The sequence below is a fragment of the Lepidothrix coronata genome, unplaced genomic scaffold, assembly GCF_001604755.1.
Source record: "Lepidothrix coronata isolate B3197 unplaced genomic scaffold, Lepidothrix_coronata-1.0 Scaffold13, whole genome shotgun sequence".
NCBI lineage: Eukaryota > Metazoa > Chordata > Aves > Passeriformes > Pipridae > Lepidothrix > Lepidothrix coronata.
The window spans coordinates 3,736,300-3,788,295 of NW_016690193.1; the positions used below are offsets into that span (position 1 = coordinate 3,736,300).

The 51,996-nt window shown below is 41.1% G+C and overlaps 1 protein-coding gene across 1 annotated transcript; it reads right to left on the minus strand.

Moving 5' to 3' along the window:
• Positions 1–23,336: 23,336 nt before the first annotated feature.
• Positions 23,337–41,706, minus strand: TMEM154 (transmembrane protein 154). Its single transcript, XM_017805966.1, has 6 exons — positions 41,535–41,706; positions 33,173–33,484; positions 31,402–31,429; positions 30,143–30,228; positions 28,744–28,804; positions 23,337–24,962 (listed from the first exon to the last, which is right to left on the minus strand). The coding sequence occupies exons 1-6, from the start codon at positions 41,662–41,664 to the stop codon at positions 24,947–24,949; spliced, it is 633 nt and encodes a 210-aa protein (XP_017661455.1). The 5' UTR covers positions 41,665–41,706; the 3' UTR covers positions 23,337–24,946.
• Between the last annotated feature and the right edge of the window lie 10,290 nt (positions 41,707–51,996).

Genomic DNA, 51,996 nt, shown 5'->3' on the forward strand with positions numbered 1-51,996 from the left:
CGGGGGGCTGGGGGGAGCAGCGGCAGCGGCGCCCCGGGATCCGCTCGCTTCCTGCGGCGCCGGGAGGGGGCGGGGAGGGCGGGCGGGAGAGGGAGCGAGCGCGGCGGCGGCGCGGGCGGATGACAGCGGTAACCCGGCAACCGGCCCCACCCCGCCCCGGTGCCGGCGCGGGCCGATGATGCGGCGGGCGGGCGAGGCGGGGCCGCGCAAATCCCGCCGTGGCCGCGCGGTTCACACCGGGACAAGGGGGCGGCCCCGCGCACCCGCGGCCGGTGGCACCGCCCCTGCCCGCCATGGGAAAGGCTGGTGCCGGAGCGCTCCGGAGAGTTGTCGTTCCGTGCCCGGCAACTGCTCGGGTGGGAAGGGACTGGCGGCGGGAAGTGCTGGTCACTCTCGGTGCTTCCAGAGCCCAGGGCGCACCTGTCCCCAGCAGCGCTTCGTCTCTCGGGCTCTCCCGCAACGCAGCCGGATTCCTGCTCTCCTAAGGGTAAACCAAATAGTAATTATAGGAGCCTCTAAGAGTATCGCAGAATCAATTGAGTTGGAAAAGACCTCTGAGATCAAGTCCGACCTATGACCGAACGCCACCATGTCAACTAGGCCATGGCACTGAGTGCCGCATCCAGTCTTTCCTTAAACACCTTCAGGCACAGTGACTCCACTGCCTCTCTAGGCAGCCCAATCCAATGTCTAATCACCCTTTCTGTGAAGAAATTCCTCCTAATGTCCAACCTAAACCTCCCCTGGTGGATTTTAAGACTATGTCCTCTGGTCCTATCACTAGTTGCCTGAGAGGAGAGACTACCCCCACCTGGCTACAACCTCCTTCCATGTAGTTTTAGAGTGATAAGGCTCCAGGCTAAACACCCGCAGCTGCTCCTCGTAGGACATGCAATACAGTTTATTGTGGAATTGTGGCCGTCACAGGAGTCCCACCAGGGCTACTCTGGTATGCAATGCTGAAGATATGGTGTTATTCAACAAACAACAGGCAAAAAATGGAATACTTAATTACTGAACATTAAGTGTATGGGATGGCTGCACACAGCACCCATCCTGTGCACTGAGAAAAGCCTATGCCCAAGGGGGGGAAAAAAAAAAAAGCATTATTTGACTGTATTGCCATCACAAAATGCGTACATGAGAGCAAAATTAAGATTACTCATGTAACTGATGTTTCCTTCCTTTTGAGTGTTGATCTTTGCCATGTTAATGTATCCCCCAGGCAGACAGTAGCTGCTCTGCCCAGACCCCACGTCATCTCTGGGCCAGAGGCTGACTGCACTAAAAGCCTTCTGACTGACCACTAGATTTTTCCTGTCTGCTGTTCAGTTTTAATTCTGCCTATTGTTCTCTATCATCTTATGCCTGGTGTTTCTTTGCCCTTTCCTGTTACCTCGTTTACCTGATTTTTCTCTTCCTGTGTATAGAAAATAGATGTTTGAGCTCTCTTGAGTCTCCAAACCTCTCCCTTGTCCCCACTGTGACAACATAGCAGAAGAGCTCTCTCACTCTTCAGAGCTACAGGCAGGTCCCTTCCTCACCAGCTGAAGCTCCACACCTCCATTCCTGCCTAGCTTATGCTTTTTGTCACAAATTGGCATGGAGTGCTTCTGCAGACAGCAGCTTCCTTCACTAGCAAGCCCTGCTTTCCCACAAAACAACAGTAATACAGTTTCCCACAGAATGACAATGAAGCCCTGTAATAAATATATAAGTAAATATGTAATCAAGTAATTAAACTTTTCATTCCTGGAGCAGGCAGGAATCAAGTCTGCATGAATAATATTTTCATTTTGGCAAGGTATTTTTCTGCCCAAGTTTACAAAAACATGTGCAGTTTTTGCCCTCTACAAAGGAAATAGCAACACTATAACTTTCGTATCTGCAGTATGGATCTCTGTCCCTTGAGCTAAGAGAACAGAGGTCTCTCCCCTCAGAACCTATTCATGTCATGGGGTTACTAGTTCTTATTTCCTGGACCTATTTCTTGCTCTTCTGGCTTTCCATTAATTGTGGTGCTCTCTCTCTGCCAGTTGAATAATAGATTTAGAGATAGTTCAGACATATCTGGGACACTAATACTGAGTACATAGGAAAAAGTTGGCTGTCTAATCACCATAGATCACTGACAATGGCAGATGCATCACTCAAGAAACAGAAAATCACTATTCTGCCAGCACTGATGATAGTGCCGAGACTGGCTGTGGATTTAATGAAAATGTTACAATTTTTTTATTAGTCACAGATTAAAATGGTTCAGCGCCTAGTCTTTAATGGGAATGTGGTCATGACTGACTGTACTTCAAACAGTAAGGATAAAAATAGGAATTGTACTGCAAATCAATGCATTGGCAGAACTAATCACACTGTCATATGCCAGACTTGAATGCTACCACAGAGACAGTTTCAATAAAACTTATTTTAAAAATAAAACATAGAACAGTTTTATTTAAACAGTATTGTTTTCAACATACAATCCAGTGAGAATGCAAAAAACCTTGCCAGAGGTTATTACTGGGCATGAAATAGTGACAGAGCTAGAGAAACAGTGGGCTTTTTGAGCACTCTGCCTGGAGGCTGAAGGGATACCTGCTCTCTGTCTGGATGTATTTTCTTCTCATGGAGTTTTTAATCTTGATGGATTACCATCTGTAGCAGAAGTTGGTATTAAGCTTAATAGCAAGACTGCATTCTGTCATTTTTCTTTATTACACTTTAAATGCATGTATAAGAAAAACTGCACTGAAGTACGTAAACACCACAACTTTGGTAACTAATTAGATGATGATTTGATAACATGAGTTAGCCAGAAGAGAGAGGGCAGATGCATTAGGAACAAGCCTACAACAGAATTGTTATTGTAGAGGAAAGCCTACAACAGAATTGTTATTGTAGAGGAAAGCTGTGTTGTACTATGTCACATTTAAAATGCCACAAATAATAAGGTGAAATAACCAAACTGAAGGAGCAAATTCAAATACTAAACAACTATTTTAAAAATCTGCTTAACTTGCCCATATTTCTGCTAAATTTTATAAGCTTGAAGAGATGTTTGAAGAGAAAGGGAAGAATAAAGGATTTCTTTGTGTGAGAGAACATGGACCCAAACAACGTTAATGCTGAAGGAGGCCTTCTGTACAAGGTTTAGTCCATTTTGACTAATGCAATTTAAATTTTAATCCTTACTATTTTAAGACTATTTGCCCCAAGTGTTTACAGGTAGATATATTCTAGTGGCTGGCAGTGCTGTGCATCCCACTGCTTGAAGGAATGAGAATGGAAACTGAGCATTGTCTTGGGCAGATTTTTCAGCTTTTCTAACCTGTCCATACCCAAGGCTCCACATGTCAGAGTTTGGGATGGGAGAGGCAGAAGCCCATGTATTGGGGTCACCAGCGGTGCACATACATGGGGGTCCTGGACTGGGGAGGGTTTCTGAGGCAGGATTGCTGCCTTAGAAAGAGACCATTTAGCAAGAGAAAGGAGTTACACTAGACACGAAGTCCTGGCTTGCAGCGTAGTGCTTATCCATGTTTTGTATTGTCCCTGCCAAACAAAGGCCGGAGCTGTGGGGAAGCTGTGCTGTTGCACTGCAGGTGTAGGAGAAGGCTGGCAATGGAGCAGGGGACACCGGATCAGCAGCTGTCTTAGTCACAGCATGTTCTCCCAGGTGAGAAAAGAAATCTCAGGAGCAGACAAAAGATAGAAAAATGGGCAAGATAAGCAAGCCACAAGGAAGTAGAGCCATGCTTTTTGTTGTTAGTGAAATATAGATTGGTTCATGTCTCAAAAGTCACCCTAGGAGCTGCAGTGCTTAGGTTGCACATGGACTGTCAAAACCTTACTTAATACTAAATCTACCAATTCAGACCACCTGCTGCCTCTTCCTAAATGGTATGAAACATCCTCTCTCTCTGCTTCATGTAAGGATATGACAGACTTGAAGTAAAGAGCTCCTTTTTTTGATAGGCAATCTTCTGAGCAAAGACATGGTTAGTTCTGTCTTTACTTCTCAACAAATGAAACTGCTGTCCTAGCTGACCTTGGGAAGGTCATTTTAAATACCCTTCATGATGGAACTGAAACCTTCTCTCTCCCAGCAGCCAGACATTTGGTTCATTTCTCTTTTCTTACTATTATTTTCAAGAATGTTTTTAGAGTCACTGGTAAGGCATAATTCACATTTCTCCCATGGTATTACTGAGTACTATAAAAATGTGTGTAAGCACATCGCACCAAGCTTGGACAATGAAATCATGATTGTAGATAGAATCTATTGCATTTAAGCAAAATAGAGAAGATACAATAGAAGTGACAACGAGAAAACAAGAATGAAAATCTTCTTTCATCTTCATTCCTGTAGGAAACAGGTCTCATGGACATACTAAGCTCAAGCAGAGTTATAATGTAAATACTCTGTTCAAATAAAAGGAACAGATTAAAAAAAAAAAAAAAAGAGCTAACCAAGATGTCATCTTCAAGAGCTGTAAAGGTCTAATACTTCCCAGTTGCAGATAAAAAGCCTGGGAAAGAGAGACAAAACTTCCAAGATAGATAAGGCAAATTTCCATGGATGTAGTCAAAGAACTGGAGCCTATTTCCCAAGCCTCCTCCCTGCTTGGGAGACAAAGGGAGTAAATTTACTGCAACCAACATTGATGAAAGCTTAGCCAGACATAACTACAGCAAGGCTAGGATCTGACTGCAAGTAAAGATAAAGGACAATGCTGCGACAGCATCAGCTCAGAAAGCTGATAGCACAGATGATCTCATTAACAGGGAATTTCAGTCTCAAACCTTAGGTCTTGGTGACAACACCATCCTTTGCTATGGACATCTACATATAAGTTTCATAACAGTAATACCATATCAGAGAGGGTTTGTGAGTTATTACCCTGGCTCAGGAAAATGGCCTAATTTTTGATACTTACAGAGATTATACTGTGCAAAACTTTTTGGGTTGATTTTTTTTCCCTTATTCCATTGCTCCATTTCTGCTCATTTCTGTTATAGGTACTGTAATGGTTTTGGCAGGAATAACTTATAAAAGAAGAGAAATAATACACTCAGTGAGAAGGCTGGTAAAAGATTGTGTATCCAAATATACTAGTTTTAATGACAGAGTTAATTACCTTTGCATGTCTGGCTATAGCTTAATGCAAATATAAATAGAGTTAAAGCAGGTCTGGCCTAAGTGTGTCACATACTGGTATATTAATTTGCTTTTAATGCAAGAGTGTTGCTGGAGTTTTTCATTAAAGCATTGTTGAACAGTGAATGCAAAATTGTTCTCCTAAAGGACATGGCTTTAAGCAGAAACACTAGGTTTGGTGAAATGTTTGAAACTGAACACCAGTTTGACCTGACCTGTGCAGCATTGCAAGCTCAATATTTCCAGTCTTAGAAACCTTACAGGCAGGTATTTCACTCCATCCTTACTACTAAAACACATGATAATGCACTCAAGGGAACCAATTTATGAATGTTCTTCAAATCCATACCAAAACACAAAGTTTGTTGGGTCCACCAAGGCCGTGATTACAGCAGAACTAAGCCAGCACTAGAACTAGAATTAACTGTACCCTGGAAAAGTCAAAGCAGACATAGCAAGGGTTATAATGTGCAGATCGATGTATTGGCAGAACTATATCAGGCAGCTTGCCTGAGAGCTCACTATTCGCAAGCTTTGTCAGTCTTTTGCTGCTGTCGGACTTGAAATTCATAGTAATGAAAAGAGAGCTCGGGTACCTAAGAGCAGATACTTTTCTCATAAAAGCAACAGAGGGAAAAAATTCACCCAGGAAAGCATATAGTCCATGCCTCTGGCAAGTACTAGTTTACAAAACATCAGCCTATTTATAGTATTTGTCTAAGTGTGTGCTTGAAGTTGAAAGTGTTAGCAACTTTCTTCTATAACCTATATTTAGCCATGGCAGCCTGACAGTCACAGTAAGCAAAGCAGGTTTGGTAGGAGCAAATCCTAATAAGGTATCCCCCTGTACTGAAAATAACTGAGTCACAGTTGTAATATTTAAACTATTTATAATTCCATTAAACAACAGTTCATAGGAAGCGACCATGGAAACCTGGTGGTAACATGGCTGTTTTCTGCTAGATTGATCTTGGTGCTGAATAACCCCACTCCATAGCAGAGCTCTTTTTTGTTTTTTTCAGAAATTTCATCAATTTCTTGTTCATGTCTCCAGAGGTAGGTCTACAAAATTTAAGATTCATTTCTTGACATAAATTTGAATACTTATATTTTGTATTTATTTCAAATACTATCTGACACTGTCCTGCTCTCCAGTATGATTAATATTTTGTTCAGCCATCTTCCTTTGGTCATCAACAGCTCCCCCTCAACAGCTGCAGTTTATAAAACAATTATTCGGTACATCAGCTTCTGCAAAAAGGTTTACACAGATGTTAAAAAGACAATCTTAGGGGAAAAAAGGACATTGGACTCATGTACTCAGCTAACTCAGAGAACACTCACTAACTGTAACAGACAACACAAAATTTTCATCAATTAAAGTTTCTGAAGCCATTTATACTTTCGATTTTAATTGTGTGGCTATAAAATGGGACACTGAAGTTTTAGCCAACCACCACCTGGTCCACCAAACTAATAGTGTCAGTGGAATGGGGTTAAAGGAACTTTCCCAAAGCATATCTGAGAGAGACAGATCTCAATTTATCTGAATTAGGCTATTAGTACTGCTGTGGAGTGACAACAGTATCTCATAAAATTCTAGGCTTTGAGTCTTTTCTGCTATTACATTTTACAATCAAAAATACTGGCAAATTAATATAAGCCTGGAACTTTATTTTCATTACTTTTCACGCTCTCCAGTTGTTTCCTGTGTTGTTTTCTTTTCCATGGTAGTTAATTCCTACTTCTCCCATATCTAAGCAAATCAAACTCTCCTGTGACTGAATAAAATACAGTCAAGTTTCTGTAGTTGTGCTGCTCCAGAATAAACAGACTTTAATTCAACTGCTTATATTTCAGTAATGATATTTTAATCACATATATACGTAGAGAAAGAAAGAGAAAGCAGAAGAGCAACTTTTAAAGTACTTAGCTGTGTACTAGAAAAATCAAGAAATAGCTGTTACACAGAATTGTACAATACATTCTGAAAACTAAAGATTTGGCAAGCCATGTGAAAAAGGAATAATCTTGCTCTCTTTATGATGTAATCCAAAATAATAGTTTTGGTTAGCCAGTCATGATGCTACCATTTTTATTTAGCTTCAGCTAGGTCCCTAGGAAGAATGGAAAGACAACAAGGTTTAACATTTTATATTTCCTCAATACTCTTTGAGACATTTTTTCAATAAATTAGCAACAATTTAGCAGAAGATTATTAAATTATATAATGAAGAGTGGCTTCTGCATGGTAGGGTTAAAGCTCAGTGCTACACTCTGGTTTCCTCTAGAAAATGCCTTTTCTCATCAGGTAGACCTGTATCACATCAAGTCCAACAGCAACCAAATGCGTTAAGAAATAGAGATATTAAGCAGGTAGGGAGTGCTAAACATTGAAAATATCTGCATCCAAGAGCTCAGCTACACAGACAGAATTCCCAAACTTGCTTTTCAAAGGCAGAACCAACAGACATTACCTGAGGAACCAAGCAGATAGCTGTGGGTTTGTTCTTCGTAGCACAGCTTTGCTGTAGGCAGGTGACACAAAACTTTCCAGAAGACATTGGTGTAGAGAGCTAAATAGGCTCCTAGGGATGAGCCCAGTTTGAGGGAGAAGACAAAAATGATACCATAAATTTGTATTGAATACTTTCTTTTTCCCTGGAAAAAGGAAATCCTGAAGAGAGGTGTTACCACCCTGGCAATTGCTATGATGAGTGATCCTTTCAGGTTATTATCCTTCATCTATCTCACATATACAAGTTAGTAGTGCAATAAAAAGCCTCTTTCTAGAAGGGAAAAAAGCTAGAGTTCTCCAAGTATCATTAGGAAAGATGGTCCTGAAATACCAAAAAAAAAAAAAAGAAAACAAAACAAACGAACGAACAAACAAACAAACAAACAAACAAACAAACCCCACACCACAACCATTTTTGATTCCCTAGTGCTTTCAGGAGTTATTCTGAGGGTCATCAGCACTGCTTCTGTGAAGGCTATATGACTGAAAGCAGTTCCTTATTAGAAGTAAAAAGTATTTTCAGATGCCTGAGAGGGAAAGCTGAAGGCAATTCCAGGATGTTCAGAGGCAGTCCAACTAAGTCTCTAAAAATTTCCAGCATTCTTATATAGTTAGACCCTTTTAGTGACCTTATTATACAAGCAAAATTATTATTTTTTTAAATTAATGTGTTTATGGGAAGCAAACTATTAGTCTGAGTATCCTCAAATATGGTTCTCATTAGCAAGGTGTTACCACAGCTTTCTTGACTAGTAGCTGGTATTCCTTCGGGTAATATTAACAGCTGCAATCAGAGACTGTTAACTATTACCCAGATTAAATAGCTTGTCGTTCAGATTTATGTAATTGAGGGGAGGAAATAAGGATGAATTCCCTTCTAGCACTCACAGGTCAAATATTTATCGTTGCTTAGCTAGTATAATGGGCTTGAACTACGTCATAAGCTTGAACAAAAGCAAGATAACATAATATCTCTTTTGCAGCTCTGCTCAATTCAGGTTCTTCACTGTTTCTATTAAGCAAAGCAATGAGCCTATGCACTATTTTGCAGAATTACCCTTCAGCTGAAGCAATACTAGAAAACAACTTAAAACCAAAAATTCCTCAGCCAGAACATCTTCTCAATTGTCATCTTCACTGGTGCTCAGGAGGCTACTGCAATGCAATAAAACTTCTCCTAATTTAGTAGGAAACCTCAAAGCCCCTTGTTATTTGTAGAAAAAAATGCCTAAAGTTATAATAGTCAGTCGCATGAATATTAATAGTGCTGAGAGCCTTAATCTAGATAGTTTGCAAACTTTGCAAGTCTTGTTTGGCGTTACACTCATCAGGCCTCCCAGGAGCATACTTCAGTGACACAGAACTGAAAATCCTGCTGGAGCTCAGGAAAAGGTCCTACCGGTTCATGACACTGCTTGCAGTGCCTCTGTGCCTCTGTGCACACTTTATCAGTAGAATTTGGAATAAATAATGGCCAGTCTTCGCGAGCAAAGATTTGGGAAAGGTCATTAACCCTTCGAGCCTGCGCAGTGGATTTTTTTTTTTTAGGTGAGACACAGCGTGCGCTGAACTGAGCCCACCCTTTAATCCTGAGGTTCATCTGCCGGGGCCGAGCAAGCTTGGACAGTGGCAGTGAGGGTCTCAGGACGTAGGTTTGTTTAGAGTGACCTCCTCTTAGATGGATTGTCTTACTAGGCTGACGAACTCCATCTGCCCGGGGGGCTGGGAATTGAACCCGGGTCGCAGCGGTGAGAGTCCTGCACCCTAACCACTAGACCACCAGGGGCCCCCAGAATTTGGAATAGAAGGGGTTAGGAAAAACCACAAACTCCCACACACAAGGCTATAGACGAAAAGCAGCACGCTAAAGCCCAGCAGACAGCATCACTGCCTTCCCCTGGGAGTCTGGGCTGCAGCGGGAACTGCTCCTTCAGCCTCTGATTTGGTGTTAGTGATGCTGTACACACAATCTGATGCTCCCTAGTAACTGCTGCTAGACAGGTGTGGCTTTCTGGATTCTTGTTAATGCTGCTGCCACCAATTAAAACCCATGATTTCATTGTCTGATTAGCTGCACTAGCCAATCTGAAAAAGTAAAAACAATCACAGGGGTCTGGCTTTTCACTCAAGGATAGAAGAATAGTAAAAAATGCTTTGAAATCTCAGACTCTGATTAGGATCTCTTTATAAAAAGTGAGATCTTTACTAGTTTTGCCCCCTGATTTGGCAGCAGCTTTAGAAACACAGGTTGGGCTTTCCCCCATGTGATTGCAGACGAAAAGGCACTGAATGTCGTGCCATAGTTTTGGTGCGTGCCAGCCCTGGGGGCCACTCTCACCTCCCTGCTGCACAGCCCTGTCCCCACCTTGACTCTGATACCAGGTGTTTGTACAGCCTTAATAAAAACCAGACCAGCGATAACCCCTTCTTAGGAAGTTTATTTTGGAGCTCAGTCAGCTGACTGCTCTTTTATTCTTCTATGACATGGTGATGTTGATGCGCTAAGCTCACCTGAGAACAAGTGGCTGAGGAAGCAGGAACTTGCCAAACCCAGCCCACAGTCGAACCTAGCGTAGAGCAGATTGTGTTTCATACAGTCTCCCAAAGGCTTCACTTAGTTCTTTTAAATGGTCGTTAAAGCAAACATAAAATAGAGGCTCCTGAGCAGCTGGCAGAAGTCACATTGACCTTACTAGGGCTAGGACTTCACCCATTTAAATAAAAGAGTAATCAAATATGTTGTGGGGTGTCATCATAAACTTACCTGTCCAATGGCTGCCACAAAGCCTTCCAAGCTGCATATATCCTGATCTTCTAATGCAGAAGCTGAAAGACCAGGAACACACAATTCTTAACTTTTACTTTCAGCCAGAAGGAAAATATGAAACTCCTGTTGGTCACTTGGATTTTAAGCATTTGATATTCAGGGCTGAGCCTCTGAGTGGAGCAGGGGGAAGCTTGTGGCATGAAATTCCAGTCTGTTCCATGTCCTTTGGATCTGAGTTTTAGTTTCACCTCCGCTTTCCTTTCAGAGTTCGTATTCCATACACAGTGTTAGCTGCTTTTTTGTTGTTATACCTCCAGGAAAGTAATTGAATATGTTCTGATAAATGCTGAATTATGTACTTACATTTGTGTTTGTGCTTATTTCAGAGATCTGTAGCTGTAGTTCCTAAAAGCTCAGCTACACCAACGACATTGCAGGTACAGCTCTCTGATCCTTGAAGGCATTTACCAAGTCAGAGGGAGAGATTTATAATTCTGACTTCAATGGTACTACACTGATTTACTTCAGCCAAGGAGCCTCTGTGTGCTTTTTAGAGTTATCTGCTTGACAACTTTTCCATCTTCTCATGTGACTCAGCTGTTTTCTGTTCTTGGGCTCTAACCTTCTGCACATTAGTGGGTGTCACGGTAAATGAGAAGCAACCATATTGTAGTAGGTTAGCAAAAAACCCAGAACTGCAGGAGGTTAAAAAGTAACTGGAAGAAATATTTCAGTAATGTTAAAAAAAAAAAAAGAAGAAAACCCGACAAAAACCCCACAAAACATGAAAGACACTTCAAACTGATCTTTGTGGGTTTTTTGTAAAGTAACCCCGTGGCAGTAAATGAATAGCACAGCTGAAATGTCCAACAGCAATGTGATGGTTCAGTTAGGCATGTTGGCAAGCAGCAGAGTAGGGGTTCAAATCTGGGCAGTTTCTTTTGCCTACATAGGAAGGAGGCTAAAGGCAGCAAACTCTGGGAATGTTTAGGTTCATGTTTCGGCAGGTGTCTGTGGCCAAAGAAGTAAAGATGATACTTGCCTTTGAACAGCTAGTAGGCAGATAAAATCCTTTTACAGTACTTATTCCCAACAGGAATGTAGGAAGTGCAGTGGGAGCTTGCTGTGGTGTGAGGTTGAGAAGGAGCTGTAGGGTGGGATGTGCCATAGTATGACCCATCAGGTGGATGGGGTGGAGTTTGGTGATGGGGGTTGCCTCAGCAAAGAGAATATCCAGTGATGTGTGCCGAGGGATTGCAAGTCTGAAAAACACCGATTCAAAAAAAACTGGGCTCGAAATTCAAATCCTCTTAATGTACTGACTTCTAGATAGTCTAAAGATAACTGGAAGACAAGGAATGAACTTGGCCTATAACTCCCAGAGCTTGGACTTTCACCTGTACTCGTATCCTCTGGCCATACCCATGTGTCTTTGAGAAACAGACTTTTTCCATGTGCATAGCAGATGGTGCATCTTCATAACTGCAGGACCTTAGGGATGCTATAAACAATTCTAACCGTGTCTCAGCAAACAAATGTCTCTACGTTAGCCAGCTGCTGAAGGTAATTCAGAGTTCCCAGGTCATAGAGGGGAAGTGAGGTTTCTTGAGAAGAAGTGTTAAAATAACAAATGCGTACTGGTCCTAGGTTACTTATCCTTTCTTATTAGAAAATGTTATTCCTGCTTTGCATTTGTCTAGCTCAAGAGTTCATCCATTGAATATTTTAATACAGACTATAGATTCAATAACTCACTATGGCAAAAATCTCCCAGTGTTGACACATATAAAATGCTATATATATAAAATTTCAACTAGAATGTGTCATGTGACAAAACAATACCTGAAACACATAATTATTTTTTAATATATAGATCATTCTTCACCCAGGCAGATTTGGACTTGGAGAGCTACTGGCCTTGCCTAAAGCACGTATCTGGAAATATCTTTTTCTGATGGTATCCTAACAAAGCACTCTAGAGCTGTAGGCACATTCAATGCTGAAAGAACATTTACAGGCGTGATGAGGGTGAAGAGCTTCTCGCAGGTGCTGTAATCAGAAGCCCTTTTCTCTTTCTCCGTTAGTCACTTATAAACTGGACAATTTGAAATCACTGTGTTGTTCTGGTTTTCTTTCACAATAAAATTAGCAAATGCTCTGCTTATTTTCTTTCTATCAGTCACCAGAAACTACATTCCTGTATATAAAGAAAGCTATCATGATGTGTAGATGTCATCTAATTTCAGTGTCTTTTTTGTGGAATAAGAATTTACTGAGACAGCAGCTGCATTCTTTGGCTCTTGCTTTCCCTATCTCTTTTTTCCTGGGGTCTTTCTTGCACACTGACTTTTGGAAGTGTACTCAGACAGCCTTATCTTCCCACTCATCCCCATCCCAGGATTTCCATTGGGTTAACTGCCAACTGCCTTCAAGAGTACAGGTGGACATATTTGCCTCTACCTAAAGCACATTGCTTTAGTCATGATCTTGGGATTGAGAATGTATATATTTAACTGGAAAAAGAATAACAACCTTGTTGGCTTTATCTTAAAACTAAGGAGCAATACAGGCCTAACCATGCTTGTGCAATCTGCTTATAAAGATCTTCTTCGGCCACCCTCTGCTTATAGACGTCCAGTGGCTCTGTCTTTCAAATGCTACTGGTGCTGCAATTTTGAAATGCTCTCTCTGCCACTCTTAACTGCTCTATTCAGTGTGAATCCTGTCAGTAATACCCAGCACTGACAGATCGGGCGCTGAAGCTGTTGGGTTGGGTGAGGTGTGTAGCTCTGCTGAGGAAGTCCTGTGACTGCCCACCCTGGCTGCCTAGGAGGGCAGGGGTGCAGCTGGAAAAATCACCACACTGCAGCTGTGGGAGGTGACCCTGCCTTGGAGAAGGGGGCAGTATAATATCTCAATTGCCTTTGTCTCAGAAAAAATGAAGAATTGAATTAACAGATGGGTAGTGGTTTCAGTATCCTTTGTACTGGTGGAGTGAAAGAGCTTTAAGCCATATTTCTGCTTCTTCCCAGTTCAAACCTAGCAGAAGTAAAACTTGGCCCCAGTAACCAGGCACAGGCTCCATCTTGTTTTGAGTCTCTGCTGCCAGCAGAGACAGCCAAAACTCCCTGCTGCAGCCCTGTGCTACTGCCCTATGGGTAATCTGGGTGCAGAGTGAGGTGAAAGGGGAAGAAAAAGAGAGAAGCAAATTATACCAGGAAGAAAGACTTGCTATATTTACAAGGCAGCTAGGTTGGGGGCCAGGGAGTGAGATACTTATGTGGTAATGGAATAAATTCTATAAATGTAATTTAGAATGAATGGGAGGATGCAAGCAATTAATTTGGTTTATTATTTTTAATTTCATCTTTATTTTCAAGTGTAAAACATTTTATATGCACAAATGCAAGACTATGCAGATTGAAAGTAAAAACAATATATGTGAATTTTTGTATTAATCTGAAAGAGGTTAGAGGTTTATTGCTGGAAGGATCACTAGGGGAAGAGATTTTTTTGAAGCAAAAAGATGCAGGCCATATCTGTCTAGGATCAAGGACTCTGTTAAGAAGGCAGGCAGAGAAACACCGGGGAAACAAATAAGGCTCAGAATTGCATGCAAGAAAGCAGCAAACAAAACCATAAATTTGGGGTCCAAGGTAAGACAAGGGTAAAGAGACTAACAGCTACTGGCGATAAAATGCTTATGTGTGTGGATGTGGTCAAAACTCTGAAAAAAACTTCTAGAAGAGAGGAAGAAATCATTAGGCTTTTGTGCTTGGCATTGCATTTTTAATAGACTGGGAGGAGGAAAAACATAGATACTAGGTAAGGCCAAAGAGCTGAAGGCTATAAAACTACAAACTACTTTGAGTCAGCTCTCCAATGTAACATGGAAAAGACCCTAATAATGAAACTGTAGATGTCCAACCAGTGTGTCCCTTGTGGGGACAAACTCCCCACTGCTCCATGCCTTTGTGAGGTTTAATGAATGAGGGCAGGCAGAGAACAGATGCAGTGAGCTGGGCAGGGAGTGTGCCAAGACTTGCTTGTCAAATCATATTTGCTGCAGTGCTGCAGGGTTGGAGCCCAAGGGGATCTGGGACTGACTAGGGTGTAGAGGCACTTGCCAAAGCCCCCCAGGCTGCTGAGCCCTTGGAGCAGCCCTGCCTGGGCATGAGGAGGGGACAAGGTGGCTGTTGCTGGGGCACTTCTTGGTGCACAGGGATTGCACTGGGGAACAAATTGGCTCCAGAGCTGGCTTAACTGAAGTGTCAAGTGTCACTGGTTTTAAACAAGTTTTAGTTGATTTGGTTATTTTTGGTTTGGAGTTTGGGTTTTTTGGCTTAGGTTTTCCATAGCTACACAAGCATAGTTGACTTTCCCAGTTGAGAGTTAATGACATGGGGATGGGAGAGAAATGAATCACCAAGACTACAGGAAAATTATTTTCAGGAGAACAATAATTCCATATATCATTTTTTTTTGTTCTGTCACTTGATATCTCATTGGCCATAAGGCACCAGCTTGGAATCTTTGTAGACTGAGAGCAATGGCCTGTCTACACCTGAGTTAGTTCAAGATAAAAAAAGGCTTCATGATACTTGTATGAGAGTCATAGAAAGAGTCCTATAGAGATGAATGGTAGCTGGATTGAGGCCAAAACCATCACATGCCTCTTTGTATTAGTTGCATAAACAGAGGATGAGTAGATAATTTCCCGCTCTCTTCTGCTCTTGTCTAAGATCTTTCTTGTCATAGATAATTATAAATCAAAAATAATGAACTTCCCCTTTAATGCATTTGAAGCTTTGGCATGAAATGGCGTAAACAAGTTCTGAGATCTAGCATATGGGGGCATTAAACCTAATTATTAATAGATAAATAACATAATCAAAAACTGAAGGAGCAGTTTAGGGCTAGTAGTGTTTTATGCTAATATGTATAACCATAAATAGTAATAATTTGAGTGTCCTGTGACTAATTTTATATTCACAGAATAGATGCACTCTGTGCAAAATGAATAGAACAGAGAGGAGCTAGTTTAGTGTGCTGCCTGCCTGGACCTACGAGTCCTCCCCCAGACCTCGGCTCTTCCTGTGCTCCTGGAATGCACAAGGATAATACTTCAATTCATGCCTCCTTCTGGTTTTTGCTTTCAGTTCAGTGATTTGGCTCAAGCGAGGTAACACAAGGATCTGTCCTTTTTAGACTATGGTCTTTTATGAGTGGACAAGTTCTGCTCTTATATTTTTAAGTTTTCCTACAAATCTGTTTGAACACTGAAAACTGGAAAGAACTATCTATGGCTAAATTAAGTGTTAGCAATATGTTTAACCTGAAGTATTTAAATTAGAGCAAAGAGGCCTTTCATTGTCCATGTGTTTTTTAAAAATAAATCTCTTTGCAAATCAAACTAATGCATAGCTATACAAATTCCTAGTTTTCCTCTAGGGTTATAAACTCATTATTATATATCCACTTAATTATTTCTCCTTCGTTACCCCTTTTATCTGTGTACTCTGGCAGTCACAGCTCCACAGGCAGTGATGCTCAGTGCATGTACCCCTATAGCACAGTCATTCAAACACTGGGTGAACCACTCTCAGAAAGATTTCTACTTTGCCGTCTCCATGAGTCCTATTTTTCCTCTGAATAAAGCATTAAACCCTTTGATAAGTCTAAGAGACTGAAAGAAACAAGGTTTCTTAAATAAATCTTCTCATGGAAGTTGCTGAGTGATTTCTTCTCCTTTGACTTTGTATAAGTCCACCACACGGTCTAGTGGATATGAAGTATTTATTTTTCCCAAAGAAAATGCTTGTATTTGTTCCAGGGGCAAAAAGGTTTATATGGTTTTGTTCTTTCTTTAACTGCTTCTATTTTTCTACAAAATATTATTAGGATTTATTTAAATTAATTGAATATAGGAAGAAAATAAATGCTGCTGTTAAACAATCAGAGCCAACCTTGCAGTCTGGACTTGAGAGAAGTCCTATTTGAGGAAAATGATCAAAATACAAACTCTAAGTATAATTTTCAATGCTTTGACAAAAATATTCTTGTGTAATTTGGACTGGTCTGCATGACTAGCATTGGGTAAGATTGAAAAGGTCAGGTTGAAGATCATATAGCTGTAGTGTGCTGTGGGAGTCAAACCCACATGCTCCCAGGGCAGTTTGGTCTGTGGGTGACCCTCTCTTAGGAGGGTGACCCTCTGGCTGTGGCACTGACCGGCACAGCTTCATCCCCTGGGGTGATCACCCTTACAGCTGCACAGCCCCACAACTGCAGCGAGCCCCCAGGGTGATGGGCAGACAAGGAGAGTCAGTGGTGCTGCCCTCACAGTGCTGGGCACCCCTTTGCTTGGGAGACCACGGTCAGTTTGTAACCAACCTGGGCCAAAACCTGGGGAGCAAAGCTGGTAGGCCAGTGTGTCCTGAGAAAAGAGTATTTCCTCTCTCTTGCCCCTGTGCTGCAGGCACTGCTTCCTAGGCAAACTGCCCCAACCCTGGGCTCCTTCTCTCAGTAGCAGGAGTTACAGTTGATGTAGGATATGCACTGTGGTAAAAAGCAGTTCTGCAGCTGCAGGTCAGGATTGCCTCCTGGGGGTGGCAGTCAGAGTATCCTTTTGGACCAGAGCTGGATGCATCCAGGCAGAGAAAAGCGGGTGCCCTAAGCCAGGGTACAGCCACGAGAGATCCCAGCAAACCAAAAATGCTCCATTACTGACAGCAAGACTCCAGCCACTGCCTGAGAAGACAACGGTTTTGATTGGTTGCAATACTATGCCCAAATATATACAAATAAAGGAAATCTGGACAAGAGCTTTTTGATAATATTATTTCACCTTCTGCATAATTCATCTGTTTCTAATAGTTTACTGGACTTTTTCTCTGCAGTCAGTACTGATAGCTGTATTCTTCAAGAAAAAAGTGTAAAGTAGGACAAGCAGTTACTTTAAACTAGAACTTACTTTTGGCAGCTACAATCTGACTATGCTAAACTGAATAGTAAAAGTTACAGCTGATTTGTGGCAAATGGTAACCTCAGGGGTCTGAGATGGGTTAATTATTGCTACAGTTACATCTACTGACTGCAATGCATTTGCTACAGAGGTTGGAGAGACTGTAAAGTTTATTTTTCCAGGTATTATTTGAACCTGTTGCAAAAGAAAAAAAAGGGTTCCATTGAAATTAAACACTATGTTTATTATTAAAAAAAAAAAAAGTGGGGGTGAATCTGCTAGAATTACTTGATTAAGGAATTAACAAAACTGCTTCCGGTGGGGAAACCTGCTAGTTTTGGTGATTTGTTGTACAAATCCCAATGATAGCAGCAGATCATATACCATTTCCTCTCTATTTTAATTTGTTAATAGAAGAGAATAGAAGTCTGATTACAACAAGCAAATCCCATGAAACGTCTAAAATCTGGTAAACATCAGAGGTGATAAAGCAAATCTTCAACTTCTACTCCGTGTGTATGCACAGTATACAAATGTATAAATCTCTTCAACTTGTGATGAAAATAAAAATTGAGATAATGCTGCCTTCCTGGTGCTACACTACTACAGTAGTGTGGGCATCTGCACTGGGTTTCTCTTCCCAAAATTAAATATGTAAATTCAAATGCAGACTTGGGTATAGTTTTCTGTGCTGGTACTTTAAGCAGTAATATCCTCTCCTGTATTTCTGTAGTGATAGGTTTCCTTTCCTCTGTTTTTAAAATAATAAGTCTCAAACATTAGCCTCTCCTTTGAAATGAAGTTAGAATAAATGAAATTTGAGTTTATTGGGAATGAGGTGAAGTTAATTGAATCAATGAGTTTTGCTCCACTTCTGGACTTCATGTTAGTCTTCTATATAGAGAAAATATTTCTGTTTCAAACTTTTCTTCCAAAATACATTGAGAAGTCCCTTTTCAGTAACCTTAAAAACTTTGTTGAAGTTGAAAACCACCAAAACATCTATATTTAGAAATGTTCAGGTTTTGAGAAAAGTCATCCTTCTCATGAAAGCACAGTTAACCAAAAGATGTCCTGATCCTTCTAGTGAGATACCTTTTTAAAAATCAAAATTAGCTGAATAAGAGCTAGATATATTTTTTGTTCCTCTTCTCTTTGAAGGTTGTAGCACATCTAATATCTTGAAAAATAAGGAAGGAAAGAAACCTTATCTCTGTGCCAAAATACTCTTAGTGTGTATCAAGTGGCTTCCTGTGTCTTTCAGGTGATCAAATTAGCAATTTTTATTTCTCCAGTTGCCAGAACTAATATGACAATCCTCAAACTACAGTTAATCATTGCTGGTAGAAAAATAATCATTGAAAATCTGGCAACAAAAAAGAGGCAATTTAATATACAAACAGAACATGTAGGAGAGTGTACATTGAACTGTAATAATGCACTTAAATAATCCCCAGCTTATGAGTGTGTCAGTGAGACTGTGGCATTCCACTGCGTTGCTGCTGCTGGAGGGCCTGGCTATGGGGATGAGGTGCAGTCTGATCCCAGAGACATGCTGTCTTCATAGCCTTTCTTCTTCAGTGTTATATTTCAGGTAAGCTTTTAGCTTTCTCTAGCAGAGAAGGATGATTTCTCATAGAGCAGATAGTGGCAATAGCACTAACACACCTATAAAATACCCCATGTTTATGACCACTTCTACGATTGCACAAACCAACTTCCCCAGGGCTCCATTTTGCATTGTGGAGGGGAGTGGTGATGTTGCCTGTTCCCCCTGTGCCCCCCTCTGCAGTATCTGCTTGCGTGCTTGGAGGTTGTGCAGTAGCAGAGCAGCACTCCCAGTCCTCAGATTGTGGGATCCCACCCAAAATCAGGGCAGAGAACTGATCCAGTACAAAACCAGACCTGAAGCAATCTCATTGGAAGTGCATGGGAGTCTGTAACCAGTGCTGCGCTTTGCTGTCATGTCAGACCATGCTGATACTACTTCTTGTCACTGATATTCACAGAAAGTATGAGTTAAACCATTCTTAAAGCCTAAGCAAATACTAAGTGCTCAGGATGCTTTTCCATGTATGTTGCTAATAACTTTGGTGCAGCATATGTTCTTTGCTCACCCCTCATATTGTCTTCCTTTGCCAAAGCAGTTCCCCATGACCCCTTCCAGCCTTCTTTTATTGCACATTTGAGGAGCCCCTGATCTGTGGGGCAGCACAATGGTACTAACAGGGGCAGAGTGAGATAAGAGCAAGTGCCTGGAGATAGGGGAGTAACTCTGTGGTACTCCCCAAGGTGTAAAAATACTCTCTTGGGCTCTGTAGTCAAGTCCTCTTTTGCACCTCCCTTGAGAACTAGACAAGCATTGTGCCAAAATGCAGATTTTCAAGTCTGTACCTTAGAAAAGTGTCTTGCTGATGTGATGTTTAGGAGAGACAGGTAACTCGTTTCTGCCTGGTCACTGCTATGATGCTTTCAAACTGAGGTTGTTTGAACACTAAAAACAACAAATAGAATAAAAAATGACTTGAGCTTTCTAGTTACCCCCAGGCCGTTATAATCCTCTCTAATGAAACTATCTGTTGCAAAAATGGATGAAAGTAATGCTCTTCTTTATTAATCTTTTCTAAATCTCTATCTGGAAATACTTGTCTCCTTTTCATCTTTTTTTTTCTTCCTTTCCCCTTAAATCCACTGACAATTATTTTAGCAGCTCTATCAATTTGGAGACTTGTTTTAGTGTTTAACTGAAATAACCTGAGAAATGATTGATCATTAAGGAAAGATGGCAACAATCACCCAAGGACAAATCATGGGGGTATCCATCAGTTTCTGTGGAGTCAGAATTGGTCTATTGATATAGACAATCTGAAACTCCCTAACAAAAACATAATGAAATATAAAGCAGCTTTTTTTTTTTTTTTTTTTTTTTAATTTTAAATGAATTTCAAAGCACTTCTGTAATTTGAAAANAATCTGAAACTCCCTAACAAAAACATAATGAAATTCTGAGATCTTTTTTTTTTTTTTTTTTAACATTTAGGTAAAATGAATTTCAAAGCACTTCTGTAATTTGAAAAGACTAGTGTACTAGCCTTTAGGCTTTTTTTGCCTGAATTTTGGAGAACTGATGACAGTAAGATATCTATGTACCACATACAGCTGTGTAGGTCTTCTAAGGCCGGAGTAATCTTGACATAAATAACAAGTAATTAGCACCCATTGACTTGAGTGGATTAGCAGGGTTATGGGAAAAAGAGAACCTAAAAGAGAACACTAAAAACTCTATAAACCTTTATTAGAACAAGTTCTTTAAAATCTCAAACTCTTATATACAATTAAGTAATATTGTGACTTTCAAATATTTACATTACAAAATAATTTGGAACAGCTATTCGATAAAATAGTTAAATATACAGTAATTTCATATCAGAAAGTTAACCAAAGTTGATTTTATAGCCTTCCAATGGGTTTAGCATTACAAAAAAATATTTTTTTAATCTCAGAGCAAGAGTTATCTATGAATCTATAACTTATGACTGCATAGAAACTAAAAAGAATGTTCCTTTTTGCTCAGGTTACTGTTAGGGTTATGTTCTTTACAAGTCCAGGACTCTTATGGAATTAATTAACTGCTGGCAATGTCAGTAACCTTATGTTTGTAATATTATGGAGGAGTTATTTCTATTTTGTTAAGATACCGATTTTTAACATATGTAGGAGAGATGTTGCCTAATTACCCTTCTTATTATCCATGTATTTCTCAAAAAAATCCTCCTTTGGATCTGTAGCTTTTCCGCCTTCTGCAGAACAAAAAGGCCTCACACTGTAAATTAGATGTCAAATTGCCTTGAAGTGCTGGATAAGTACTGAAATAATTGAGGAAAATGGAAGAAGAGGTAACAGTTCCTTAGGGATCATCACATTTGCTAAACATTGCAGAACAATATACAGTGGAAGAGATTTTCTGTTTGCACGCGTTTTCCTAATTTCTACTGAGGGATGATAATTTGAGTTATAAGTTGCCAGTAGATGTTGCAAGAGAATGGGTTGGCTCAAATCAGGCTGACGATGAGGACATTACAGCGGAGGCCTAAATAAATTTAGCAATAATAAAATAATTTTTGAAACCTGCTGATATCTTACCTGCTGTCCGGTTGTCCTTCTTTTTGTTTTGTGAGCTAGAGGACCTGACTATGTGCATCATTTAGGGAAAATTAGGGTGCCTTAACCAAAGATGTCAAGTTAATATTCATGAACTGGAATATTAGAATGTTTTGGTTTACTAATGTAGGAGAGAAGTTATCTAAATCCCCTGCAATTCAGTTCACCTACAAGATTAAAATACTGGGACAAAACGGTGCAAAAGGAGATGACCAGGAACTGATGACAAGCGTAAAACAAACAGGAGTGCAAGGGGCTCACAGGCAAGCAGAAGAGAGAAATACCGAATGGGGTCAGGGAAGAGAGGGGCCAAGGTAGCACCCGGGCTGAAGCTGAGCCCATGAACCCATTGTCCGCAGAAAGTAACCGGAGCGAGTGGGTGCTGGGCAATGGCCGTGGCAAATGCAGAAGTCAGTGTGAAAACGACGATCAAAGAAAGAGACCGGTGGGGTGAAACAGGGCAGTGCAGAGCCAGGCTGAGGTATCAGATGAATGAATGACCCCCTCCATAGTTAAAGGCTGGGGAAGAAGAACAATGATGTAAAAACATTTAGGGAAAATAGAAATACTAAAAATTATATTTGTCTGGTATGGCGGCAATCTGTTAACATTATCCATAACTATACTGAAATGCAAACTACTTGGCCAAGAAACTGCCCAAAGCATTGTTTTGTATTTTTTAAATGCCTAGAAAGTACCTGAAGAAGAAAATAAATTCCCTAGCATGTCAGATTTTAGAGAGGGTAAATGACATACCCTGGATAATCATAAAGCTCTAACTGAGACATAAGTTCTGGGCAAAATTTATTTTAAAGTTTGATATAGAGATTGATTAATCATGAACACCAGAATAAGAATTAATGCTTATTGGCATGAGTTTACAGAATATAATTCACTCAAGGTAAACTTAAAAAATAAAATATATAAGTGAAACTAAATCTCTGAGAAACTGACTTGGAACTGTGCAGCATTTTATCTGGCAGAAGGACCACCTAGAATTAACATTAATCCCAAACCATCAACATGCACAACACAGGCTCTTATCAAATGCCATAACAGAGTGAGATAGTGCACTGTGCTGTCATTGATGTGTGGCTAGGACAGGATGATGGATCATCATCGTGTCAGAACTGAGTTATACCAAACAATGTCACCTTTGGGGGTCGGTTAATTTTCAAAAGCAAAAAAAATAAAATACAAAAGCAAAGACTCCTTTTTGTCCCAGCTGTGCATCAGCTCTCTTCAGGGAGAAGGTGGTGGATGTTGGACATGGGGCTGTGTGGGCTGGAGCAAGGTAGGGTGAGAGTCACAGGTGGACACTGGAGAACTGCTGGGTCCCCACTGACTGCCACCCCACTGACTGCCCTCCAACCACGCAGCTGGCAATGGTCCCAAAATACATCTTTTTATCTTGTACCATTAAAGAAATGTTCTCTGTTTTGGGCATCCTCAGGTTACTGCTTTGCAGACTGTAGGAAGGCTGAGCATAACATATTTTTCTGTTGGAAAGAAGTTGCTAACAAAACTGCTACTGAAAAATATCTACTACTGTTTTTTAAAATTTTCTGAATTTCAATCTTCCACTTTTTTTCTCCCTGCATTATTTTAAACCAATATTCTACAGAATGGGTTTGCTGTCAGGAAATAGTGGAAATGTTTGTAAAAGAAAAAAGTTGACTGAAATTAAAACACTTTTTTCAAAGTTAAAAACCATCCAAGCAGGAAAAATCTATTTACCATTACTCATCAATTAAATCCAAGATTTGTAATAAATAGTTTTGGACAATGATGAAGTGAAGTCTTTTATTCTTTGAGGAAATTACTGATCAAGTCATATTCAATAATGAATGAATGTTGTTAGCTGTAAACATTCTTTCCTTCTATATTGTGACACATCCTTTATTATTCACAAAGGTGAACCATCCTCTGTATTTGTCAGCTGTGAGTGACACTTAGAAGCCATCCCAGAGGCTTGGGGCATTTGTTTTCTCTCTTTAACCAAGATATGCATGATAACTTATTAGTGAGTTATTTGCAGGCAAACTAAAACTGATCATATTAAACATATATTGAGTGGGAAGGCACTCTATATTTAAATAGAAGATGAGGATAGGTAGAATATGATAGGGTAGGATATAAGATATGGTAGGATGTGAATTTGCTTTTTTAAATAAGGCAAAGGAAGCTTTGCACGGACATGGATCTGCTTTTATGTGTGTTACATTTTTAAACTACATTCTAAGAGACTTGCTATAGAAAATCAATGGACACAGTTGTAACATTTATATTCCCACCCTGAGGTATCCCAGGAGTCTGATTTTTTTTCAGTGTAATTAAAGGTGACCAGGCACACTTAGAAGTCCATGTCTTTCAAATATTGCAAGCTCAATATTCAACAACAGAAGCAGCAGAAAACGTACTGCATCTGAAAACCTTGACGAAGTAGTCACCCATAACACATACTCATCTAAACCTGTGTTTGGTGTGAGTACTGAACTGTTCAATTTTTCAAGCTCACTTATTTAAAAAAAAAAAATGTTTTCAAGTTGAATATTCCTGAAGTAGGTGGTTAGAGAACAGCCCTCGGCAGGGAGGAGACTTACATGGAGAGAGCTAGCCCCGGGCCCTCATCTATGGAGATAATGAACTGAAAGGCAATCTCAAAATAATAGTTTTCACTTCTCCGAAGCCTTTAATTTGAAAACCAAAAAACACACTACAGACAGAGTCCATGCCCTTGCCGGGCTGCAGTCACTTCTGGCTATTCCTTTGAGAGGCTTCTCAGCTGCTCTCTCTCTGTCCTCAGAGGTGGTCTGTCAGTCCTAGCCTGGTACCTCCCCAGCAGATGCTCTGTGCAAATCAGTGCACCATTCAGAAAAAGCAAATTGAAAAATAAGCATTGCATAGGCATGAGCTTCACACCCACAAAGCCAGGGCTGTCCAGAATTATGGACATGGAAACAAACACCCTCAAAAAACAAAACAAAGAAACCCGCCGAACTTTGAACAGAAGTGGTTTTAAGTGCTGCACAATACAAAACTGCAGAATGAGATAGAATCATGAACTATTTTGAGAACTTGGGGGGGAGGGAAGAGGTTTCTCTTGATTTGTGAGGAATGTAATTGCAGAAAGAATTTAAATCAGTCTCTAATCTTGCTACTGTGCTTTTCTCTTTTTCTTTTCTTCTTTTTCCTTCCTGTTTCCTTTCTGAAGACCATATATAGCAGGACACAACCAAAGCATTTGCTTGTCTGGCCTTTTGAGGTGAATTATATTTAAATCCCATGACAATGACATATTTAAATCCAGTTCTTCCAATATCTGGGGGATGGTTAGCTTGTGTGCTGCTTCCCTTTATCCAGTTCTTTGCTGTTCTGACTTCATGATTCACCATCACTGTGAACACACAGGAAAGAAAAAACACACCGGTGTCATGCTGTTGGGTTAGTTGTCTCAGCAGGAAATAATATGAAAAAGTATCTCTGGAGTCCACGTGAAGGTGTTCCCAGAAAATAAATCTGTCAGTCATGCAACAGATGAACAGACTCCATCTGCAGTGTTGGATGCTGGCAGTAAGGGCTGCTCTGATTTCTCTGATGGTTAGTGGCTGCCCAGCACAGCCTGTCTCCTGCTCCGAGGCCTCTTTCCACAGGTGAGGATAACTTTCTATAAATAGAATTTTTGTATTACATCTGACCTTGTAACAGGTGCATTTTCTCTTTGTCCCACTGGTTTCTGCCCAGCTAGTTTGTTCCCTAGCTCTTTCTTAATAATGTTCTTAATTATGTTCATGCCAACATTAAAAATGAGACATCTTTTATCGGCTGACTGGATTTCAGTCAGCATTAACAGCAGGGTTTTAAACCACTTTTGAAGTTAAAGAGGCACTCATAATATTTTACATGTTTTTTTAAGTCCCTTGTCAAACTGAGGCACATCCTGGGAAGGCAGTACTTCTTTCTGTACTAACTTATTACCCACCCAGAACATCTCTCCATAAGAAAGACTCACCCTTTTGAGACAGAAAGACTAGGAGGGTGCCCAGCAGCACCCAAGGCAAACCAAATCTCTCAGGAGGTGTGATAAAGCGTAAGGGGATTGTTGTACTCCACATCCTACAGAAACCCATGCTGTGACAGGGACAGGCTGTGCTAATTTTGCTGGGGGGAGTAAAGGTCCCTGGAGTAGAGATTGGTTTTGTACCCTCTTGTGCACCACAGGAGAATCAGCCCTTGCCTGCTGGCCCTGCTTCCACTGCCTGCTCCCTCCTGCATGGACAGGATGGGAGCCCTGGCCCCAAGGAGGCTGGGGATGTTTCTGTGCTCAGGCACAATCAGGATTTTAGCACTAGGTTTCAAAGCCGAGACATATTATTTCAAATATATATTTTGAAAAATGTATATAATTTTTGAAAACGTATACATATATTTGTAACTTAGCTTACATGCAAAGTAGGTGACCTCCACCTACCAAGGAGCCTGGACTGTCATATATTGCCTCCTGTGCACAAATGTGCAGCCTTGATGCTCCTGAGTACAAATTTTGTTATAATAGCTTTGTTTCATTTTACTTCATAGTCTTTCACTTTCCTTGCTCAAAATAGCTGCTGAAAACATCTATTTATCTGTATGTAGTTCTCTTTCTAACATTATTTATTCATCTAAGCGTTTGATCAGGAAAACCAGCAGATATTGGTCTGATAGGGTTCAATTGCAGGAATAAACAGAAATCAGGTTTTTTTCATTGTTTACCCAGAAATCCCACCACTTCAGATACCTTTTCTCATTGAAATAAAGCATATTTTGAAATTTCATGTGTAACGAAATTTGCAGAATTAGATCAGACTTAAGGGAAACACTCAACTTAGAAATATTTTACCACCATGGGGTTCTGTTCTTTAAACTTTTAAAAACTTTTATATTAAAAAGTCACTTACTCTGAAAGATAGTTTTGGAACAACTTTCATTCTGAAAACATCAAAATGTCACTATTGAAATGGTTAGTCTCATATAGTTTCAAAATTATATCACAATCATTCATAGTTCAAAACATTTTGGTCTTGATGAATTTCCCCCCAGCATCTTTATGAAGCACAGAAACAACTCTGTTCAGTGAGGCCTTGAGATGTTTCCCATACTGAAATATCATCAATAAAATCTAAAAGAGAAATTACCATAATTTGAGAAGAATTTTGCCCAAACAAAGCAGTCTTTCAGAATCTGAAATTGAATCTAATAATCTCACACTTTGTATTCAACTAATATCCTTTGTCTGAGCAGCTCTGAATGTTTTAGAGATAAATTTCCTATTTTTATTTGCATTTTTTTGCCTTTCCACAATTTCTCTATAGTCTGATTCTAAGGTACCAGTCACAAGAAAATATACTTAAATGACGCGTGTGCCTTTGCTCTGACTGAAGCATATTTGTCTGAACAGGGTTGCTTTTTTGCATCAAGGCTTAAGCCTCACTATATTATTCTGAAGTGGCAATAACTCTGTTTGACAGGTTGAAGGACTTGAGGTAAGGTGTAGCCTAAAGATGCCTTTTGACAGCCAAGAGCAAAAACACCTCATTCTGATGGGGTTAATGCAAATCCAGTACAAAAGCACTTTAGCAAGGATGATATTTAAAATGTCAGCTTAAGCTGGTATGTCATGATGATTTTTTTTCTGAAAATGAATTGTTTAAGTAAACTTAATGCTAAGGTTGGTGTGCCTAAAAAGCCTTTTAGAGTATGACTGACGTTTGCTGGTGTTAGCATATGACTCAAGCATGCTTTGTCCTATACTCCCTGCTATAGTCAGTGGAATGCTCAGCAAATCTGCTTTTAGAGAACCACTGTGCAGCTGCCTCTCCTTAACAATTTTCCCCCTCTGAGTTACCGTTTAGAGGCAGGAAGGGAAGACACAGATGGCTAGCAAATCCAGGATCTTTTCCAGCTGCTCAGGGTAAAATTAATGTGCTTGCTTGCATTTGGAACCTAGGATCTAAGTCTTTTTTTAAACAAAACTAAACTAAAGCAAAAACCTCACAGCACAATGATGATTTCTCTTGCAATAGGTGTAGGCAGAAACCTTTTAAATACAAATGGCTGCACTGGACAAGCCCCATCCAAAAGGTCCCCCGAAACTGCAGCTTTGGAGCAACTGAGTTGCAAACTCTCCAGCGGTAGTGATTTAACATCCCTGCTATTTCATTCTTGAGCAAGAAAACTCAGGAAAGAGGACTAGGATATTATGAGAGTCCACAGTGGGAGGTGCAGTTCTGCCAGAGAGACATATTCATCTGAATTATCTGGTGCCATGGGAAGCAGAAGACCCAGGTCCCCTTCCTGCCACCTGTCCCTGCTCCTGGCCTTGCCTGATTGCATCACTGCTTCCACTGCACCGGGGATTTTCTTGGCACATAGGATAGGTTACTTGTTTGTTATCATAACCTGGCACAGAGGAGCTGCTTTGCCCACTACCCAAAATGCAGCTGCAACAAAAGGGTGCGGATAAGGGCAATGTGCAGCCTCTTCTTTCCAGCTGGAAATAGAATTTTTAATTAGGGAAAATGGGAGTTTGAGAGGGGTTTAGGATTTCTGGCCAAAATACTGAGGAAACCAGCCAGGAAGATTTTAAGTTTACAAGCTGTCAGGATTGCAGTTTTGCATCCCTCTGGGATCTCTGCTTGTACTATGAGCTAGTGCCAGCTTGGGGGGAGTGCTGCACCAGGGCACCGGGAAGGTCCTTTAGGTTTCTCTGGGGTCAGACAAGTCCCTGTCTGGCAAGTCACAGCTCCAGCCAAAACATCTGGCAGTGGTTCTCAGGGACCTATAGGCACCAGATGGCAGAGGGGAACTGGGTGCCTGCACTGGTGAAGAGTGCCAAGGAAGCTATGCTGAATGCTTGTCTTAACACCTTGGGAAACTGTGATTAAAGTCTGATCAGCAAGTGTTGTCTGTCTTGCACCAGTTTACAACTGCAAGATTATTTGGGTTGCAATTTACTGGCAGAGACCTTTTTAGAAGTAAGAGTGTCAAGCCTTTTGTTTAAGTTGAAGTCAAAGTCCCTATATATAAAAACTTTAAAATTTATATAGACCAAAGAATCACTCTGTAATTACATACACAAATTGATTATTTTAGAGTGACATTGACTGTTTTTCTTCAAATAATATAATGAATTAAAGTACCTTGGGTTGGCAATTGATTCTTTTTCTTCTTCTCTTACAGTAGGCAAACATTCACAGTCAGCTGAAAAAGGATAAGAAACAAGACCATAGTTACTCTTGGCAATTCTTCTACATGTATTTCAAAAAAGCATCAATTTTTATCATGCAGTCTCTCTAAAATATAGATCTGTGGATACACTTCTGCACTGTGTTATCTGCACAGACCCCATAGCATAAATGTTAAACATTTTAAATCCTCCTTCCTTTTGATAAGTGTTGCCAGAATTTCTTTATTACATATATTTCAGTTATTTATGTACACCTATACAAATTAACTATTTTTGACGACTGCTTCCCTACAAACTGCCATGGGTAGGGTTTTGTTCCCTTCTCTCCACAAAATTTTAAAAAATATTTTACAACACTATTGTCCTGTGTAGTACACTTAATGTGTCTCTTTCACTATTGCCACTTAGCACATGTTTTCCACTGGAGCTTACAGACCTCAAAGGTCAAAACCCCATCACGTGGAGCGCTGTGCTAACGCAAAGAAATGCTCCAAAGAGTTTTATGTCCTGAAAAACAAAGCATCCCTCGTAGGTCAGGCAAATGAGCCATTTGGATATAAGGCAAGGGACCAGGAATGAAAAAAATATCAGTGTTTCAGCATTTCCTAGCCAGTGAAAAGCTGTTAGGGGTTCAAAATCAGGCCTCGGTTAATTCACGCCTTACCAAAGACCCGCATTTTTTGAGGAGAGCCTTGAAGGAGAATGCAGGGCCCTTAAGGATTTTGACTGGGAGATTACAGTCGGGAGGAAAATGAGGGGGAAAATGCAAGATACTTAGAGGGAACTGAGAAGGGAGCTGAAGATGCTGCTGCTGGTAGTTACTGAAAATTCTAATTGCTTCATGGGCTGACAGACTTGCAAGAGAGGGGAAGGATGTATTCATAAGTTCCTGACAGCAGCTTTAAGTAAATGGTGGTCTGAGCTACAAACAAATGTGGATTTCTCCTACAATAACACAATGTGGAGCACAAAACTGTAGAAATTCTGAAGACTGAAAGGACTAGATGCTTCATAGAAATTAATATTTAGCATTAAAAATGTGTATTTAAAAATATAAATACCCCTCACAGCTATATGTGTGTTTAATAGAAATGTCTACTGGAAACTGAAAATATTTATGAGATTCCACCACATGTTAAAAATAAACTCCCACACAAACTAAAATACTCCTTTGAAAATTCTACCCCTGACATTTGTGCAGTTATTTTAGTAGGAGGGAGCCAAGATCACAACTAAAATGTTGTAGGAAAAGCAGTGACATGCATACAAAACACCTTACATTGATTTTCTACATGTGGGATCTACGTCAGCTAGCAAGAGAGGGAGAATGGAGTAGAGGGGTTACCGTGTACCATTTTTGTTCATGCTGTTCATCCATTTATCAAGCTCTTCCATTTCTATCTCCATAACAGAGGGCGTGTCTTCTTCAAAAATAGGACTTGAAAGAAGAGAGGGGGAAGAAAAGCATTACGCAAAATGTTAATTTGTACAACTTACAATGTAGTGATTTTGTATGACTCTTGCATAATTCCAGACACATGTATTATCTGTGGAAAGCCATCTGAGGAGATGCCCACCCAATGGGTTTGAACCAAACAGCTGCAAACAGATGCAAGGGAGCAATGCTGAGATGCTGGTCCTGGGCAGAGGTGGGGGGGGGGCACTGAGACATAACTCGCAGAGGGACTCAGTGCAGCCTGGTGTGTGCCAGAGCACAAGATCACTGCAGCTTCTTGAAAACTGTCCCTGCTGTAAATAGAAAACTAAAAAATAAGATAGTTTGTCTCTGCCCTGCTGGAACACGTGGCAAAAGTCTCATTGCTCCAGTGATAAAATCAAAAGGCCTAATGTTTCATCATAGCTGTGACTGACATTTGCAGTGACTTCGAAAGGAAAGGTCATGAGTAGAGTAACTGCATTTATTTAAATGCCTCCACTTAGCTTCCTTTTTCTTATCATTCCTGCAGTCATAAGATAGAAAAAATACTCTTTAGCAAAAAACCCTTTTTCCTTCCTAGATCCAATTTATGAACTTTCAGTATTGATTAGCAAAATGGAGCTCAATAAAAGGTAACAATAAAAATTATCACCCTGAAAGAGCCACACAGCTTTTGGCTTGTTTTTCCAGCATCTAAGGCATTGCTCCCATGGCAGCCAGGCAAGCCTTTCTGCCTCACCTCTGAGTGAGAAGACAAACTTGAAAAACAGGGGAGAAAGACACAGAGCTTATTCTGAACAGTAAAAGCCTGTGATGAGCCTGGGAACTGATCCCCTTTGCTCCTGGGGTACCTCGTGTGTCTGGTGGCTGATGGAGCAGGAGGTGCCTAGAGCAGGCGCAGCAGGGGCTGCAGGCAGTGGGTGCCTGTGCAGCAGTGCTCGCCTGAGTCACCGCATCTCCTCCTGCTCTAGTCTTACACCTTCAGCCAGGTACTGAAGTCACACTTTAGCCACCTGTAGAGATAGTTAGCTGGTGCAATTGTTGGCAAAAAGTAATGGTGTTTAGTGTATGGTAAAATTAAAACAGGTGGTGAAGGCAACAAAAATCATAATATCCTGTTAGAATAAAATTAAAAAAAAAAAAAGTAAAAAGAGAGATATTCATAAAATTTACCTTTTCACATTTTCACTTCCCAGCTCATCTGGAAAAGAAGAAAGTTGGTGTTCATAGTTCTGCATGACACATACCTCTTTGTATATACAAGGTCCAGACAAGGCAAGCAAGCCTTGGATAGTGTCAGGTAAAACAGGTTGCATTTTCAAAAGGCATGAAAACTAAATTGTAGATGAAAGACAAAATATCTCATCCTGTTTGTAATTTTCAGAGGAACCTATTATTTTTAACCTTGAACACGCTAGTAGCTCATTATTAGCTCAGCCATGCTGGGAGGAAGCCAAGTGTCAGTGCTGCAGTGGGTGGGACAGGGCAGATGCACGCTTCCCTGAGCAAAACAGATGTCATGAGGGAAATGGTATCCTGAAAAGGAACCACTTCTGCAAATATACTGTTTATGGGAGGCATTGGGACATTTTTCTACAGATTACACACAGGCAATCCAGCTCTGTCTGGAGACTCTGGGAGGCACTCATGGAGAGAAGAGGGGGTTGGACTTGCGTGGCAGATTAAATCTCAGTCAGGCAAATGAAGCTGAACTAGCCAGATGTCAAAAGGGATCTAAAGCTACTTATGATCCCAAGACAAAGTAAAGATGGGGGAGAAAATGGTGTAAGAGATAAATAACTTTCCCTCCAGGAATCGAGTGACTGAAAAGCCTGTCTTAAATTAGCTTATTTTTAATTCATTTTTGCCAATGGGTGCTGATACCTCCCAGTTGTTCCAGTACTCCTGCATTTTCTGACTGCAGGGCCACACAAAAACTACAGAGCCATCTGCCCAAGCCTTGAGGATGCTCCAAGCTCCTAGCTCCAAGCAGTAGACACAGGGCAAGGGAACCCAGGATTGTATTCCCGAAAGGTGCCACATTTCCTATCTCTCTGAAGAGTGTACCTGCACCTCAAATCATCTAGAAACAGGCAGGCAACTAGATGCCTGGTTGTGAATTCAGTTCTTTAGAGGGAGATGCAGTGATAAGACAAACGCAACCTAAAAACACCTTGAAAAATTTACTTAAAATCCATGTTGAATGTGTTGAACTGCCTGCAGGCTGAGGAGCTTACAGCTGCACTCTGGCTCTGTAGAGACACAGATACAACTATTTCAGGACTTCACTCACCAGATGTGTGGTTTTAATATGACACTTCAGTTTGTTTTCTGTGGCTTGACACTCCAAGTTACCACTTTCTTTGCTAAGAGATGAAGGCACCTTCCTGTAGCACTGCTCACCCTACCACAGCACCCAGGGCACTCTGACCATGGGATTCCTAGCTCATTTACTGTGATGTTTTCATAGCAGCCACTATCCTATAGGATTGGGATCCCTTAAAATTGTTCCTTAAAATGGAACAATTGTTCTTATTTTATTGAAGCTCCAAGCAACTTTACCTTGTGGGCAGTATAGGCAATAGAAGAATTAATTTCACTTTGCATGAAGTTATTGAGCATAAAGGGAGAATAAGCATTTGCAGCCACACAGTTACATCCCTAAGTGTTCTCAGCATTGCCAGGAGCTGGAGCTCAGTGCCACGGCTCCCATGGATGTGCAGCATGAGCAGGAGGTGTGAAGAAGGAGAATTAGCTCCTGCCCAAGTAGAGGTGCGTGCCCAGGTACTGCCGCCAAGGAGGATCCTTCTCCTATCTGTCAAACATGCAACTACAGTCAGAGAAGAACATCCTAAATGTGGCATCACGGGCCTCCAAATAACATTTTGTTAATGTTGAGCACATCCTAAAAATATTCCTTTGATGCACAAGAAGACAAATTTACCTTGCTTAGACTTTTTCCTTTTATGATGTATTACGAAAAATGTGATCAATAAAATCAGCAGGACCAGCAGCACGACAGGGACAACATATATCAAGATAGACTGTTCTGCTGCTTCTAGGCTGTCCCCATCGTTCACAGCATTCGGTTCACTACTTGAAGTACTTTCTGTTTCAAAGCTGCTTTCAGTAGCGCTTGTCACGACAAGTACTGTCTCATGGTCATTCACGGTCGAAGAACCCACAGCAGGATGAGATGTTACTGTAACAGTGGGTAATGTCGATGGTCCATCTCCTGATCCATCATTTTCAGGGCCTGTCAAATATAGGAGGACAACTTAACGTTTTCTGGGTTTCATTAGTATTATCAGTGAGTCACAGTGTACAGCTTTAGTATTTACTTTCTATTTCATGTCTTTAAAAAATTAGCAGATGCCCCATACACACAGATTTGAAGTCTTGGGCGTCAGATGTAAAATTAGATCACAAATTTATCACAAAATCTTACCAGTTGTGACCATGTTCTTCAGCTGGCTTTTACTGGGACAAGTCAGCATGCGTGGTCTGTCTGTACAAAGCTGCCTTGCACAAACAGACTTCTTTTCCTGCAGGTTGACATCTGGCCTTGCTCACACATAAAATTATTTTGCTTCTCAGTAAACCACACTAGCCTGTTTCGCTCCTCAGTCTTGGCATATACATCCCTCCCTTACCAAAGGAGTTAGGTACTCCCTTCAGGGAGACCATTATCCCTGGTTCACTAATTCCTTTGGTTCATGCATCTCCCTGTTTCTGTGCCTTTCTCAAATTTCTTAAGTTGGTCTCACTGTGAAAAACAGAATTGGTGAAAGGAAGTCTGAAGGATGCAGAAGCTGCTGACTTCCACTTATGCCTGGGCTAGAGGTGGTAGTAACACAGGGACGTTACTGGGTACAGATGCAATTAACTGTTCCTCTGTCTGATCCTACAGGCTGGCTGAAGGAGCATATGGTAAAGCATTAATGCTGATTATTCCTCATAAATGCTAAGACTGGGGGTTTTGAACCTCAGTTTTGGTTTTGGTTTAATTTATCATGCATTTTGCAAGTGGCTAAAATTTGCTATATTGGTAATAGTGAAACAAGTGTTTTTTTGAGGCTAATTAAGAATCTGTATTGACTGTCACAGAGTGTAAAGCTTAAAACAAGTATAGCAAATTATGGGCAGGAATCAGTCCTTAGATATATTACGATAGCATGCTTCCTAATGCAAAGCCTTCAATAATTTTCTTAACATGAAATTAAATGATGGGGTTTTGTGTTATCTGCCCTTTCACATACAATGCTGGCACAGTGCAGGTCTCATTTTATGCAATAAAGCAGGATGGGATTTCATGACTTTGGCAATGACATGTTTCTCCTCATTCTTGTAAAGTACTGGGCAGCCATAGTTTCCACTAGAGTTAGCAAGAGCTTAAGGTTTTCAGCACCTCAATGCTGGCATTTCCAATCTCACAGGACTGGAACCAAAAGTACTTAGCATTTTAAATGCTTTTGTAAACACATTAATCTTCATAATGGCCCTGAGAGATGAGCAGTTATCATCTCCATTTTACAAATGAGAAATCAGAAGGACAGGGATGCTGTCCTTCCAAGGGACGCCAAGTGAGAAAGGAAAACTGGGATTAGAGCGCTATCTCTTGCTTAATCCACTCTGCAGCATCTCCTCTCTCCCATCAGATTTGTCTCGAAGAGATGAGTATTTAATGAGACTGTATTTCAGTTTCACATGAATAAAATTATTTGAGTGTGACAGCAGTGTTCTATCTAGATTTTTATGCTGTGCTTATCACACAGACACCTGATTGTTTTATTCTTTCCTAAAAACTAGGAAAGAATTTGAATACTTAATAAAGAATACCTAATACTTGTATATAGTGTTTAGTACTGTGAAGGTCACCAGACTACTGCACCACAATAGGACAATGAAAATGATAGCTCTTTAGTCACAAAGCACATTTTATCTATAGTCTCTCTGTTGCTTTCTTCTGTATTTATTATTTCAATCAAGAGCAAAACACTATCTCTGCCTCCCTTGCAGGTAATGACCCCTTATGCGTGTGCTCCTCCACCCCTTTCCGTGATCTGCTAGCAGTCCTTAATCCTATCGCAGAGAACAGGAAGGAGAGCTTCTCTCCCTTATTATTTTGGCCATTTGTCTTTTCTTTCCCAAGTTTATAGTCCCTAGTGCCTGCAGTGACTCCATTTGGATTGCTGCTGTGCAGAGCAGACAGGTAGCACTAGAGATATCTGTGCCACAGACTGTGGTGTGATAGACCGTGCCACTGGCAGAGCTGATGGCCCACTACAGCCTCACTGAACCTCTTCAATGACCTTGCTCATTTTCTTCCTTTAGCCATCGTCCTTGAAACCCATTGCCTGACACATTTGATATATTGAGAGGGACAAGCCTGTTGCTTAAAATAGTATGAATGTGAAAGGGTGTGGAGAACATACTTCGTTTCTCGTTTACGCTTAGGGTTAAAATGGATTTTTCAAATGTCTAAAGCATGGTGTGGCTTTAAAGCAAAGCAAACAGTCACACCTCATTAACTGAAGCGCTAAAGCTTCAGCTGCAGAGTATGCTGTGCTTGATTTCCGAGACTTTTCCAGTATCTTTGATATTTTTTCTGTTTTTGAGCTATGAAGCAGACTTAAAATCATTTTTCTCTGTGTGAAATGGAATTACCTTTTCTAGTCTCTAGGCAAAGAAAATGGCAAATCAGAGGGAGTGACCTTGCTGCCACGTACTTTTGTTCACTTTGCATAATTCCAGGGACAAAACAGCATCTCTCCGGGAACACCATTTCCTCTTACAGAGATCTGTTCTCTGAGTGAATTAAATACGTCTTTCAGCAGAAGGGCACCCAATTGCAGAATGTTCTTGCAAGGATATTGCTCTTATTTCCTGTTTTACCTGCTGCCTCGACATATCTCTCTCCCCTGTCACCTCTGAGGACTAGAGCTCGGACCAGAGGGATGCCCTACCTGTCACATGGCAGTTGCTCTCACTCTCAGGCCACCCATACATCACACTTTTTACACAGTAGGAGAGCACAACCTGCACCAGGGTTGGCCTGGTGGCTTGCACCATGGAAGTATTTGTACCTCCAGTTTGGCAGGCAGAGACAGGCTGAGGCCTCCCGTGCAGCTGCAGGGCTTGCTGCAGCCAACTACCCAGGTCCCATGAGACCCACGTGGCTGGCCTCAAGAGAGCTGCTTGTTTTTCACAGTGTTTCACTTTGAAGTGCTCAAAATAGCAAGTGGGCTGTGTTGCAGCTGACCCCAGTGGCTGTTTTGTAGGGTGTTGCAAGGTTTGGAGCAGGGCAGAATTGCATCTGAAAGCTGGTGATTTTGTGAGATGCTATTCAAATGTTTTCTCTGTGCCAGATGTGCAGTGGTAATTCATACCATGAACTGGCTTGTTAGCTCTGCTGGGGTTTCATCTTGCAGATATCTATTGCCTCCCTGCAAATGGGAATTTGACCATAACATAACATAACATATCAGGATGGAAAACCAAGGCCAAAGGGGTGCAACAAGCAGCAAGTCACATATGATCATGTACATATCTTCTTGACTTTGCCAAGCCCATGCCCTTTCTCTTGCTGAGCTCAGCCTCATGCTGTTGGCTGCAGTCCAACATCCATACTCATCCCTCTGCACAGCTTGTCCAAGGAGCATGTGCTCATACAACAACTGCGGCAGCTTCACTTTTGTCTGAACTGCCTGGGGCATAAATGCTGGTGACTTCTTCCCATGTTGAGGGAAGTGGATGGGAACACACCACAGCTTCAGACCAGCCCGTATTGTCACTTTCCATGCTTTCAAGGAAGAGGGGCTGGCACGCAGCTGCATCCCACCCTGATGGGGCGGTGGGCACAGCTGGGACTGGAAGCTAAGAAGCTGGAGCTGGAAGTAAGAAGTCCTCAGGTTTCCACCATCGAGGTATTAGAGGATCTAGTCCTCAAGGGACCAAAATGTCTGAGCAAGCACTAGCAGCATCTCAGGAAAGGTTCAATTAACAGTTCTTAAAAATTTTGAAAAAGCTATGTCCCTATATAGATACCATGGTATAAGGTGTTATTCAGTATTCTCTACTTCAAAAATATGCTCGGATCACTGATGGTCTTTGCTTGAGTTTTGGAGGTGCTCTCAAACCTGCTTTTTATGGGAGACAGAGGGAGTTGAATGTACCAAGTGGTTTTACAGATTGGAGTCCAAAATAACACATCTCAGTCAAACAAACAACACTTCTGTTGTTGCAGCATTTCTTACTCTGAGGTTTGTGCTGCGGCACTCAGAGGAGATGATATGAGCTTCCTGATTAAGTAAGCAGGCAAACAGGTTTCTGAATTCAGTTGGATGCAAGGCAAAGGAAAATAGCAAAGGAAAATAGCCATCAGTCAGCACATTTGGTTCTGTTGTAAAATCGAACCTGCCGCCTTACCATCAGACTCAAGGACTGGGGTCTCTGAAGGGAATTTTTCAAATTACACTACAGTATCTACTTACAGAACAAAAAGGAATGGGGTAGAAAGAAAGCAAGAGCTGTGTCACTGGGATAGCCAGGCTTACTAGTTTGAAAGGAAAATTTTTGTCCCATAAGCTATAAAAATGCATTGAAAGGAATACCCACGAGAAGATGACAGAACAAGAAAAGGCTATAAAGCTGGTATGAAGTTACCACATCCTATATCACTCTGCTCTACACACACATTCCTTCTGTTGGTATAGTCATACCACTCCACATGATCTGTGTGATCCTCTCCCATACTGCTTGGCTCATCCCTGCACTGTTCCTCTCCCACATTTCAGATTGCTATAAGAAGGGCTGTTCCTTGCCATGGCCAGGGCTTGCCCAGATGCCTGTTGAGGCAGGTCTTGCCTGTCAGTCTGGCTGGAAGAGGAATCCTTAAAAGCCTGCAGGCGAGCTGTTGGGTGCGTATGCTGTTCTGATGAGGGAGCACAGGCATTTCAGGATGGCTAATCTGTAGACAAGATCCTATTAAAACGAGGTGCTTAGAAAGCGTTATCTAGGTATAACCTGAAAGAGGAAACAACTGTTTAAGCTCATTTATAGATGATGGAAACTGCTTTTCCTCACTGTATTTTCATCCAGCTGAAGTGCTGCACGAACTGCTGATATTGCAAATTCAGGCACGCGTCTTAGTGTCATTTCTCATCCCCAGTACTAAAGGTTTTCCAGACCAATGTATGCATTTAGTTGCTTCTACTTAGTCTCGTGGCCTTCTAGTGCTGCATCTGTGATACCCATGCAACCTCACTGTGATGTAAATCTTTTAGTGCTCCTTGCTCTCAGGAGGACTCTGAAATTAAAGATTCAAAAGCTCCAGAGGCTTTCCAGCTATCATAAAATCTTGTGATGGAAAAGAGACTGGTGCTACTGACTGAAATTTAGTATAGAGTCTTGCTGATGTAAATGAGAGATTTTCTGAAATGCCCCTGAAGCACTTGAATAAAACACAGTGAATGTTTGTGTATGCGGATAAAAGGGAGGAATGGGAATAAATATGTAGGAAGAAGTGATGTGTTCGGCAGAAAGGATTTTTCATCTGCTTTTTAGAGGACTGCACTTTGGGAAGACAGTATGTAGCAAATCCTCATTTCTTATATTTTTGCTTTTACAGAAAATTTCAACAGGTGACTCTAATGGGTTCAAACCTATTTTTGAGTTCATTACTCTAGGAGGAAATAGGTCAAAACTATCACTGTCTGAGAGATCTTGGCTTTTTAGGGACTTAACCTGAAAGGCACTTCTCTGCCAAGGCGAGAGTCGCTGCCTGTGCTCATGGTACAAGCTGCTGAATATCTGGACCTTTGATAGCAATGTTTCTTTGAATGACAGCTCAAAACAATAGCACAATAGACACGGTCTTCAACTTGGTGATCTTATGGGTTTTACTGTTCCTCTCTCTCACACATTTTCTTGCTCCCCATGTCAGGCTGTGTATGCTGCAATTTCCCATGTGTTTCACTGAACACAGTAGGAGATGGCATACCCTGAGAAACGACTGTAGGGTCAGAGCCTGTTCCTATAAGCTATAGTAAGGGTCTAAATGCTTGTTACTAGGGTCAGCACACATACCTAGGTAGGTGTTTAGGGCTGTTGCAAGGCTGAGCCAGTGAGCACCATCACCTACAGCAGAGAGAGCCACTGTCACCTGTAGGGCTTTCTGGCTGCATTAAAGCCAGGGAAAGAGAACTGGTGCAAATCCTGATGTTTCTTCAGTATGGAGTCATGAGAAGGCCAGGACCCAGAGCTGAGACCTCAGGAATGCGCTTAGAGCTACTGGATTAGAGTAATTGTAGCATAGACAGGAGAAAAACATCCATAAAGCATAATCCAAGTGGCAAGGCTAACAAGGCTCTGGCATGGTATGGGAATAGGATTTATAAAGGCTTTAATCTGTCTATGCTGCAAGATTTAATCATACTCTGTTTGCCTATTTTGTAAATGGTATTTAGACAGCAGACCACTTTAAAGGTGAGGACTGTGTCTGGTAAATCGTAAAGTTCCCTTACAATTCCTGCCCTGTTGATCTGTGAACAAGGAGGATTGAAAGCAAAGGATCTCCCTGGGAGGCTGCCCTCAGTGGAGGGGCTCTTGACCCACCAGTGCCTCTGGGGTACCGAAGCCCTACAAAAACTTTTCCCCCATCAGTTCAATTTCCCCCGAAGGCCCAAGTTCACAACTTCCCCCTCCCACCTCCCACCCTTACAGTTAGAGTACTCCTCCAGTACATTTTGGGGCTGGTTGCATAAGCAAAAGATGCCTTTGTATGGGGAGCAAAGGTGGGTGTTCTCCTCCCCTTCCCCGGCTGCTGCAGGCTGGCTCCAGAAAGTCAGGGCTGATGGGGCCTGGGGAGGGTTCTGACAGGACTGACTCACTCCTGAAGAGAAACCATTCCAAAAATAACCAGAATTTAAAAGGGGAAGTACTGATAGGAAGCCTCTGAAGGCAGGCAGGGTGTGGGCTGGGGCACCTGACATCTGCCTGGTGCTTCAAGCAGTCTTTAATGCCCGTGGCAAAGAAGGGCAGGGAGGCTAAGGGGACTGGGGACTAAGGCATCCCTCCACCCTGGGGAGGTGGTGATGAAATAGTATTGATCAGTACCCTGCACATGAGCTAAGGAAGCAGGAGCCTGATCACACTGTGTCTCCTGCATTGTGCTCCTCCTTTTCCCTGAGACCTCTGTTTTGCTCTGCCCATGGCAGGATTTTTGTTCCTCTGACCGCTTTGGTTCTGAGCTATGTATGTTCAATGCTTGCAGCATATTTTCCTGATGTGTCTGCAATGCAGCAGAGTTGTAGTAACACAATGAAGATGAAACCATTTTATACCTCACTTAGCTCACTCTTACAGCTGAGCAAGACTCCTAAGCGCAAGCAGCTCAGCAGCACACGGGGAATCTGCAGCCCAGCTTTACACCCTGCTTATAGTACTGGTTTTCAGGGGAAAAGTAGCCACACCGAACCACCTATTACAGAAATGCATTTTAAAACCTTAAGAGAAGAAGTCCAGTGATGGCTGAGAGGCAGCAAACACTTCTAAGTCCATATTGAGGCACTTTGACAGGGATTTGTTTGACACTGAAAGGCTTGTAAGCATCACCTGTCAAGGTTTCACTAAAAGACCTGCCTGTCATGTGCAGTCCCTGGCTGCCAAAATGCCAGTGGAACCAACGAGAGCCTCTACAAGCCCAGCACCACCCAGCATTTTGTCGCAAGTGGCTTTTTCACTCCTGGTTCTTCCCTTCAGAAGGTCAGGACCTAAATCCATGCTGCCGGACACTTTGTTCTGCAGCTGAGAATTCAAAATATTTGTCTCCGGAACCGGCTGTTCTTTTGTTAAACCAGTTTCAGTGCACTGGGACTGCGGAAATTGGCAGTCAGCTTTTGAATGGAAGCAGTGCTCTGTCTTTAACTTTACTGTTAAATGCTGGTAGTATTGGGTGTGGGATTTAAAAATTTCAACAAATAACTAAAATTAGAAGCGAAATGCCTGGTGGCTCAACATGGAAACTCCAATTCCCTACACAACTGCAATTTAGGAAACGTAGGAATTGTAGGATTATGTTGCTGCTGTTTGGGGTTAGGTCTAACAAGAAAAAAATCAAACCTTCAAAGAAGAGAGGCAGCTTTAAGCAGAGAGGGTAAACAAAGCAAAAAGTAGCAGAGAGCAAGTCCCCACAGATCTTCTCCCGGTGCTTAGCTTGGAGGGTGTTGCCCTCCAACTCGGTCCCATCGCTGCAGGCATAAAACGCAGTCCCACCTCGGCAGGCAAAAGGCGCTTTTTTTACTCACCATTTCCAAAAGATCCTCCAGCCAGCGACAGAGCAGAGAGCAGAGTGATAAAGCTGGGGTTTCGCATGCTGCCCTGGCAGTGCTCCCACCTGAGGGGCGCTCCGTCAGCCTCCCTGCTGCACCGAAACATCTACATTTCCTGCTTCCTGCCGAGGTGCATCTGAGCTGCATTTCTTCAGGAGATGGACTCTCTTTGATGGGTTTTAGGAAGTGATGTAATTCCGTCTGGGCCTGTCAAGCAAGCAATGATTGCAAAAGAAAAAGAAGGAAAAAAAAACAGAAGTTGCACTTCAAGCACGAACTTGGCTGAAGCACCTTTATTCTGTAGATGAGAGAGCTCCTGCTCTCCTCCACTCCTTTCACACCCGAGTTTACTACCTTCTATCTTCATCTACACACAGTACCACAGGGACAGACATCACACAAATACAAATCAGACACAAAATTTCATTGTTGTGAGTTAGCGGGAACGTTTTATGTCACTTTTCAAGGTGGTTGAGCAAGCAAATTTCAAAAGTGCCTCCTCTCTTGCCTTGCTTTTCAAGCATGGTAGGACACTGAGTGCATTTATGACCCTAAAAAGCAACCCCAAGTGGGGTGTCTCTAGCAAATGAGATGAATTGCTAGCTCTCTTAGCAGCCTGTAACTGGTATTCTGGACTGGTTTATACCAAGGAACAGGACAAAGCAGAAAACCATATCATTTTTTTTATTAGGAGCTTGGCTGGAAAGTGCTTAGACACTGGTGTGACAATGGCTATAGATGACAGGAGACAGAAGGTCTCAGGCCCCACAAGGGTGCACTGCCTGGCATGGGGGTCCACAGTCACAGTTGATGGAGTGGCGAGAGGCAGGTAATCCTGCCTCACTTCCTTATTCATCTTGATTTTCACTCCCCCTGGCAGTCTCTGTCTGGGTGTGCAGACCATGGGGCACACCTGATGCCCCCCAACAATGCCCTGTCCTCTGTCCCCACAACCCCACCACTGTCCACACACTCAGAAACACGAGGGCTGACCAGGGACTTCCACGTATTGCCTGTCACTAGGTAGGAGCAATGGACAAGCTCAACACTAAACCCAACATTTTCAACCTTCTTGCTATATGGAGTAGGCCTATCCAGGGCCAGGAACTGGACTCGGATCTAAACCATACTTGTCTTCAAGCAGGGAGGGTGGTTGGACCATAGGTTTTCTTTGCTATACAAATAAGTTCTACGTCTAAAACTCATCCTTCTGAGTCCAGCAGAGTCTGAGCTCCAGATTTTACTGCATCACAGGTATGAGCGATTTTAAATACTTGCATAAAATTTCCTAGTAATAAACTAAGGAAGAAGGCATGAATGGTGCCTGTGCAGGAGCTTCATGGTACTTCCCCTAGACATCACTCTGTGTTTAAATCTGATTTCTGGTGAATTTGTTGAAGCTGGCATTGGTGAATTTTTCTGTTCAGATTGGTGGGAAGTGACCAATTGCTGCTCTGTTTCTCCAGCTAATAATTTTTTTTAACACACTGATGCTTTCATAGGTCATCAGTTATAGTTTTCTTAGCTTGAGTAGCTGAGAAATTGGTCAGTGATTCATTTAATGACCAGTTTGTTGACAGATTTAAAACACTTGAATGAGTTTGTTAACTAACTAGTTGCTTAATATTGGCAATGTACGTTTATGCACTTCATAAAACAGTGTGGGAAAACAGAAAAGTTACAATATTGCAGCTAAAAGAAGATAAAGAGGAGCTCTGAGTTTTGAAGACGCTGACTGACCAATTAAATTTTTCTAGGAGAAATTGTGTAATATGATGTCAGTCATACCTAATAACACTTACCAGACACAAGTGTCAGAGGTGAGACTTGCCAACGCTTTTAAGATTTTTCTGTTTCTGGACAGAAACTCCAAGGATTAATAATAATGACTAATTGAGATAGTTTGAATTATGAAAGTCAAGAAATTGAGGCTACCAGGTGTCTCCTATGTGCTCATAGGATTTGTCCAGGTGCAATGGATTTGTCCAGTCTGCGATAGGAAAACTGGTAATGAGCCAGTGGCCAGCATGGGCAAAGCCTGTCTGTGTTTTCATGAGCATAGACTCAGGTTCTAAAGCTGTTACTATTGGTCATCCTCAGCTTTTCTTGAACTTCAGACAACAGGAGACAAAATAATACTTTTTCACAGTATTTTTGTTGCTTTAATGTATAAAGGATGTGCTATACTCCTTTCCATTTCTTCCCCATCTCCTTCCCAAGTTTGCCACTTTTGGTCTTTCTAATATCACACGGATTGCAAACATGCTTCCCTGATTTATCCTGCCCTGCATATTTGGCATATTTGCCCCATTCTGTAGACTTAGCCCAGCTCACTCATCCCTTACGAAAACATAAAACCTAGACAGAGAAACTGGAAAAGAGAAAAGGACTTCTGTTTGCTGCATTTTATCTTATATTTCTAGTGCAAAAGACTATATCTTTTCCTCTTTTCCCTTCTAGTCTTTCTACATAGCTTGTAGCATTTTCTGCACAGATTCCCATCAACTATTTTTGACTCACGTTTGGCTAACAGCTTCTTGTTGCCCCTTGAGAGCAAGATAGACAGCCAGTGGTATGTACACCATTATTATTTCTAAGGCAAATAAAAGTACGGGAAAGTGACTCTTGGCCACATTACATTTTAATTAAGACTTCAGAGTGATATAGAGGCAGTTTGGCACACATTTGACTATTTTAATTTTAAAAAAAATGTAGAGAAAGAGGAATGAGGTATTTTGGATGCTGACAAATCAGACTGTCAAGCAAGGGCAGTTACCATGGTCCATCCCCAGTAGCATCAGGATCATGCTCCCCTGAAGCACTCCCAGCAGGCTCCCTTTTGCCTGCCTGGGAAGTAAGGTTGGCAGCCTTTGCCCTGATTGTATTCCTTAGCCTCATGCATCTCTCTTAATCGCAGAAATGCAGAAACCAAAAACTGTAGTGACAGCCTTGCTGCAAAACTAACTATGTATTTGGAAACCTAGGTGGCTTCAGTCAGCTGATTTTGTAAGAGAGGTAGATTGTATCTGCTAATTTCATAGGCCTTAGTGCATTTACTAGGATTCAAAATGCACTTTAGCAAAAAGGAATGTCTTTTCACAGGTCAAACAACTAAGTTTCCTGGGTGCTTTCAATGTGTGTTACACAGCTGGAAACATTCTGTGCATGTTCGATGTTACTGTTTCATTGGTTTTTATATTATAAAGGGCATTTCTGAACACCTAGCTAGGCTCTTTGCTAATGTTCATCCCTAATCAGAGAAGGATTTGCATCACTGAGATTACAGGATGTCACTAGCTGGACATTTTCAGAAAAAGAGAAATGTACTGTAATGCTGCAGCCACTTGACTCATGCTCTTCTCGTTCCTTTTTCCTATGAAAACAACAACAGCTAAACTTTTGCAACTCATGTGGCAAGTTTAGGGTTAGTTATAGGGCTTATATTACAAACCCCTGCTATTGCAGCTTGTCTGCTGTGGACGTTGGCAGCTAATCCACCCGCTCTGAAGTGCAGGCAAGGGCTAGAGCCAGCCAAGTTCTGCTAGTCCCTTAATGACTTATTTCTGCCTCTGACATACGTTGGGAAAGGACAGATAAATTTTTCCCACAAGTCACTGTGAAAGAATGGGAAATAGAACTGTACTGCAATTCACTGCAACATTAAAATAAATAAATAAACAAATAATCATCAAAGCAAAGGAGAATGTGCAAAGCCCGCGGGGATCTGCTCAAGCCAGGCAGAGCCCTGGCTGCAATGGTGCTTCTGTGGGGTGCTGAGCTAAGTAAGATTTGCAGAATTGAGGCTAAAATCCACAGCATTCTTGTGTAGAAACCTCATGTGGATTTGGAACCTCATCCATGGCTGTACTTGTTTCAGAGCAAGCATTGCCTGCATGAGTTGCAGAAGATAAAGCTCTCTTTCCAGCAAACTCTCTCAATTCTAGATTATTTGAAAAGACAAGTTACATTGTATTTCAGCCACAGAAGTGCTTAAGAAAAAGGTTTATATCTCTCTGAAACCAATGCCACCAATATAAATTAGACCAATGCTTAGAACAATGAGATATAGTCCCTAACTGGGTATCATAAAAATATCTAAAATGAGAGTGACAATAAAAGCATAAAAACAAGTACCTTCCAGCTTTAAGAACCTCTTTGCTTAACTGGACTTGTAATTATCTTCTTTTGCCTTTTTTTTTATTTTCCTCCTTCCACACAATACAGGCTGTTAAATCACGGCTGTAATATTTTGGATACTTCAGTAGGAACAGAAATAAAATACAAAACTATACTTGAAAATATCCAGATGTTTGTATCTAAGTTTCCTTTAACAAAATGAAAAATGGATTCCTAAGAGAGACTTCTAACATTGAAAATCTCATCTGAAATTAAAAAGAATGCAGAGAGGGTGCTGGCAGACTTACATTGAAGTGCAGTTGGACACTTCATTTCTACTCGTTTCTTGGAAAGTGGTATATGGATTATAAATTTTGCACATTGCAGAAGCTTCCTAAGTTATTTGTGACTTGTGTATAATCCTAAAATAGGTGATGCCTCCATTCTACTGCAGTACTGGCAATGTTTTGAAATATGCCTCCTCCTTGGAGCTTAGCTTTCCTTCAGGCAAAATCCACAGCTGAAACGGCATTTCTGAAAGGACAATGTCTGGTCAGCAAAATCATCATTTGACCACTGGAGAAACACAGCATTACTGGCTGATGTAGGTAGTCCCCTGCAGTGCCTCCCTCTAGCCTAGTGTGGGCTTTGCCCATAAAATCCTTCACCACAATCTTTCAAGACTCCTACCTTTGAAATTTAGGTGGGACTCCATGAGGTCTTTGTCTCAGTGCAGGCTTGCAATGTATCCCAAACTTGTATTAAGTGTACATTTGATAAAAACAGTCCAAGATAAACTAATTAAAGGAACAAGTGGGTCATCGGGGCACTTCAACGCTGTTGACAGGAGAGGGTCCCCTTCCACTCCCCGTTGGGGAAGACATCTGACCAGAACTGGACTCCAAAAGTAGAGCTGTGTATTAATCTAGGAGGAATGAGATGCCTCCCAGTGGGACACGAGTGGGTTCAAATGCCTGTTCAGAACAGAAACAGACGGCAGTCTCCAGTATCAGGAATAAAGGTGTTTTGTACAGAAATGGCTGTGCAGGCACAGGAGGTAAGCAAATCTTACAATACAGTCAGATACGTGTCAGACAATACAATTGTAATGCTAAAAGGAGTATCTGTGCAATTTAGAAAAACACTTCAGAGAATGGAAATTCTCTCTGACTGCTCCTGGGAGTGAGAGAAGAAACATCACCTGGGCGTCTAGCACAAGGATCAGAGCCTTGATGGCCACAGGCTTTCATGTGCCAGCACACTTGAGAGACGCACAGTCAGCAAATGAAACAGGGAAAAAAGCTGTCAGCCAGTGAGTTATCTTTGCATGAAATGTCAGTGCTGTGCGTCTTGTATGGGGGTGCCTCCTCATTAGTTGTCACTTTCAAGTCAATGCTAGTTTAAGATCTGGCTTGAAAAAATCCACAGCGCTCTACAGAAATGGAAACATTTCTCTTAAAGAGATAACAAATGTGAGACTGATGAAGTAAAGGATTGAAAACCAAACATAAATCTGTCTCATTTAGTGAAATGAAGAGTAGAGAAACAAGGTACTTGAGAGAAAGTAAGCTAGATTTTTTTAAACACTTCTTATTTTTATTTCTAGGGTGCTTCAGCTAACTGTCTGAAGATATTTTCTCAGCTGTGAAAAATTCATAAGAAGAGAACAAAATCTGAAAAGCACATTCCTTCAGTAATACTAGACCATAAAAAAACCCAGCAGTACATCCAAACTGTAATGTGAGTACTAAGATTTTTCCAGCCACACCTAAAGTATCTAAGATAATCTTTGATGTCCTAAAATAATTCTGCTTAAATGTTGCTCGATACTTTTTTAGGCTGTGGCAGCTCTCATTTGATCCTCCCATCTAGATTCCTTTCTCTGTTCTGGAATTAAAATGTTTTCTTCCTTTTCCTTTGCATATTTCCACTGTAATTAGTGAACTTCACAAATAGTTAATATAGAGTCCAGACTCTAAAGAAACATTAAAGATGAGTTTTTTAAAAGCTACTTAGATACCTAAAGATGCAAATAAGCACTAACTACTTTTAAAATTATGGATATCTGATCTGGGCCAAATTTTGTTCCTAGATACTTTGAAAAAGAGTATTCTCTTAGTTTGTTATTTAAATATCTTTAAAGGACCTAACCCAAGTGGCCAGTTCTAGTCTAGCATTATGAACCAATGTTTAAAATCATGGAAGCAGCCTCCAGTCCTGTCTTAGTCCAGCTCTCCAGCAGAACCTGAGCACATACTTAAGCATGTAAATAGTCCCAGTAGAATCAAAGAAACAGCATCCAACTGAAAACCAGACAGATATTAAAGGAAAAAAGTGTGATAGTCTGTAGAGAGTCTGTATGTATAATGTGTATGCAAGCAAGAGGCTAAATTAAGACTGTTGAGAGGCTTTCAATCTGCATTTTGAGCATATGCCTTTTTAACTTCAGGCCCCCGTATAGAAATGTGTTGGTGCTCTAGAAGGCACTTTGCCTGCTCCTCTACGCCAGTGGAAACTAGGACTGAAGCAATGATGATTATTTGAAAATGGAACTACATATATTTTTGAAACACATCTGTTTTAAAGAAATATTCAATTAAAGCATTTTTTATATGGCACTACGTTATTACTACTGGTTTGACCATCACAGATGCTAATATGTGTTACATCCCTTTGTCAGTGTGATTGTATTAAACCCACATACTGCTTACTCAAAAAGTTTTCAACAGTCTTTGCAATGCCAAGGATGCTATTTCAGGAATTCGTACACTTTTGTCTAGGATCTGAAATCATTCAGACACCATGTTGAAACCTGGAAAATCACATACCTGCACCTTCATTTTCATATAGCAATGTGAGTATGTCTTACCTACAGTTCTTATTTTTCTGAAAACAGTTCCCTGTCCCAACATGTGGTATATTTAATCACTGACTAGATCTTCATGCAAGTGATAATATTTTTTATGATGCTCATCCAAAATGCCATTGGTCACAAGCCAGAGAGGGATATGCTGAAAGGACTTGTGACAGAAAGCATGCCTTTTCAACACTCTGTGTTTAAATCTAACTTTCAGTTCGGTAAAGCTGACAGTAGTGCTCCAAGACTGCCTGAAAAAAAAATCATAAATTTTGCCTTATGTCTTTTCTGCTACGTTGTTTTTGTTTCTCTTCCTCTGAGATATACCTTTCTCATTCCCTGTGAGAAACTATACCAGTTTATTATATGGCTAAAGTAAGTTTATATGTTCATTCATTTCATCTTGTCTGAATATATAGAATGGCTTCCTAGTTAAGTTACAATATAGCTGTCACTCAGTGAAACCTTAAGAATTTTATTAAGTTGTGCAAGTGCTGACCTTACCAAAAGGTCACTGAGTGAAACCTCATAAATTTGTGTAAATTGTAGAAACATTGAGTTTGACAAAATACAAGCAGCCGTGTATGTCCTCTTCCTCCTGCTTGAGCCTGGTATGGGGAGAAATCCTTTCCAAAGAGCTGGGTTTCATATGCTGTAGCTCATTTTCAGGTGGATCCATATTTTGACCAATCTCTGTGATGGCAGTGCAAGATGGCATACCTTCACTATTTTTTTGGTTGCTGTAGAGATCTGTGACACATAATTCAGTATGGGCTAGCAGCACCATTACATAACCTAATAGCAGTACACAGACTGATACCCCTTAACTCTTATGGCTCCTTTTCTATATATCTATCCATGCCACAGTCACATCCCTGTGCCAAAGTGTGGGTGCACCATGTGGTCTGAAGTGAGAAGATCATGGGCCTGACAGGCTGCTACATTGCCTATATCCTGCTATCTGAAACTTAATCTTCTGTCAGAAGGTAGTTTTTATACTTAGGTGTAGCCTAAGTACAAGGCAAGGAATACTAAAATTCTGTGAGAACTGGCATTTGTCCGGTTGCAGGCAGATGCATCAAGAGTAAAAGAGGTCAATGCTAACTAATGGCTTAAGAAACTCCTGATGGAAAGAATTGTAGATATGATCCTATAGGAAGCAGAAGCCTCCTGGAAGTGAATGTACAATTCCACTCTTAATCCATTTTGATTTCGAGTACTTAATTGTGAAGTTTTATGTCTTCTACCATGTCTGCAAAGGTCAATTCACATAGCCTGAGTTTACAACCCCCTTGAATGTCAATAAGGGCAGATCTTCACATGCTTTAAATTCTTATCATTGTATCTCCACAGAGAGATGAATGTGGTGTTCATTTGAGGTTCACAACTCATTCTTTTCCCAGTAGAAGTGGAAATGCTTTTAGAGAATGCAAGTATCTGGTACTCAAAAAAAAAAAAAAATGCCTGACAAATATAGGAGCTATATTTAAAGCCTGTAAGTCAGACGGGTGGATGGCACAGAACTATCCCAGGTTTCTGAATTGGGGGACCAATCAGATCAGGCAGGAGGCTGACAAAGAATTTTTAATCTCTGAGGAGATGGAATGGCAGACAGGAAGAAGAGTGCAGGATGAATGATTGAAAGCAAACCAGTACCTGCATTACTGCTTTTGGAAGATGTAATCTCACAAATATGTGCCTTGCCTGAGGAGTCAGCATTCTAGTAAGACACTGGCTCAGCCCACTTGGGAGGCAGAGCAGCAGTTAAACCTCCTGCAGGCTGGAGAGTGAGGGCTGTTTTCCACACACTGCAAGATTTCTTCCTAATTGTTGCAGACCAATATGCTGGTGAACAGTAGCGGAGCTCCCTGCAAAGAACACTGTTCAAAATTATCACTTTTGGGAGGCTACACTAGTGCAAGCAACTGGGTTCTCCCCACTGTGAGATGAAGTGAGAGGATGAAGAAATCCAAAGGAAGTTTTAAGTTCATAAAGCTCCCTAATCCCCATTCTAAATAATCCCTTAGGAAGCTTACATTAATGTAAATTTCATATAATCTCATTGTCCAGGATGCTATCTGCCATTCCAGTATTAGTCCTCAACAGATCATTGCTGAGAATGCAGGCATTTCACAGGGAATTCATGTTGGAGTTGCACATGTGCATTATGGCTGGGTATAGATAATGGTGTGGATATCATTAGGGAATGATTGAGTTATTTTTAAAGGTATTTAACCATGAAATTGCAAAATGATTACTAACCATCCAAGCGTTAAGTTTGCCAAATGCTTTCTTGTTAGCTGTAGTGAGCAAGTTGCTGGCAACAAATTAGATTTTGACAAATCTTTTAAGATATTGTATGATTTAGGGCACCTAACTCTACATGGGATGAGTGAAGACCAGGTGAGAATGGGACACAAAAAACTACTAGTTTTATTACATATTTACTTCAGCTTTGCCTTTTGTAGTTTGGGTTTCTGCTGCCAACTTCTACATGCTACAAGAGTATGAAGCACAATATTGCCAACTAGGCAGGAAATTATCAAATCTTAAGTCTCTTTTGGTTCATAAGAGAATTTCTGTTGCTTTTTGAAAAAATTATGTTAGTAATGGGACATATAGGGAAAGCCCTTCTGATGAGGCATTGGATGGTTCTTCGTAGTCATTCAACAAACAGAGCCAAGAGCCTGTAGCTCTGTCTGCCTGTACTTGCATTTCTATCTTGCTGTTGCATGTCTATGGTATATGACACATCTGCTCCTACTTCTCTGCAAACGCTCAACATATAATGCACTGAAGTCTGGTCACCCTCAGCTCTCACAGGGAACTGTCTCTACTAGAATTTGAATTGTTATGTTTGTCTGTGCCATATGTTGAATGTATGTGTAATGCTGATAGTAATTTTTTTCTCAGAGCAGTAAAATATATATCCGTCCAGCTGGCTTTTCAAAAATAGTTCAAAAGTTGTTGGGAACAGCATGTAAAAAGTATTTCTAATTCATATCCCAAATCTGTACTACAAAGTGTGTCTCAGTTAATTTCTGAAAAGCCATGCCAATTTTTAAGCTCATCTGACTCCTACTGCAACTTCTAGACTCAACATTTCTTACATAGAAATGCTGTTTCAGCCTTGCCTTGTCTCTAGGCAAATGTCTGTTTGCTTACTGAACATTGGTGAGCCCTGAGCAGTGCAGTGACAGTTTACATAGATCATGTCTCATTTTGCTCTAGGAAAAAAAAAAAACAAACAAAAAACTTGTGTCAATTAATGTTGAAGTGGAGCTGAATTATGGGTGGGCATTTCTTGCCATCTGAAATTCAGAGAACCTGTGGTGTTACCTCTTGTAACAATTTCTGAGGCTAATTTGTGTATGGATATGGATTTACAAAGGACTCTGGATATTGATTTTGAATAATAAGTTCTGCTTAACCTGACTTACAAGTTCTCCCAGAGTTCCTGCAGGG

Excerpts from the sequence above, each read along its gene's own strand:
- TMEM154 (XM_017805966.1), bottom strand. The coding sequence starts at position 41,664 with ATGTTTCGGTGCAGCAGGGAGGCTGACGGAGCGCCCCTCAGGTGGGAG. Across the intron at positions 33,485-41,534 it reads TGGAGGATCTTTTGGAAATG|GCCCTGAAAATGATGGATCA; the intron begins GTGAGTAAAAAA and ends TATATTTGACAG. Across the intron at positions 31,430-33,172 it reads AAGGAAAAAGTCTAAGCAAG|ATGAGCTGGGAAGTGAAAAT; the intron begins GTAAATTTGTCT and ends CTTCTTTTCCAG.